Raw genomic sequence first — 72,089 nt, forward strand, 5'->3', positions numbered from 1 at the left:
AGACACATAATTGGGTGAACCTTTTCAGATTGTGACTCAGCTTTGCTAAAGTCCCCAATTAGAGGTGTCCAGGGTTCTTAAGCACACTCTTTGTTTGCTTTGGACCTTGACTTTAACCGCTCAGTCTCAAGTTTTCACTTGACACCTACACGCCACAAGCACATGGTTAGGGACAGCTTGGTTTAGCCGCTTAGACCAGGATTTTATTCCTTTAGGCCCTCCTATCCACTGATGCTCAAAGCCTTGGGATCCTTTTTATTTGCCCTTGCCTTTTGGTTTTAAGGGTTATTGGCTTTTTCTGCTTGCTTTTTCTTTTTCTTTCTATTTTTTTTCGCTCCTTTTTTTTCTTCTTTTTTTTTCTGCAAGCTTTGTTCTTTGCTGCTTTTTCTTGCTTCAAGAATCATTTTTATGATTTTTCAGATTATCAAATAACATGTCTCCTAGTCATCATTCTTTCAAGAGCCAACATATTTAACATTCTTAAACCACAACTTCAAAAGACATATGCACTGTTCAAGCATACATTCAGAAAACAAGAAGCATTGTCACCACATCAATATAATTAAGCTAAGTTCAAGGATAAATTCGAAACTCATGTACTTCTTGTTCTTTTGAATTAAAACATTTTCCATTTAAGAGAGGTGATGGATTCATAGGACATTCATAACTTTAAGACAAAGTTACTAACTACTAATGATCATGTAATGAAGACACAAACATAGATAAGCACATAACATATAAAACGAAAAACAGAAGAAAGAAGAACAAGGAATGAATCCACCTTAGTGATGGTGGCGTTTCCTTCTTGAGGAACCAATGATGTCCTTGAGCTCTTCTATGTCTCTTCCTTGTCTTTGTTGCTCCTCCCTCATTGCTTTTTGATCTTCTCTTATTTCATGAAGCATGATGGAGTGCTCTTGATGTTCCACCCTTAGTTGTCCCATATTGGAACTCAATTCTCCTAGGGAGGTGTTGATTTGCTCCCAATAATTTTGTGGAGGAAAGTGCATTTGAGGCATCTCCGGGATCTCATGGTGGTGAGCTTCTTGCGCCTCTTGAGCTCCATGAATGGGCTCTCTTGCTTGCTCCATCTTTTTCTTAGTGATGGGCTTCTCTTCCTTAATAGGAATGTCTCCTTCTATGAAAGCTCCAGCTGAGTAACATAGATGGCAAATGAGGTGAGGGAAGGCTAACCTTGCCATAGTGGAGGACTTGTCAGCCACCTTGTAGAGTTCTTGAGGTATAATCTCATGAACTTCCACCTCTTCTCCAATCATGATGCTATGGATCATGATGGCCCGGTCTATAGTAACTTCAGACCGGTTGCTAGTGGGAATGATTGAGCATTGAATGAACTCCAACCATCCTCTAGCTATAGGCTTGAGGTCCAATCTTCTTAGTTGAACCGGCTTGCCTTTGGAGTCAACCTTCCATTGAGCTCCTTCTACACATATGTCCATAAGGACTTGGTCCAACCTTTGATCAAAGTTGACTCTCCTTGTGTAGGGGCGTGCGTTCTCTTCCATGTATGGCAAGTTGAACGCCAACCTCACATTTTCCGGACTAAAATCTAAGTATTTCCCCCGAACCATTGTAACATAGTTCTTTGGATCCGGGTTCTTACTTTGATCATGGTTCTTGGTGATCCATGTATTGGCATAGAACTCTTGAACCATTAGGATGCCGACTTGTTGGATGGGATTTGTTAGAACTTCCAAACCTCTTCTTTGAATTTCATGTCGGATCTCCGGATACTCATTTCTTTTGAGTTTAAAAGGGACCTCAGGGACCACCTTCTTTTTGGCCACAACATCATAGAAGTGGTCTTGATGGGCTTTGGAGATGAACCTTTCCATCTCCCATGACTCGGATGTGGAAGCTTTTATCTTCCCTTTCCCTCTTCTAGAGGATTCTTCGGTCTTAGATGCCATCAATGGTAATGGAAAAACAAAAAAAGCTATGCTTTTACCACACCAAACTTAGAATATTGCTCGCCCTCGAGCAATAAACAAAAGAATAGAAGAAGAAGAAGAAGAAGAAATATGGAGAGGGAGAGGGAGATGTGGTTTCGGCCAAGAAGGGTGTAGAGGGGTGTGTTGTGTGAATTTGATGAAGAATAGAGGGCTTTATATAGGGAAGGGAGGGGGGGTTAAGGTTCGGCCATATGGGTGGGTTTGGGTGGGAAATTGGTTTTGAATTTTGAAGGTAGGTGGAGTTTATGAGGTAGTTTTATGGGGAAGAGTGGATGGATGTGAGTGGTGAAGAGGTGATGGGGAAGAGAGTTTGAGGTGATTGGTGAAGGGTTTTTGGGGAAGAGTGTTTATGGGGTTGTGTGAAAGAGAGTGGTGAGAAGAAGTGAGTGGAGGTAGGTGGGGATCCTGTGGGGTCCACAGATCTTGAGTGGATCCTGTGGGGTCCACAGATCCTGAGTGGATCCTGAGGTGTCAAGGCATTTACATCCCTGCACCCATTAGGCATGTAAAAATGCCTTTGTACCCAACTCTGGGCGTTCAGCGCCAGGTTGGTGGCCATTTTGGGCGTTCAACGCCCATTTGTGTGCCATTTCTGGTGTTTGAACACCAGAACCATGCTTGTTCTGGCATTCAGCACCTAGAAGCTGCCCATTTTGGGCGTTCAGCGCCAGAACCATGCTCTGTTCTGGCGCTGAACGCCAGACAGATGCTCCTCCAGGGTGTGATTTTTCTTCTGCTGTTTTTGATTCCGTTTTCAATTTTTATATTTATTTTGTGACTCCACATGATCATGAACCTAAGAAAACATGAAAAACAATAAAAATAAGAATTAGATAAACATTGGGTTGCCTCCCAACAAGCGCTTCTTTAATGTCAATAGCTTGACAGTGGGCTCTCATGGAGCCTCACAGATGTGCAGAGCTTTGTTGAAACTCTCCAACACCAAACTTAGAGTTTGGATATGGGAGTTCAACACCAAACTTAGAGTTTGGTTGTGGCCTCCCAACACCAAACTTAGAGTTTGACTGTGGGGCTTTGGTTGACTCTGCTTGGAGAGAAGCTTTTTCTGCTTCCTCTCCATAGTTGTAGAGGGAGATCCTTGAGTTTTAAACACAAGGGAGTCCTCATTCCATTGAAGGACTATTTCACCTCTGTCAACATCAATCACAGCTCTTGCTGTGGCCAGGAAAGGTCTTCCTAGGATGATGGATTCATCCTCTTCCTTTCCAGTATCCAGGACTATGAAATCAGTAGGTATGTAAAGGCCCTCAACCTTTACTAATACATCTTCTACTTGTCCATAAGCCTGTTTTCTTGAGCTGTCTGCCATCTCTAGTGAGATTTTAGCAGCTTGCACCCCATAGATTCCCAGTTTCTCTATTACAGAGAGGGGCATGAGGTTTATTCCTGAACCAAGGTCACACAGAGCTTTAAAGATCATAGTGCCTATGGTACATGGTATTATGAACTTTCCAGGATCCTGTCTCTTCTGAGGTAATGTCAGTTGATCCAGATCACTCAGTTCATTGATGAACAAGGGAGGTTCAACTTCCCAAGTATCAATGCCAAATAATTTGGCATTCAGCTTCATGATTGCACCAAGAAACTTGGCAGTTTGCTCATCAGTAACATCCTCATTCTCTTCAGAAGAGGAATACTCATCAGAGCTCATGAAGGGCATAAGGAAGTTCAATGGAATCTCTATGGTCTCTAGATGAGCCTCAGAGTCCTTTGGTTCCTCAGAGGGAAGCTCTTTATTGATCACTGGATGTCCCAGGAGGTCTTCCCCCTTGGGATTCACGTCCTCTCCTCTCCTCACAGGTTCGGCCAAGGTGCTTATGTCAATGGCCTTGCACTCTCTTTTTGGATTCTCTTCTGTATTGCTTGGGAGAGTACTAGGAGGGATTTCAGTGATCCTTTTACTCTGCTGGCCCACTTGTGCTTCCAAGTTTCTAATGGAAGACCTTGTTTCATTCATGAAACTTACAGTGGCCTTGGACAGATCAGAGACTAAATTTGCTAAATTAGAAGTATTTTGTTCAGATTTCTCTGTCTGTTGCTGAGTTGATGATGGAAAAGGCTTGCTATTGCTAAATCTGTTTCTTCCACCATTATTAAAGCCTTGTTGAGGCTTTTGATCCTTCCATGAGAAATTTGGATGATTTCTCCATGTTGAGTTATAGGTGTTTCCATAAGGTTCACCTAAGTAATTTACCTCTGCTATTGCAGGGTTCTCAGGATCATAGGCTTCTTCTTCAGAAGATGCCTCTTGAGTACTGTTGGATGCAGCTTGCATTCCATGCAAACTCTGAGAGATCATATTGACTTGCTGAGTCAATATTTTATTCTGAGCCAATATGACATTCAGAGTATCAACTTCAAGAACTCCATTCTTCATAGGCGTCCCATTACTCACAGGATTCCTTTCAGAAGTGTACATGAACTGGTTATTAGCAACCATGTCAATGAGTTCTTGAGCTTCTGCAGGCGTTTTCTTTAGGTGAATGGATCCACCTGCAGAAGTGTCCAGTGACATCTTTGATAGCTCAGATAAACCATCATAGAATATATCCAGGATGGTCCATTCTGAAAGCATGTCAGAAGGACACTTTTTGGTCAACTGTTTGTATCTTTCCCAAGCTTCATAGAGGGATTCACCTTCTTTCTGTCTGAAGGTTTGAACATTAGCTCTAAGCTTGCTCAGCTTTTGAGGAGGAAAGTACTTGGCTAAGAAAGCCGTGACCAGCTTATCCCACGAGTTCAGGCTGTCTTTAGGTTGAGAGTCCAACCATAATCTAGCTCTGTCTCTTACAGCAAAGGGGAAAAGCATGAGCCTGTAGACTTCAGGATCTACTCCATTAGTCTTAACAGTATCACATATCTACAAGAATTCAGTTAAGAACTGAAAAGGATCTTCAGATGGAAGTCCATGAAACTTGCAGTTCTGCTGCATCAGAGAAACTAATTGAGGTTTCAGCTCAAAGTTGTTTGCTCCAATGGCAGGAATGGAGATGCTTCTTCCATGTAAATTGGAATTAGGTGCAGTAAAGTCACCAAGCATCTTCCTTACATTATTATTATTTTCGGCTGCCATCTCCTCTTCCTGTTCGAAAATTTCTGAAAGATTATCTCTGGATTGTTGTAATTTAGCTTCTCTTAATTTTATCTTCAGAGTCCTTTCAGGTTCTGGATCTGCTTCCACAAGAATGTTCTTATCCTTGCTCCTGCTCATATGACAAAGAAGAAGGCACAGAAAAATAATGATAATAATAGAGATCCTTTATACCACAGTATAGGGATCCCTGTGTGAGTAGAAGAAGAGGGGGAGACAAAGAATGTAATATAATGGAAGAAACACAACTGTGAGGAGGCTAGAGATGTGAGATGAGATGTTAGGATATGAATGAATAAATAGAGTAAGATGGGGGAGGGAAAATTTTCGAAAATTATTTTGAAAAAGAGTTAGTGATTTTTGAAAATAGTTTTTGAAAAATGTTTAGTATTTTTTTTTCGAAATTTTTTTGAAATCAGAAATAAAAATAAAAATAATTAGTTAATTAAAAAGAAATTTTTGAAAAAGGGGGAGATATTTTCAAAAATTAGAAAGAGAGAATTAGTTAGGTGGTTTTGAAAAAGTTAAGAAACAAACAAAAAGTTAGTTAGTTAGTTGAAACAAATTTTGAAAACCAATTTTGAAAAGATAAGAAGTTAGGAAGTTAGAGAAGATATTTTGAAATCATATTTTAGAAAAAGATAAGAAGATATTTTTGAAAAGATATGATTGAAATTAGTTTTGAAAAAGATTTGATTTTTAAAATCACAATTAATGACTTGATTCATAAGAAATCACAAGATATGATTCTAGAACTTAAAGTTTGAATCTTTCTTAACAAGCAAGTAACAAACTTCAAATTTTTGAATCAAAACATTAATTGATTATGTTATTTTCTAAAATTTGGTCTAAAAATAAGAAAAAGATTTTTGAAAAATATTTTTGGAATTTTCGAAAATAACTAAGAATTTTGAAAAAGATTTGATTTTTGAAAAAGATTTTGAAAAAGATAAGATTTTCAAATTGAAAATTTGATTTGACTCATAAGAAACAACTTGATTTTAAAAATTTTTGAAAAAGTCAACCCAAATTTTCGAATTTGATGAGAGAAAAGAGGAAGATATTTTTTTTGATTTTTTGAATTTTTATGAAAAACATGAAAATTATGCAATGCATGAAATTTTTTTAGATCAAAAAAATGAATGCATGCAAGAATGCTATGAATGTCAAGATGAACACCAAGAACACTATGAATGTCAAGATGAACATCATAGACACCATTTTGAAAAATTTTTAATGCAAAGAAAACATGCAAGACACCAAACTTAGAATTCTTTAATGCTTAGGCACTAAGAATTCAAAAATGCATATGATAAACATGAAAAGACACAAAACAAAAAATCATCAAGATCAAACAAGAAGACTTACCAAGAACAACTTGAAGATCATGAAGAACACTATGAATGCATGAAATTTTCGAAAAATGTAAGATGCATATGCAATTGACACCAAACTTATAACATGACTCAAGACTCAAACAAGAAACACAAAAATATTTTTTTTTTTATTTTTACGATTTTCTAATTTTTTTTGGATTTTTTTTTCGAAAATTAATTGAAAGAGAAAAATAAGGATTCCAAAATTTTTAATATGAATTCCAGGAATCTTGCATTCTTAGTCTAAAGCTTCAGTCCAGGAATTAGACATGGCTCACTAGCCAGCCAAGCTTTCAAAGAAACCTCCAGTCCAAAACACTAGACATGGCCAATGGCCAGCCAAGCTTCAGCATTTAACACTAGAGTATATTGCTCTTGATAACAAATTGCTGCTCATCATTTATCAAGTATGTAACTTACCTCTGATGGTTTGGAAGCCTCAGTCCAAAAGAATTTAGACATGGCTTTACAGCCAGCCAGGCTTCACATGCTTCATGAAACACTAGAATTCATTCTTAAAAATTCTGAATAAATTTTATTTTTGAAAACATTTTTATTTTTTTCGAAAACAGATGAGAAAATTTTAGAAATATTTTTGAAAGAATTTTTTTTTGAAAACAAAACGAAAAGAAAATTACCTAATCTGAGCAACAAGATGAGCCATCAGTTGTCCAAACTCGAACAATCCCCGGCAACGGTGCCAAAAACTTGGTGCACGAAATTGTGATGTCCAGGCTCGAACAATCCCTGGCAACGTGAGCAACTTGGTACGCGTAATCGTGATTACACTTTAATTATGTAAAATTCATGGCTCTTTCTTCCCCTGGAAATGGCGCCAATAACATGGTGCCAATACCATGGTTCACAACTTCGATACAACTAACCAGCAAGTGCACTGGGTCGTCCAAGTAATACCTTACGTGAGTAAGGGTCGAATCCCACGGAGATTGTTGGTATGAAGCAAGCTATGGTCACCTTGTAAATCTCAGTCAGGCGGATATAAAATAATCATGGAGTTTTTGAATAATAAATAATAGAATAGGGATAGAGATACTTATGTAATCATTGGTAGGAATTTCAGATAAGCGAATGGAGATGCTTTCGTTCCTCTGAACCTCTGCTTTCCTGCTATCTTCATCCAATCAGTCTCACTCCTTTCCATGGCTGGCTTTATGTGATACATCACCACTGTCAATGGCTACTTTCGGTCATCTCTCAGGAAAATGATCCAATGCCCTGTCACGGCACGGCTAATCGTCTGGAGGCATCACCCTTGCCAATGTCTTCATCTTATCCTCTCAGTGAATAATATTCTCACGCACCCTGTCATGGCACGACTATTCATCTGTCGGTTCTCGATCATGCTGGAATAGGATTTACTATCCTTATGCGTCTGTCACTAACGCCCTGCAATCGCGAGTTAGGAGCTCGTCAGAGTCATTCAATCATTGAATCCTACTCGGAATACCACAGACAAGGTTTAGACCTTCCGGATTCTCTTGAATGCCGCCATCATTCTAGCTTACGCCACGAAGATTCTGGTTAAGAGATCTAAGAGATATTCATTCTAGCTTATTTCATGTAGAACAGAAGTGTTTGTCAGGCACGCGTTCATAAGGGAGAAGGATGATGAGCGTCACACATAATCATCACCTTCATCACGTTCTTGGGTGCGAATGGATATCTTAGAAGAGAAATAAGAAGAATTGAATAGAAAACAGTAGTACTTTGCATTAATCCTTGAAGAACAGCAGAGCTCCACACCTTAATCTATGGAGTGTAGAAACTCTACCGTTGAAAATACATAAGTGAAGGTCCAGGCATGGCCGAGATGGCCAGCCCCCTTGGTCTAAGAACAATGCGTTCAAAGATGATCCTAAGATCCTAAGATGATCAAAATATTAAAACTGAGACCAAAGATGTCTAATACAATAGTAAGAGGTCCTATTTATAATAAACTAGCTACTAGGGTTTACATGAGTAAGTAATTGATGCATAAATCCACTTCCGGGGCCCACCTGGTGTGTGTTTGGGCTGAGCTTAAGTGTAGCACGTGCAGAGGCCATTGGTGGAGTTGAACGCCAGGTTTTGATCCATTTCTGGCGTTCAACTCTGGTTTTGGATCCTTTTCTGGCGCTGGACGCCAGATTTGGGCAAAGAGCTGGCGTTGAATGCCAGTTTACGTCGTCTATTCTAGGCCAAAGTATGGACTATTATATATTTCTGGAAAGCCCTGGATGTCTAATTTCCAACGCAATTGGAAGCGAGCCATTTCGAGTTCTGTAGCTCCAAAAAATCCACTTTGAGTGCAGGGAGGTCAGAATCCAACAGCATCAGTAGTCCTTTTTCAACCTCTGAATCTGATTTCTGCTCAAGTCCCTCAATTTCAGCCAGAAAATACCTGAAATCACAGAAAAACACACAAACTCATAGTAAAGTCCAGAAATGTGAATTTAACATAAAAACTAATGAAAACATCCCTAAAAGTAACTAGATCCTACTAAAAACATACTAAAAACAATGCCAAAAAGCGTATAAATTATCCGCTCATCACTTACCTAGTGTTCGATGTATTGTTTACTTTGATTATGGAGTAGTCTTCTTTACTCTTGGCCTAGTTCAAGCGAATTGGGTAAACTTGAGTCATTGGGTCTAATGGATTTGATGATTTGGGAGCCCTTGGTGGTCAATTTGATACTCATTGATGCCAACCCACTACTAATCCAATTAGTAGGTAGTTGGGACTTATGGGTTGATGTTATCAAAGCCATTTGACGTACTTCAAGTCTAGGAGTAGATATCACGTACTTAAGACTTTGAGGGTAGACTTAATGAGCTTGGTTCCTCATAATTGTCAAGATACGGTTGTTAGACAAGGATCGTGACCCCAATTCCCATGCCTAGCCAAGAATTGCTTTTATTATTCATATTTGAAAACCAATTTTCCCAAATTATTTGCTTTAGTTACAGTTTCTTGCTTGGTTTATAATAGAATTAAGTGGAATGTTGCTTGTTCATTGGAATTGCTCATGTTTTGCTTAGATAGTTGAATTAGTTTGTTGCAATTTAAGAATACTTGCTTGTTAAGATTCCCATTTATTTTTATGCTCATAACTCACAACCCCGTATTTCTAACCAATGTTGAAGCACATGTTTGCCCATTCCTTGTGAGACGACCCGAGATTTGAATACTTCGGTTATTTCTATTGGGGTTGAACTTGTGACAACCAAATCCCTCTCTAAATTTGACCCCCGAGGATTGTTGTTGGTAGAGCTATACTTGCACCGTGGTTTTATTGGAGAAAATCTTTACCAATACACCCTTGGGAGCCTATCAAATTTTTGGCGCCATTGCCGGGGAATGGTTGCAACATATGCCTTGATATTGGTTATGTGAATATATGAATATTGTAGATATTTTACTTCTCTCAATACTTAGCTATAGTTTAGATTTCTTTTGCATTTGTGCTATGACTTTCAAGTTTGATGACTCGGTCTCAACCGAATTCTAGCTTAGCCAATTTTGATCCTGAGATCGAAAGAGCTTTGTTACACACTCGGCAAGCTAGACGGCGGTTGGACTATACGCCTAGTACTCTTGAGGAAAATACCGAATCACTAGACGTCACCGAGAGTGACTTGGAGTCCGCTACTTCCTATTCTTCTGTTGACACTACTAATACATCTTTGCATCCTACAGGTGAGCCACACATGGCAGAGCCACGCCGGATCACTTTGCATGAGCAAGGAGCTCCGGATATCATACTTCAACCGTTGCAAGCAAGGTATCCTAACCTTGATCCAAACTTTGAGTTGAAGAGTAGCTTGATAAATCTACATCCTAAGTATCATGGGTTGCCGGGTCAAGACCCCATCCGACATTTGAAGGATTTTCAAGTTGCTTGTTCTACGGCTCGAAGGCATGGAGCCGATGAGGTAGCTATCATGGTTTTTTGCCTTCCCTTTCTCTCTTGAAGCGCAAGCAAAAACATGGTTCTACTCGCTACCGGATGAGATTGTGACAAATTGGGATTTCTTGAGAAGAGAGGTTCTTGATAAGTTCTTCCCACCGGAGAAGACCGACTACATCCGGAAAGAGATTTCGGGTATAATGCAAAGAGACCAAGAGAGTTTGTACGAGTATTGGTCTCGGTTCAAGAGGCTATTGGAGTCATGTCCACACCACGGAATGACCACTCACTTGCTCATTAGCTACTTTACCGGAGGTCTTTGTGCGGAAGATAGAAGATTACTCACCGCTTCTAGTCGCGGTTCCCTTTCGAAAAACAAGACGGAGGTAGAAGCTTGGAATTTGATAAAGGATGTTGCCGAAGCTACACAACACACAAGGGTGAGAAGTAATCCTCTCAAGGGTGTGGTAGAACCATCCCCCTCCGAAGCAAGTCTAACCAAGGCACGTGGGGATATGACCACCTTCCTTACACAAATCCAAAGGGATCAAAAGGAATACTACTCCATCCAAGCCGTCCAAGCCCCACCTCCGGTTGCTCAACTTGAAGGCCTCCTAGAATTTGTGGTTTGTGCTCTAGCACCACACATTACACCGACCAATGCCATCAAATTCAAGAGGAACATGCCCTTGTGGTAGCCAATGTGAATTACAACAACCGTCCACCCTTGATGAAGAAGGCGAAGAAGACACCGGAGTTTGAATTGAACATGCTTCAAGTGTTCAAAAAGGTTGAGGTAACCATACCACTCCTTGATGCTATTCAACAAATTCCAAAGTATGCAAAATTTTTGAAAGACTTGTGTACACACAAGGATAGGATAAGAGAATTGGAGACATTATCCTTGGGTAGTTCAATTTCTTCCTTGATGGAACCTATTCCAAGAAAATGTGGAGACCCTGGACCGTGCTTAGTGTCTTGTTGTATTGGTGGATACACTTTTCATGATTGTATGTGTGACTTGGAAGCTTGTGTAAGCATCATGCCACTTTCTATCTATGTGCGGTTGAATTTAGCTCAGTTAAAGAAGTCGGCGGCGAGATTTGCCTTAGCCGATAAGAGTGTGATCACAGTGATGGGGATAGCGGAAGATGTACTCGTGGCAATTAAAATTTGGTTTTTCCGGTTGACTTTTACATCCTTGAAATGCCTCCAACAGAAAATAGAAGCTCCTCCTCCGTTCTACTTGGTAGACCCTTCCTCAAAACCTCCAAATTCAAGTTAGATGCCTTCACCGGTATATATTCCTTTGGGGTTGGAGACAAGACTATCAAGTTCAATTTAGAGGAAGCCATGAAACATTCTCCCGAAGAACATTCTGTGCTACGATGTGATGTGATTGATGAAGTGGTAGCGGAAGTGCAAGAAGAAGACAATGACAAGTTGTGCTACCCCATTGTTGAGGAGACGGATGACCAAGAAGATGAACATGAAGAATTTGTCGAGAATAAATCCCATGAGATTGATGAAAAGGAACCTCAACTTGAGATAAAAAGTGAATTGAAGCCCCTTCTATCTCATTTGAAGTATGCTTTCTTAGAGGATAACCAAAGGTTTCCGGTCATTATTGCTAGTGAGCTCTCAAGTGAAGAAGAGGGAAAGCTCCTAGATGTTCTCAGAGAGTACAGGAAAGCAATAGGATGGAGCCTAGCGGATATTGTGGGAATTGACTCCCGCAAGTGCATGCATAGGATATTTCTCCAAGATGGAGCTAAGCCGGTTAGGCAACCGCAAAGGAGGCTCAACCCAACCATCCTCAATGTAGTGAAGAAAGAGGTCACCCGATTACTGGATGCGGATATCATATACCCAATTTCCGACAGTGAGTGGGTGAGCCCGGTTCAAGTTGTCCCCAAGAAGTCGGGCATCACAACGGTCGAGAAGGACGACGGTGAAATGGTCACTAAAAGAGTACAAAATGTGTGGCGAGTATGTATTGACTACAGAAGATTGAACGCCGCCACACGGAAGGACCATTACCCCTTACCCTTCATCGATTAGATGCTAGACCGCATGGCAGGTAAATCTCACTACTGCTTTCTTGATGGATTTATTGGCTACTTCCAGATACATATTACTCCTGAAGATCAGGAGAAGACCACGTTTACTTATCCGTTTGGCACCTTTGCCTATAAAAGGATGCCATTTGGACTATGTAACGCACCCGCTACTTTTCAGTGGCGCATGACGAGTGTCTTCTCCCATCTAATGGAGAATTGCCTGGAAGTCTTTATGGACGACTTCAGCGTTTATGGTACTTCATTCAATTTTTGTTTAGAGAGCTTGGCCAAGGTCCTAGCTAGATGTGTTGACACTAACCTTGTCTTAAATTTTGAAAAATGTCACTTTATGGTACAACAAAGTATAGTGTTAGGACATGTAGTATCTCATGAAGGCATTTCTGTAGACCCGGCCAAGGTCGATGTTATCACCACTTTGCCTCACCCCTCATCCGTGAGGGAGGTCCGCTCGTTTTTGGGACATGCAGGATTTTATAGGCGCTTTATCAAGGACTTCAGCAGGATTGCTTTGCCATTGTTGCGCCTACTCCAAAAAAATGTGGATTTTGAGTTTGATGGTGAATGTGTAAAAGCTTTTGAAGAGCTAAGGAGAGTTCTTACCACGGCACCAATTGTGAGAGGCCCCAACTGGACGTTGCCATTTGAGATAATGTGCGATGCGTCAAACCATGCTGTGGGTGCCGCGCTTGCACAGCGCGATGGTAAACTCCCTTATGTCATTACTTACTGGTGCACGAAATTGTGATCATCAACAATGGTGCCAAAGACTTGGAGCTCTCAAACGTGAATCACATGGAGACTGTCGGCTTGAAGCAAGCTATGGTCATCTTGTAAATCTCAGTCAGGCAGATTCAAATGGTTATGGAGGATTGATAATTAAAGATAAATAAAACATAAAATAAGATAAAGATAGAGATACTTATGTAATTCATTGGTAGGAATTTCAGATAAGCGTATGAAGATGCTTTGTTCCTCCTGAACCTCTGCTTTCCTATTGCCTTCTTCCAATCATTCATACTCCTTTCCATGGAAAGCTTTATGTTGGGCATCACCGTTGTCAATGGCTACTTCCCGTCCTCTCAGTGAAAATATTCTACGCACGCTGTCACCGCACGGCTAATCATCTGTCGGTTCTCGATCATGTTAGAATAGGATCCATTGATCCTTTTGCGTCTGTCACACGCCCAACAATCGCGAGTTTGAAGCTCGTCACAATCATCCCTTCTCAGATCCTACTCGAAATACCACAGACAAGGTTTAGACTTTCCGGATCTCAAGAATGACCGCCAATAATTCTAGTATGTACCACGAAGGTTCTAATATTAGATTAGAAACCCAAGAGATACACATTCAAGCTTGTTTGCATGTAGAACGGAAGTGGTTGTCAGTCACGCGTTCATAGGTGAGAATGGTGATGAGTGTCACATAATCATCACATTCATCATGTTCTTGGGAGCGAATGAATATCTTGGAGAAGAAATAGACTTGAGTTGAATAGAAAAACAATAGTACTTTGTATTAATTCATGAAAAACAGTAGAGCCCCACACCTTAATCTATGGTGTGTAGAAACTCCACCGTTGAAAATACATAAGAACAAGGTCTAGGCATGACCGAGAGGCCAGCCTCCAAAACGTGATCAAGGGATCAAAAGATAATCCAAAGATGAAAATACAATAGCAAAAGGTCCTATTTATAGAAAACTAGTAGCCTAGGATTACAGAAATAGGTAATTAATGCAGAAATCTTCTTCCGGGCCCACTTGGTGTGTTCTTGGGCTGAGCATTGAAGCTTCCATGTGTAGAGTCTTTACTTGGAGTTAAACGCCAACTTTTGTGTCACTTTGGGCGTTTAACTCCAGCTTTTGTGCCAGTTCTGGAGTTAAACGCCAGAATTCTTGAGCTGACTTGGAACGCCTGTTTGGGCCATCAAATCTTGGGCAAAGTATGGACTATTATATATTGCTGGAAAGCCCAGGATGTCTTCTTTCCAACGCAAGTGATAGTGCGCCAATTGGGTTTCTGTAGCTCCAGAAAATCCACTTAGAGTGTAGGGAGGTCAGAATCCAACAACATCTGCAGTCCTTTTTCAGCCTCTGAATCAGATTTTTGCTCAGGTCCCTCAATTTCAGCCAGAAAATACCTGAAATCACAGAAAAACACACAAACTCATAGTAAAGTCCAGAAAAGTTATTTTTATTTAAAATCTAATAAAAATATAATAAAAACTAATTAAAATATACTAAAAACATACTAAAAACAATGCCAAAAAGCGTATAAATTATCCGCTCATCACTTACTCTTCTAAGACATTAGATGCGGCACAATCCAACTATACCACTACTGAAAAAGAACTCCTAGCTATTGTTCATGCTTTAGATAAATTCAGATCTTATTTGCTAGGTTCAAAGATAGTGGTATACACGGATCATGTAGCTTTAAAGTACTTATTGACAAAGAATGAGTCAAAGCCTAGACTCATACGTTGGATCTTGCTTTTGCGAGAATTCGACATTGAGATTAGGGACCGGAGTGGATCTCAAAACCTGGTTGCAGATCATTTAAGCCGCATTGAGAATTTAAAAATTGATCCATTTCCGATCAATGACTTATTCCCATTGGATAGTTTGCATGCTATGTCGGATAGCCTTCCTTGGTTTGCCCGAATGGCGAACTACTTGGTTGCAAGAATCTTCCCTCCCAACTTTTCAAAAAATCAAAGGGACAAGTTGAGGAGTAATTCCAAATACTATATTTGGGATGACCCTCACTTGTGGAAGAGAGGCGTAGACCAAGTAATTCAAAGATGTGTCCCGGAGTCTGAATTCCAACCAATTCTTGAAGCTTGTCATTCGTCCGAATGTGGTGGCCACTTTGTCCCACAAAGGACTGCTAAAAAAGTGTTGGATTGTGGATTCTGGTGGCCAACCTTATTCAGGGATGCTAACCGGTTATGTGTGTCTTGCCATCATTGTGAGAAGTCAGGAAACGCATCCCAAAGGGATGAAATGCCTCAGCAACCTATGTTGTTCTATGAGATATTTGATGTATGGGGCATTGACTTTATGGGACTGTTTCCCAACTCTAGTGGGTATCTGTATATTCTGTTAGCGGTTGACTACGTGTCAAAGTGGGTAGAGGCCGTACCTACCCGCCTTGACGACGCCAATGCCGTTGTTTCTTTCATTAGGAATCACATTGTATGCCGTTATGGGTCGCCACGAGCAATCGTGAGCGACCAAGGATCCCACTTTTGTAACAGGAAGGTAGAAGCATTGCTCAAGCGCTATGGAGTGTCGCATAAGGTTGCTACTGCTTATCATCCGCAAACAAATGGACAAGCAGAAGTGTCCAACCGGGAAATCAAGAGAATCTTGGAGAAAGTGGTCAATCCACAAAGAAAGGATTGGAGCCTCCGGTTAGGAGATGCACTATGGGCGTATAGAACGGCCTACAAGACTCCGATAGGGATGAGTCATTTCCAGATCGTCTATGGTAAGGCGTGCCACCTTTTGGTGGAGATTGAGCATTGAGCCTATTGAGCGGTAAAGCAGTGCAACATGAATTTAGCCAAGGCGGGTGAAGCTAGGAAGTTACAACTAGAAGAGCTTGAGTGTTTGAGGAACGAGTCATATGAGAATGCCCGAATTTACAAGGAAAAGACTAAGGCATTTCATGACCATCACATCCGGAAGAAGGACTTTCAAGAAGGTGATGAGGTCCTCCTCTACAACTCAAGGCTCCAATTTATGCCTGGCAAGCTCCGTTTTAGATGGGAAGGACCTTTCAAGGTGAAGGAGATGAAGCCCTACGGAGTAGTGGAATTGTTTGATCCCAAGAGTGAAACAACTTTCAAAGTGAATGGACATAGAGTGAAGAAGTATCATGGTTGCAAGCCCCCAAGAGAGTTAGAGGTGTATATATTGGAGGATACACCAAGGACAGAGGAAGCTTAAGAAAAGGACCGTCTAACTTAAGGACGTTAAAGAAAAGTGCTTGTTGGGAGGCACCCCACCGTGGTAAGATCTTCCTTGTTTATACCATCTTGTTCATATCTTTAGTTTTTTGTGAATTTTGTGATCTTTTGATGATTGATTGAGTGCATAGGAATGCTATCTTTGTTGCTTTTGTTGGATAGGTAGAATGTTCATATAGATAGGATGTGAAAAAGATAAAGAAAACAAAAATATTTCTTTGAAGAAAGGCACCGACGCACCAGCGCACAGTGCGCGTGCGCGCCAGTGGCAAAATTTCACTCTTGGGCCAAATACCCGAGAGTCATGACCACTTTGTGCCCAACTCGCGCCAGGCACCGACGCGTTCGCGTACATGCTGCCTGCGCGCACCCTTGCAAATTAACCATCGACGCACCAGCGCACGGTGCGCGCGCACGCCGATGGAGATATGTGGACTCTCTGGTACAAAATCCAGAGAGTTGTGCCACAATTGGGCCAACCTTGTGCCAAAAATGATGCGTTCGCGCGTTGTGCGCATCCGCGCCAGTTGCGGAATACCTCAAGCACGCGTCCGCGCAAGGTGCGCGTCCGCGCACCTGCCTCACTGATTCACTCTGGTACAAAAACCAGAGACTTGAGCTAACTTTGTGCCACTTCTGTGCCTAAGGCACAACTCCCCTCGCGCGCGTGCGCCACTGACGCACACGCGTCCTCTGCTAGCATCCTCACCGACGCGCCAGTGCACCTTGCGCGCGCGCGCCGGTTGCGCGAGTCAGTTTTATACTTCGCGCCTTGCCCTGTTTTTCTTTCTCTCAAACCCTTTTCTTTCTTAGTTTTTTTTCCTTCTCCCCCCCATCATCTCCCTTCCCCTCTTCTTATTCCCTACCCCCCCACCACTGTCTCCAGCCACTCACCGGCGACAACCAACTTTTCCGGTGGCACTACACCTCTCCCATTTTCTTTCTCATCTTCACAAAAGAAGATTCAACCTTGTTCCTTCATACTTTTCAAGGTTTCAATTCTTCTACTTCTCTTCTTTATTTTCTCTTGCATTATTTCCTCTAGTTAGATGCTTCTTATTACTTTACTTAGTTTCCCTTTTACTTGCATGATGATGTTTCTTGCTTTTTGTTTGCTTACCTTTCCTTTTTCCTTATTTCTCCATGGATGTTGAATTTGAGCTTAATTTGCATTAATAGATCTTTTGTCATTCTTTTTCTTATCTTTCCCATTGTGTGATGTTTATGTGATGATTGATGTTCCATTTTGGGCTTTGAATTGGTTTAATATCTCATAATTGTTCATTGCTTGATTATTGCACGCCAAGTGTTCGAGGAAATGTACATATACCATTTTGGTTCATTTTAGTTATAGATTTTTCAAATTGGTGCTCCCTCCTCATTCACTTACTTTCTCTTAAATGCATTGAGTCTAATTTGTGTGCTTAAAGTTTATACTTGCCAATTAGATATTAATTGAACATGACTTGCTCTTTATTATGGATGCTTGAGACTACTCTTCTCATGCCATTGCATGCTTTACTTCCTCTTGCATCCCATGCCAAGTGTTGTGACCCTTGCTTTTACATTCATCATGGGCACCACAAGTCACTTGCATTTTTTTGTCAAATTGATTCTTGGGTTTAATGTTTTCCTTCCTTCTCTTCCTTTTCAGGATAGCCACCAAGAAAGGCAAGAAGATAGCTTCAAGGAAACCGGCCGCAAAAAGGGCACCCCAAAAGTCAAATTCTAAGGCGCGCTCTTCATTAGGAGCCAAACCCCTATCTAAGAAAGGGAAGACACCCGCTCCTTTTGATGAGAATGACAAGGGCAAACCGGCAAAAGATTCCTCAAGGTTCACCAACCGCTTTTGTGAACTTATGTTCCCCTCCATAGCTGTAAGGAACTATCATCCTGAGCATCTACTCGCTCCGCCGGACAAGGTCGCTCCTTATATTTTGCCCCGCATTGAACAGCGAGGATGGGAGTTTCTTTTGAGGAAACCAAGGGAAATCAACCTCTCTTGGGTGGGAGAATTCTACACTAACTACCATCTTCCCTCTCTTCAATCGGTATACATGCGCCGAAAGTAAGTCTCGGTTTCAGAAGAGGCTATTCAGCAAGTGCTTAATGTCCTACCAGTGCCAAGTGACATGGATGGCTACCAAGAAGTCTTACATCAGCGAGAGAAGTATGGATTCAATTGGGACTCGATTCTCCGAGTCATTGCTGAGCTAGGGACATTTTGGACCCAAGGTCGACTCCGGATGAGGCCCAAGAGCATTGACGCTCGCTTCCTTACTGTGGAAGCTAGAGCTTGGGCCCAGATCCTATCCCACTATGTGCTACCTAGGACCCACAAGTCGTCCCTCACGGCAGACCTCGCCTTGCTTGTTTGGTGTGTTCTCACGGAGAAGCCGATGAATATTCTGCTTCTTGTCAAGCAAGCGATGAGTCAAGTTCACGACCGGGGTAATTTGCCATTTCCAGTATTGGTGTATGACTTAGTTGCTGCTATGGGTGTTTCTTGGGAAGCCAAGGACAAAAAGATCATAGTTCCGGCTAAGGGCGATGTGGTCCCAAGCGGGAAATACCTACACCTTCCCATGAGCAAACCAAGCCTCGACATGGCCCCGCCACTTCTTTTTCCTTCTAGCTCATCATCACCACCACTTCGATCCACACATCAAAGGATAGAAGATCTTCACCGGAAGCTTGATAGATATGAGCGGCGCAACCACCGCCGGTACACTTACATCAAGAAGCTTCTGCGTTGTGTTACCCCCAGCATGGAGGAACCCGAAATATTCACATCCACCTCAAACTGAAGTGATGGGAGCTCTGATGATGGGGATAGTGAAGGTTCCGGTCCTGACCGTCCCTTGCGTATTATTCGTAGCACGGAAGACCGTGCTAATTTCTAAAGTGTGGGGAGGTCGTTCGACCGATCTCCATGGGTAACATTCTCTTCCCCTCAATACCCATGGATTTATCTTTTGCTTAGAAGTTAATATATTGCATGTGTAGTTAGTTTTGCTTGTAAATACCCTTGCATGATAGTTAGTTTCTATAGAGTTACTTGGTCAAAACAATAACTTCCTTTTCAAGAAACTGTGTCCTAGGTGACCTACCAAAATTCTAAAATTTTTTTTTGTAGTAAACTTGCTTTAAGAATGTATTTTGGAACATAATGATTGAGTTAAGAACACAAGCATGAAATTTTTGAGCCTATTGCATGGTTACATCTTTTAACCATTATTTCCATTCTTGTGTGCATATCTCTCTCTATGATTGTGAGTCTTGCTTTGTTTGATTCTATATGTCCATTGCTTGGTGTATGAGTGCATTTACATCATTGAGGCCATCATTTCAACAGTCACTTTTCCCAAATGGCCTTAACCCTTTTATCTACCGTTGCTAACCAATTTTGAGCTCATGATAAACCCTTTTGTTCTTAAATAGAGCACATAAACAACCCTAAGTTAAAAACCATGAATGTCCCTAAATTTGAATCCTTGATTAGCTTAGGTAAGTTAGGATGTGTGTCATTCAAATAGGAGGGTATACTTGGGAAATTCGGGTAGATATATAGGTGTGTAATTGTAGTGTAATTGAAAAATTCTAGGATTTGGGAACATACTCATGTGTTGAATGATGAAACTGTATGCAGTGAAACTTTTGTTCACAAAGAAACCCCAAGAAAAAGGGGATAATAATAAAAAAAATAAAAAAATAAAAAATAAAAGAGAGAAAGCAATGAAAGGGGACAAAGATGCCCCAAGATAAAGTAACAAAAACAATGCATAAGGGTGTGAATTGAAAAGAATGCATGAGTATGCAAAAAGAGTAAAACTCAAGGGTAGCTAGGTAATGTATTGTAGTTGTATAGGTTGTTTTATGTGTCTAGTGGATCCTAGGTTGATCAAGGACTCAAATTTTAAGCCCACTTGGCCATATACATCCTTACCTTCGCCCTAGCCCCATTACAACCCATGAATAAGACCTCATGATACTTGTAAGCATGCATTAAGTAATTGTTGATTATTAGATGAAAGACAAATCTTGGAAAGCATGATTAGGAGAAGATTGAGTGACGAACCCTATACACTTGAGCGAATAGAGCGGATACACTTCCGGTGAGGGTTCGATGCTCAATGCTTGTTCCCGGCTTTCACAAGCGTTCGTTTAGCAAGTCATATGCATTCCATGGTGATGTTCAATTTGGTAGGATTCATGAATCACATACTATTTTCACCCTATATGCCCACATGTATTCTTGGAGGTTAGATTTACTCTTGACCAAGTAGGTAGATGATTTTACATTAGTTGCATGTATCCATTTAGGTAGTTTGCATTTCATAAACCCTTTCCCGTCATGATCTTTAGCCTTTTTATTTTAAGCATGAGGACATGCTTGGTTTAAGTGTGGGAAGATTTGATAAACCCCGATTTTGTGGCTTATCTTGTGCTTATTTTGGGGGATTTTATCAATATTTCTCACACTTATTCGCAAGAAATGCATGGTTTTGTGTTCACTTCCCAATATTGCTCCATGATGGAAAACATGCTTATTTTGCCTTAAAATTGCCATATTTTAATCCTCTTCTATTGCCATTCGATGCCGTGATGTATTTGTTGAGTAATTTCAGGAATTATAGGGTAAGAATGACTTAGAATAGAGGGAGAAAGCATGTACAAAGAGGGAGGAACATGAAAAATTGAAATCTTGGAAAAAGCAGCATCGGCGCGCTTGCGCACTCCACGCGGACGCGTGGATGGGATTGGCTGGAAGCGGCGCGCAAGTATAAACGCATCCGCGTGGATCAGAAGATTTCTATCGACGCGCACGCGCACTTGGCGCGCACGCGTGGATCGCAAAAGCAATCGGCGCGCACGCGTGGGAAGCTGCACGTGACCTCATTAAAGGAAATCATGCCTGGCGATTTCTGAGGCTCATCAGGCCCAATGTCAAGCTGTTTCTGTATGGAAAAGACCCAAAGATGCTAGGGGAAAGGGGGGATCAATCATTTTTACACTAAGACATAATTTTAGCTAATTTTTGGTTCTTTGGTTATTCTAGAGAGAGAAATCGTTGTTTCTCACTAGATCTAGTTTTAATTTGATATTCCCTTGTTGATTTATGAATTGGATCTTGTTAATTACTAGTTTTAATTGTTCAATTTGAATTCCTTGTTACAATTTTGCTTATATCTAGTGATAGTTTTATGAATTCTTGTCAATTGTCATTTTATACCCATTTCATGAATGTTGTGAATCTTGACTTGTTGATGTTACATTGATGATTTCTATGTTTAATTTTGTTGTTTGGATGATTGTATGTTGATAATTGTTAGTGGGTACTTGTAGATTTCAATTTAATTGCTATTTTGAACATGTCTTTTGTTAATGCTTACCAAGTGTTCAATGAATTGTTTACTTTGATTTTGGAGTAGTCTTCTTTACTCTTGGCCTAGGTCAAGGGAATTGGGTAAACATGAGTCATTAGGTCTAATGAATTTGATGATTTGGGAGCCCTTGGTGGTCAATTTGATACTCATTGACGCCAACCCACTACTAATCCAATTAGTAGGTAGGTTGGGACTTATGGGTTGATGTGATCAAAGCCATTTGACGTACTTCAAGTCTAGGAGTAGATATCATGTACTTAAGACTTTGAGGGTAGACTTAATGAGCTTGGTTCCTCATAATTGTCAAGATACGGTTGTTAGACAAGGATCATGACCCCAATTCCCATGCCTAGCCAAGAGTTTCTTTTATTATTCATATTTGAAAACCAATTTTCCCAAATTATCTGCTTTAGTTACAGTTACTTGCTTGGTTTATAATAGAATTAAGTGGAATGTTGCTTGTTCATTGGAATTGCTCATGTTTTGCTTAGATAGTTGAATTAGTTTGTTGCAATTTAAGATTACTTGCTTGTTAAGATTCCCATTTATTTTCATCCTCATAACTCACAACCCCGGATTTCTAACCAATGTTGAAGCACATGTTTGCCTATCCCTTGTGAGATGACCCGAGGTTTGAATACTTCGATTATTTCTATTGGGGTTGAACTTGTGACAACCAAATCCCTCTCTAAATTTGACCCCCGAGGATTGTTGTTGGTAGAGCTATACTTGCAACGTGGTTTTATTGGAGAAAATCTTTACCAATACACCCTTCGGAGCCTGTCAAATAGCCGCTATCACTAAGGTGGATTGATTCTCTTAATTCTCTTTTCTCATGTTACTTTTTTCTGTTTTCTATTATGTTTTATTATCTGTTCTTTTGTTCTTGTTGCATGATCATCTATGTCTTAAGGCTATAAAATGTTCCATATGTCTCTCACCTTGCTTAAAAAGAAAATTTTATATGAAAAGAATCGAGAGATACATGAATTTCAAGTTTATAATAAGAATAGTTCAATTATCTTGATGTGGTGGCATTGCTTTTGATTTCTGAATTTATGAATAAATAGTGCATATTTGAAGTTGGAATTTTAGAATGTTGGATCTTGAAGGAATGATGAAAAAGGAAGTATTATTGGTAATCTGAAAAATCCAAAAATTGATTCTTGAAGCAAGAAAAAGCAGCAAAAAGAGAAAGAAAAAGCATGTTGCAAAAGAAAAAATAATATATATATATATATGCATGTGAAAAAAATGGCGAAAGAAAAAAAATAATAAATAAAAAGCAGAAAAAGCCAGTAACCCTTTAAACCAAAAGGCAAGGGTAAAAGGATCCAAAGATCCAAAGAGTGTGCTTAAGAACTTTGGACACCTCTATCTGGGGATTCTAGCAAAGCTTAATCACAATCCGAAAGGGTTCACCCAGTTAAAGTGTCTATGGTATTTATGTATCCGGTGGTAATACTGGAAAACAAAGTGCTTAGGGTCACGGACAAGACTCTAAAAGCCGTGTTCAAGAATAAAAAAGAACTAAATTAGGAGAGTCAATAATATCATCTGGATCCTAAGATCCTAAAGAGACCAACATTTCTGAGTTTCAATGGATAGTGAGATGCCAAAACTATTCAGAAGCAAAAACCTACTAAGTCCCGCTCATTGATGCACGGAAACTTGTCTCTCAACAAATTTCCCTCGGCAAGTATACCGAATTGTCGTCAAGTAAAAACTCACAATAGAGTGAGGTCGAATCCCACAGGGACTGATTGGTCAAGCAACTTTAATTAGAGGAATGTTCTAGTTAAGCTAAGCAGAATTTGAGTTGAGATTTGCAGGAAATTAAATGGCGAGAAGGTAAATAACAGAAAATGTAAATGCTGGAAATAAAGAACAGAATGTAAATGGCGGAAAGTAAATTGCAGAATCTTAAATGGGGAATTGGGAGGATGAGCATAAAAGTAAGTGGCAAAAAGTAAAGAGAATGGGTAAGATTAGAAATAGGGAATTCATTGGGCTCAGGAGATGTATTCTCCGGATCAAGTTCATTTTCATCTCTTCCTCAATCAATGCATTCATTGATCTCCTTGGCAATCTTAAGTGATTGGATTCCAATTCCTTGGTAATTCAATCTCTCAAATCTTGATCAATAGCCAATTTCTTGGTCTAATTGCTCATGAGAAGAGATGAAGTAACATCACTGATTATACCACATGTATTCCCAAATCAAAGTGTTGGTAGGATTATATGTCACTATATCCATCCGAACCCCAATTTGGTCAAACATGAGAAAGCATTTCTAGCATGATCTCTTCATTCCTCTTCCAAGGTTCCGAAGAGATCCGAGTATGAATAGCTTCTTTTCCATCAAAATCAAGAGAAAAGAAAGAAGAAGAATAATGAAAACTATTATTGATCCATCAAATTACAATAGAGCTCCCTAACCCAATGAAAGGGGTTTAGTTTTTCATAGCTCTGGGAATGGAAAGCATAAATGAAAAGTACATTCTAAAAAATCAAAATAGAGGTTGCAGAGAAAGTAAAATATACAAAGTGTAGTTCTCCAAAATGCCCAAAAAGCTTCCTACTAGTTCAAAACTACTCCTATATATACTACTCTTCTGATCTTCTAGTTGGCTCTTCAAGTCTTGGATATGGGCCTTTGATCTTGAGTTGAAACAGTTATAGTCTTCAGTGGGCTCAGCTTTGCTTGCAGAAAAAGTGTGAGTTAGGCATGGGCTTTAGTTAGGACGTTAGTGGTGTTAACGTTAAGTGAAAATGTGGGTTCGAGAATGTTAGTGACGATCACCTTTTTCACTAACGTTCCAAGCCAAAAACGATCCACGTTAACTTCAATGTTAGTGGCACTAACGTGACCACTAATGTTGCCTCTTGGTCCTTCGCAAACGTTATTGGCATTCACCTTTTCCAATAACGTTACTTATTGCCATTTTTCCCCACGTTAGAGTTCACGTTAGTATAACTAACGTGACCCTAAACGTGGGCATGCCTAAGCTTCGAGAGCGTTAGTGAAACTTACCTTTGTCACTAACACTTCAAACGCCTCTTCTTCCCACGTTAGTGCCTCACGTTAATTGCATTAACGTGACCACTAACGTGGTGGTGATTGCCATCTCCAACGCTAGTGACAAAGGTGAGTGTCACTAATGTTGGCCCATCATTTCTTTTTTCCACGTTAGCTTCCACGTTAATGTAATTAATGTGGCAACTAACGTGGGCAATATTGGCTTAGTCCAACGTTAGTGACAAAGGTGAATGTCACTAACGTTGGCGATTCCTTGCTCCTCCCACGTTAGAGTTCACGTTAATGTAATTAACGTGACTCTTAACGTGGCCAATTGTGCCCTTTGGGAACGTTAGTGGTATTCACTTTTACCACTAACGTTGGATCTTCCCTTTTCCTCCACGTTAGCTCCCACGTTAATATAACTAACGTGGCAACTAACGTGGGCTATGATGGCTTCGAAGGCATTATTGGCAATCACTTTTCTCATTAACGCTTCAAGCTTATGCCCATTCCACGTTAGTGGTCACGTTAATTGGACTACATGGCTACTAACGTGGCTCTTCCTTGCTTCCTTTGTCCTGAAATCAAGCAAATAAAGTGCATCAAAGCTATATTCCAAGTCATGAGATCATGCATTATCCAATTTGTCATTCAATTCATGCATAATTCTCATGAAATCATGTAAAGTTTGCAATATTTGCTTGAATCAACATGTGTGTGTATTTCTACCCAAAACTTGCTTATTTACTAAGAAAATGCATGATACTACCCTAAAACAGTAAAGAAAAGGTCAGTGAAACTGACCAAAATGCCCTGGCATCACAACACGAAACTTAAAGCTTGCTTGGCCCTAAGCAAGTACTGAAACATCAGAATGATGAATGAAAGAACAAGAGAAATAGGTTCTTATTATAGAAGTAAAGTTCTTGGTTTCTGGGGTTTCATGCATAGCAACTTAGGTTCATTCCCTTACTGGTCTCCAGGTCCTTATCATGCTCTTGAATACTTGCTTGATTGCATCCTATGAGATCCTTATTCTTTGAACCTCCCTTTTTTTCTCAGGGTTTATTGCATCCTTAGGCTAAGTGCTCCGTGAGGGGGTGATAAACCACTATTTTATGGTTTATATTGTGTTTAATTATGTGGTTTTATCATGATCCTTACCCACTTATTCATTAAATTAGCATGCATATTAGATTTCTTTCCGGAATTTATTACATGTTTAAAAACTGCTTCCTAGAGACTTTAATTATTTAATTTTAATTATCCTTTATTCCATTCGATGCCGTGATCTGTGTGTTAAGTGTTTCAGATTTTATAGGGCATGAATGAGTTGGAGATTGGGAAAGAAGCTAGCAAAAATGGAAGAAACACAAGAATTTGAGGAGATAACCAGCGAGAAGTGACGCGGTCACATGACTCACACGACCGCGCAAAGGAGAGCAAATCGCAGTGACGCGGATGCATGGCTCATGCGGCCGCGCGGATTGGAAAGCCCAAGCGACGCGGTAGCGTGGACGACGCGAACGCGTGGTGAGGAAAAGCGCAAGTGACGCGTCCGCATGGATGACGCGATCGTGTGACATGTGCGATCTGCATAATCTGCAGAATTCGCTGGGGGCGATTTTGGACCCTATTTCGACCCAGTTCTCGTTCCGGAACAGCAGACTAGAGTCAGAGAATATGCAGAAACAAACAACACATTCATTCGGAGACAGTTTTAGATCTAGTTTTACTCTCTTAGGTTTTTCTCTCTAGGTTTTAGAATTTTTAATTTTCAATTGATCTTAGCATTGGAACATTGAGAAGAGTTATTTCATCATCAAGACTTCGTCATTCTAGTTCGTTTTCTTAACTTGGTTCCATTCTTCCATGTTCTTTGTTTTGTTCAATTTTGTTATTTGAATGCTTTTATGATTAATTAATGCAAGGATTATTTCTTTTTAATTCAATTTCAATTCCAATAATCATGTCTTCTTTTAATTCCCTTTCATGTGCTATGGAATTATTATTTACAATGCGTGAGTAGTTTCTTTACTTGATGGAGAGTTGATTAAAAGGAACTCTTGAGTTGGAAGGATTGAAGGAAAAATTTGTAATTGGGTTAAATGTTGGATTGCTATCCTGTCACCAACGCCAATCCCTTTGAACTAAGTGGGTTGCAACTTGTGAACAGATTTGGCATTCCAACTTGTTTGACTTTCCCTTACCTAGTAAAGGATAACCAACCAGAACAACCATTAATTATAAATTAATCTTACAATCACTCCATCAATAGTAGAAATTCCAACCAATCAACTCCCAGTCAAGGCTTTTACTCATATTAATTAAATTTCCTCAATTTAAATTCCAATTTACTTAACTCAACTTCTTTGAACATCTGATTAATAAAATAGCACACTTTTCTGCAACTCGTTGCGAGACGACCTGGGACTTAAAACTCTCAGTAATTTTTAATTCAAACTCTCTGTGACATACTTCTAAATTGATAGGCAGATTTTCGGTGAGTTAAGAACTATACTTGCAACGTAACCATTTTAATAATTTTTAATTCACCAGCTTCTGCGTCTCATCAATTTTTGGCGCCGTTGCCGGGGAGTTGCAATAGAGTGCTAATTTTATTAATTAGAATTTATTTATTTGCATTTTATTTTATTTTGCTACTATGAGCTGCATGTTTCTTCCGTCAAATTACGCGTTCACTTCCTGATCCACGCTTGCTAATATTCGATCCTGAAATTGAAAGGACAATTTCACGAATAAGGCGAGAACAGCGTCGGTTAGCCTGCTTTGAGGGCGGATCTGAAAGTGAATCTGAGGAAGAAACCAGCCCCCGTTCTACTGATTCGGTTGTTTTACGTGCAGAAAACATGGCAGCTAGGAGAGTTACCATCCAGGAGGAAGGAGCCCCTGATTTTACAATGCAACCGTTTCAAGCGCATCATCCAGCGGTAGCTACAGATTTTGAAATAAAGACTGCACTGCTAAATTTGATGCCCAAGTTTCATGGCCTACCTTCTCAAGAGCCTATCAAGCACTTGAGAGATTTTCAGGCAGCCTGTTCTACTGTCAGGCGTGATGGCACTGATGAAAATTCAATTCTACTGAAAGCTTTTCCATTTTCTCTTGAGGGAAAAGCAAGAGAGTGGTACTACACTCAACCTCTAGCAAATGTATCCAACTGGGATACACTCAGAAAGGAGTTTCTGGAGAAATTCTTTCCATCTGAAGTTACTGATAAACTGAGGAAGGATATCTCCACAATTGTTCAGGATGACAATGAGACTCTCTTTGAATACTGGGAGCGCTTCAATAATCTTCTGAAAGCATGCCCCCATCACATGATTGACAAGATCGTGCTACTCAGCTATATTGCACAGGGTATGAGTCCCCAAGATAAGACCACACTGGAAAGTGCCAGCAATGGGTCTATGAAGAAGTACAAGACCACTGATGAAGCTTGGCAATTGATCAGTGATTTAGCTGAATCCACTAGGAACCATAGACAGAAGCAAGGCCGTTCAAAAGCTGTTGCAGAAGTATCTTCTAGCAGAGAGATTGCTGCTCTAACTCAAAGCATCTGTGAAATGACCAACTTGCTGAAGCAAATGCAGTTGAATCAACAAGCTCAGCAAGCTCAACCTCCTCCACCACAGCAAAACCAACAACTAGTCCCACAAAGAATTTGTGGAATCTGTGCTGATTATAGCCATTACACTGATGAATGCCCGCAGCTCCAACAAGAAGACAACATGGTGGCATCCACTCACAACTTCTATGACCGCCCCAACCAAGGGTACAATCAAAGTGGAAATAATAACCATGGATGGCAGGACAATTCAAACCAGAATTGGAGGGACAACAATAACAGAGGAGGCAGAGATAATCAGGGAAATCAGAGGTGGAACAATAACAACAACAGGTAGCAAAATCAACCTTACAGAGCACCTCACCTGAGGCAGAACCAAGGACCACAGAACAATCAGCAGCAGACCTCTCAATTTACTCATTCTTCGTTATCTTCTAATGAAGATCTACTACAATCTTTTGAGAAAAGACAACAGACCATGGAAAACAACATCATGAATAGTATTAATGCCAGTCTGAATGGTCACACCTCTACTCTGCAAGCTTTTATGACACATTTTGGATCAGCACAAAATTCTAGTAACCAACCTTCAAGCACCACTGGAATCCCCTCTCAACCATTACCCAATCCAAAGGGAGGCATTAATGCCATCACCCTGAGGTCCGGAACCACACTGCAGGAGAGGAATCATGAGGAACCAAGCTCACCAAAATACGCCTCAGCTGAAGAGGTGGTAGAAATCGAAGATGTTGAAGAGGAAGAGGATATACAGAACAGAGCTGAAGAAGAAACAGCTCAACCACAGGAGGAAGCACCAAAAGGCGCAGGCACCACAGAAAACACTACTCCTATTCCATTTCCACAACTTGCAAGGAAGCCCAGGAAGCAGCTGGAACCCGATCCTAAAATGGTAGAGATATTCAAAAAGGTTGAGGTAACTGTTCTCCTTTTTGATGTTATTCAGCAGGTACCTAAATATGCAAAGTTTCTAAAAGACTTATGTATCCATAAAGACAAAATTAATGAATTAGAAACTATTCCTTTAGGTAGTTCTATATCTGCTTTAATGGGAGGATTACCTGAAAAATGTAGTGATCCAGGTCCTTGCATAGTTAGTTGTACTATTGGTGGTGTAGTAATTTATGATTGCATGTGTGATTTAGGAGCATGTGTCAGTATAATGCCTTTGTCTATATATGATGTTTTGAGGCTCCCTCCCTTAAAAAGGTCGGCAGCTCGTTTTGTGTTAGCAGATAAAAGCATTATTACAGTGGCTGGAGTTGCTGAAGATGTTTTGGTGAACATTAAAGGGCTCACATTTCCCACTGATTTTTATATCTTGGAGATGCCCCACAATGATTCAGATAAGCCATCATCAATCCTACTTGGAACACCATTCCTGAAGACATCAAAATTCAAATTGGATGCTTTTTCAGGAACATACTCCTTTGAAATAGATGGCCGCATAGTAATCTTCAATCTGAATGGAGTCATTGACAACCCCCCAGAAGATCGTTCTATCTTCTAGTGTGATGTCATAGACGAAAGTGTGGCTGAAGTTCAAAAGGAAGAGTTTGAAGAGAGGCACACTGGACAAGGTCCAAGTGTGGGGACCCTCTTAACTGACAATGGGGGCACTTCGCCATTTTCACAAGCCCCAGATAATCCAGAGCCCGCCCATGATCAAAAGTTAGAATTGAAACCTCTCCCTCCACATCTCAAATATGCTTATCTTGAGGATGAGCAGAAGCTTCCGGTTATTATTGCAAGGGAACTGACTTCTCAACAAGAAGAGCAGTTACTTAATGTACTGAGGAAGCATAAGAAGGCAATTGGGTGGAGTTTGGCAGACATAGTGGGATTCAACCCTCAAGTATGCGAGCACAGAATATTTTTAGAAGAGGGAGCAAGACCTGTCCGTCAACCACAAAGAAGATTGAATCCCACCATCTTGGAAGTTGTCAAAAAGGAAGTGACCAGACTATTGGAAGCAAGTATCATATATCCCATTTCAGACAGTGAATGGGTAAGCCCAGTACAAGTGGTGCCCAAGAAATATGGAGTCACTACAGTGAAGAGTGAGCATGGAGAGCTCATAGCAACTAGAGTTCAGAATGCTTGGAGAGTCTGCATTGATTACGGGCGTCTCAACCAAGCTACCCGTAAGGATCACTACCCACTTCCATTCATTGATTAAATGCTGGATCGCCTGTCAGGTAAATCACATTATTGCTTTTTAGATGGTTACACAGGTTATTTCCATATTCATATAGCTCCTGAGGATCAGGAAAAGACTACTTTTACATGTCCTTTTGGGACTTATGCTTATAAGAGAATGCCCTTTGGCTTGTGCAATGCACCAGCTACCTTCCAAAGGTGCATGATGAGTCTTTTCTCTGATCTTATTGAGGACTGTATGGAAGTTTTTATGGACGATTTTAGCATTTATGGTGATTCTTTTAACCTTTGCTTAGAGGGATTATCTAGAGTATTAGATAGATGTGTTAATACAAACCTTGTATTGAATTTCGAAAAATGCCACTTTATGGTAAAACAAGGGATTGTATTAGGACATGTGGTATCTAATAATGGCATTTCTGTAGACCCAGCAAAGGTGAATGTTATTTCTAGTTTACCTTACCCCTCTTCTGTGAGGGAAGTCCGTTCGTTCCTTTGCCATGCAGGTTTCTACAGGAGATTTATTAAGGACTTTAGTAAGGTGGCACTTCCCTTATCCAGATTACTGCAGAAGGATATTGAGTTCGAGTTCAGTGAGGATTGCAAACAAGCGTTTGATAAGCTGAAGACTACTCTAACTCAAGCCCCAATTGTGAGAGGACCAAACTGGAGCCAGCCATTTGAAATCATGTGCGATGCTTCCAACAATGCAGTAGGAGCAGTGCTGGCTCAGCGTGAAGGTAAGGATCCTTTTTTTATTGCCTATGCGTCTAAGACTTTAGACACTGCCCAGTCCAATTATACTACTACTGAGAAAGAGCTTCTTGCTATTGTTTTTGCTCTGGATAAATTCCGAGCTTATTTACTTGGTACTAGAGTAGTAGTGTATTCGGACCATGCAGCTCTAAAGTATCTATTAGCTAAAAAAGAATCCAAACCAAGACTTATACGTTGGATACTGTTCTTACAAGAATTTGATTTAGAAATAAAGGATAGGAGTGGTAATCAGAATTTAGTAGCAGACCACTTGAGTCGCCTTGAACATATTAAGGATAATTCTACTCCTATAGATGATAATTTTCCTTTTGACAACCTGCAAGCAGTATCCGAGGTAGTCCCTTGGTATGCACCTATCGCTAATTATTTAGTTAGCCGCACATTTCCTCCACATTTTTCTAAACATCAAAGAGACAAGCTGAAAAGCGAGTCTAAATATTATATATGGGATGACCCATATTTATGGCGATGTGGCACTGACCAGATAATTAGACGTTGTGTGTCTCAATCAGAATTCCAGTCCATTTTAGAGGCCTGTCACTCATCTGAGAGTGGAGGACATTTTGGCCCTCAAAGAACAGCTAGAAAGATCTTAGACTGCGGATTCTGGTGGACTACTCTTTTTAGAGACGCTGCTGAGTTTTGTAAATCTTGCCCCCATGCCAGAAATTTGGTAATATATCCAGGAGGGATGAGATGCCTCAACAATATATGCTCTTCTGTGAAATTTTTGATGTTTGGGGCATTGACTTCATGGGTCCATTTCCAAATTCTAATGGATATTTTTATATATTGTTAGCTGTGGATTATGTTTCCAAATGGGTGGAAGCAATTCCTACCCGCACTGATGATGCTAACACTGTTGTTTCCTTTGTGAGAAACCATATTATATGTCGCTTTGGATCATCACGAGCGATCGTGAGCGATCAAGGCACCCATTTTTGTAACAGGAGACTAACAAGATTGATGAAGAAGCATGGGATAATCCATAAAGTTGCAACAGCTTACCATCCCCAAACTAATGGGCAAGCCGAGGTGTCAAACAGAGAAATTAAGCGTATCCTGCAAAAGATAGTAAAGCCTCATAGAAAAGACTGGAGCACCAGGCTACAAGATGCACTATGGGCATACAGAACAGCATACAAGACACCCATTTGGATGAGCCCCTTCCGCTTGGTTTACGGAAAAGCTTGTCATCTCCCAGTTGAAATAGAACACAGAGCCTTCTGGGCAGTTAAGGAGTGCAACATGGGAATTGAGAATGCTGGAGTTGAAAGAAAGTTGCAACTGCAGGAACTGGAGAACCTTCGCCTAGAAGCTTATGAGAATTCCAGAATTTACAAGGAAAAGATGAAAGCTGTGCATGATCAAAACATCAAGAAGAAAGAGTTCCAACTTGGAGATTTTGTCCTCCTTTACAAATCTCGACTAAGGCTCATGCCCGATAAGTTGAGATCAAAATGAGAAGGTCCATACAGAGTAGAGAAGGCTGAACCGTACGGAGTTTATCACCTAAGCCATCCTTCAAGCTCTGAACTTATTAAGGTTAATGGACAACGCCTGAAGCTATACCATGGTGAGAGGGTGCAGAAAAATAAGGAGCTTGAGATCTTCCGCTTGGAAGATCCCCACATCGCAGCAGATTGAGCTAGTGGAGCGTCCAACTTACGGACGTTAAAGCAAAGTGCTTGGTGGGAGACAACCCACCGCGGTATGATCGTTCTTTTCTTCACTTTTAGTTTTTCTTCTTTAATAACTCTTCTCTTTATTTGTGCTTTCGTGCTCTTTCATTTACATGTCTTTATATTTCCTTTAAAAAAAAAGGGGTTTTTCGCCACGCGACGCGATCTCATCAGCGACGTGTCCGCGTCGCAAGGGCAGTGGAGAAAAAAATAAATGAACAGAGAGTTACGCTGGAGCGTGGCTGGAGGCGTGGCAATGGCACAAATCGACCCACGTGACCGCGTCCCTGACGCGTTCACGTTGCATGGGAATCATGGCCTCCCACGCGACCGCGTGCCCCACACAGCCGCGTCCCCTGAGTTTTCGACGTAAAAGGGTGCACAGAAACATTCTGTGTGAGAGTGATGCTGGATTGGTGCGGGAAGCACAATCCTTGTCACGCGACCGCGTCGCCAACGCGGCCGCGTCACCCATTTATAACGCACACTCACGCGATCGCGTGACCCACGCGATCGCGTCACCCAATTTTGGCAATTAAAATAAATTGAACAGAGAGTTGTGCTGGAGCGAGGCTGCACTCGTGCCAGCAGCGTAACATGGGTCACGCGACCGCGTGACCGATGCGATCGCGCCCCCTTACCTGGAAGCGCACCCACGCGAACGTGTGCCCTACGCGGCCGCGTCGCATGCGCCGCACAGCTCAACCTAAAATTGCCACATACCTTATCTTCCCCTCCTCCCAATCCTAATTTTTCTTTTCCCTCCTTATTTCTTCCTTCCCCCTTCCCCTTTCTATCTCACCTTTCACTCTCTATCTCTCTCACCACCATTAACAAGGTTTTACCTTCTTCTTCCTTCTTCTCTTTTCTATCATTCTTATTATTTTATGTATATATACTATTATTTCCTTTTCTTTTCTTTTTCTTTTCAATTTTTTTTTATTTTATTTTTCTTCTCCTTCTTTTCCTTTTTACATGGTGCTAGAAACTTTTTGGAGTCATCATCCCTCATTATATGCTTATGGATTATTACAAATTGTTTGACATTTATTTTTTCTCCTATTTAAGGGATTGCTTGCATATTCATCTTCATATTTTCTATACCCTATTCACCATGCATGCTATGTGTTTGTGAAAAAGCTCATATGGCATTATGCACTTCTCTATGCTATACTATTCAATGCTTGCTTTTCACAACTTTCCCTTACTATTATATTAATTGAATTTTATTGTCAATACAAACATTTTGGCTTGTTACAAAGTATTGCTTGGTCTATGCTACTCATGCCCTTTTCCGGCATGCCAATAAACGCCTTGCATCCACTTGTCTTTGTATGCACCAGTTCTTTTCCACTGTTGGCTTTTCATATACACTCAAGAGCATGTGTTAATGTCATCTACATTTTGCTGTGCATCATTCACCCTCTTTTCCATTTCCTTCCTTGCTGTATATCTCTTTAAATTTAATTTTCTTTCTTTTCCCTTCTTTCAGGATGGCCACCAAGAAAGGAAAGGAGAAAGCAACTTCCAAACCACCAGCAAGAAGAGGAACTAAAAGAGCATTAGTGGCAGAGCCTTCTTCAACTGCAGTCAAGCCCTCAACAAAACGAGTTAAGAGGATAATAAAGGTTGATGAAAAGGAGAAAGCCTTTCCAGCAAAGGACGCTGCGCGATTTTCCAATCGCTACTGTGAGCAGATGTTCCCTATCCTGGCAGAAAGGAACTATAACAATGAATACCTTCTTATCCTCCCATCCAATATTGCCACCTTTGTTGAGCCGCAAATTGAGCGAAGACAATGGGGTTTCCTACAGAGACAGCCAAGGCAGGTCAATCTTTCTTGGGTAGTTGAGTTCTACTCCAACTTCTACATGCCGACCCTGCAGTCTATTTATGTCTGGCAGAAGCAAGTCCCCATCACAGAAGAGGCCATTCAGCAAGCTCTGAGTCTTCCCCCTATTCCAGCAGGAATGGACGCTTTTCAAGAAGCCGCCCTTCAGCGCCAGAGATACCAATTTGACTGGGACTCCGTTCTCGGAATCATCGCAGCACCTGGTAGCCGTTGAATCTACGGATACCACCGTACCTGCCCTAAGGGAATCTTGGCTTCAGCACTTACCTTGGAGGCTCGTGTATGGGCACAGATCATGTCCCATTACGTCTTTCCGAGCACTCATGAGTCCTCCTTCACTGCGGACATGGCTGTTCTACTATGGTGCATCCTTACAGACCAACCTCTGAATCTCTCAAGACATATCCGGAATGCTATGGAACACGTACAAATTGCGGGCAACTTACCTTTCCCCACCTTGGTCTCAGATCTTGTCTCAGCAGTCGGAGTCTCATATGGAGCTGGGGACACCAAAGCCGTGCTTCCACGAGATGATCAGTATGTCCCTAACGGGAAATACCTCAGACTCTCAACAGCCACTACAAGCCTTCCTACTGCTCCAGTTGAAGATAATCCTTCTTCAACACCACAAGCATCTACAACTGAGAATTTGCTCCAGCAGATAATCGAACGGTTGGATTGGCAAGAACAGAAAGCAAAGATGAGAGAGTGCCGTAACGAGCGCCGATTCAAACACCTCAATGAGCTACTCAAGGGACATTTCAGAGACTCAGATACACCAGATTCCACTTCCTTTACTAGCACAGGGAGCCATGATGGTCCCGATGATGGAGATACTGCTACCAGCCCACCCCTGTTCCTGACAGATGGCACCGAGGACGGTGCAAAGCCTTAAGTGTGGGGAGGTCGGTCAGTACCTGACTTCCGGAGGTAATTTCTCTTCGCTAGCACCAATAATTAGGATATTTTAGTTATATTTTCTTTCCTTTATAGAATAGAATAAATTGCGTAGGTTGGGATAGTTGCATGCATGTTCTACTTGATTGAAAAGACAATAAGTTTCTTTTAAAAATCTATCTTTGGAACAAAATTTCACTAATTTTTCAAAAATTTTTTATGATAAATTTGCTTGAGTTGTATTTGGAACATGATATTTGAATTAAAGAACACAAAACCTGTGAAAGATTTGAGCCTTTATGTATGGTTACATTATTTAACCATAATTATTTCATTCTTGTGTGTTTACTTCTCTATGATTGTAATCTATATTTTGTTTTATCTTATATGTCCAATATTTATTATATTCACATGCTTGCACATGATTGAGGCCATTATTTGTTATTAACTCACTTATCCCAAATAAGCCTACCTTTTACATCACCTTTGTTAGCCCCTTAAGCTTTTAATCCCCTCTTGTTCTATAACCACATTACTAGCCTTAAGCAGAAAAACAAATTAAAAATTCCAAGTGAATCTTTGGTTAGCTTAAGATAGAAATTGTGTATCAACTAAAGTGTGGGAACATTGGGTAATAAGGGAATGTATTTAATTTATTTGAATATTGAGAATTTGGGAACCTACTCATGAAAAGAAAAACCAAATTAGAAAATAATAAAGAATCTATGTGCATTGATACGTTATGTTTGCTTTTATGAAAAAAAATTATACATATATATATATATATATATATATATATATATAAAATAAATAAGGGGACAAAAATTACCCCAATGTTAATGTTAATCAATGCACATGTGATAAATTAAAAAGAAAAATTTGGTACATGAGTATGGGAATCATACAAAAGTGGGAATTATGGGTAGCTAGGTATGATTTTAAACTTGTATAAAGTATGTATATGTTAGGTGAGATCTTAGACTAATCAAAGATTCACTTTGTTAGCTCACTTAGCCTTATATATATATACATCCTTACCTTTACCTTAGCCCCATTACAACCTTGAAAAGACCTCATGATGTTTGCATTGGTATATTAACTGTTGTTGATTGGTTAGGAGAAGAACAAAAGTTAGAAAGCATGATTAGAGAAGGATAGAGTGATCACCCTATATACTAGAGATTAGAGCGTACATACATTATCAGTGAGGGTTCAATACTTGAATTTTCATGTTCCCTACTTTCATGAGCTATCTTCTTGCACTTTTATCCATTTTATTGTATAATGATAGAATTAGTGGAATTTGATTTGTAATTGTTTTGAAGAGCTTATTTACTTTTGATCAAGTGGGCAAGAACTATATAGTTGCATTTATTTATATATATATATATAGGTTTGCATTGCATTTCATGAGTTTCTACATGTTCATACTTATTTCCTTATCTCCTTCAATTAAGCATGAGGACATGCTAATGTTTAAGTGTGGGGAGGTTGATAAACCACTATTTTATGGTTTATATTGTGTTTAATTATGTGGTTTTATCATGATCCTTATCCAATTATTCATTAAATTAGCATGCATATTAGATTTCTTTCCGGAATTTATTACATGTTTGAAAACTGCTTCCTAGAGACTTTAATTATTTAATTTTAATTCTCCTTTATTCCATTCGATGCCGTGATCTGTGTGTTAAGTGTTTCAGATTTTATAGGGCATGAATGTGTCGGATATTGGGAAAGAAGCTAGCAAAAATGGAAGAAACACAAGAACTTGAGGAGATAACCAGCGAGAAGTGACGCGGTCGCATGGCTCATGCGACCACGCGAAGGAGAGCAAATCGCAGCGACGCGGCCACATGGCTCACGCGGCCGCGCGGATTGGAAAGCCCAAGCGACGCGGTAGCATGGACGACGCGAACGCGTGGCGAGGAAAAGCGCAAGTGACGCGTCCGCATGGATGACGCGATCGCGTGACATGTGCGATCTGCATAATCTGTAGAATTTGCTGGGGGCGATTTTGGACCCTATTTTGACCCAGTTCTCGGTCCGGAACAGCAGACTAGAGTAAGAGAATATGCAGAAACAAACAACACATTCATTCGGAGACAGTTTTAGATCTAGTTTTACTCTCTAGGTTTTAGAATTTTTAATTTTCAATTGATCTTAGCATTGGAACATTGAGAAGAGTTATTTCATCATCAAGACTTCGTCATTCTAGTTCGTTTTCTTAACTTGGTTTCATTCTTCCATGTTCTTTGTTTTGTTCAATTTTGTTATTTGAATACTTTTATGATTAATTAATGCAAGGATTATTTCTTTTTAATTCAATTTCAATTCCAATAATCATGTCTTCTTTTAATTCCCTTTTATGTGCTATGGAATTATTATTTACAATGCGTGAGTAGTTTCTTTACTTGATGGGGAGTTGATTAAAAGGAACTCTTGAGTTGGAAGGATTGAAGGAAAAATTTGTAATTGGGTTAAATGTTGGATTGCTATCCTGTCACCAACACCAATCCCTTTGAACTAAGTGGGTTGCAACTTGTGAACAGATCTGGCATTCCAACTTGTTTGACTTTCCCTTACCTAGTAAAGGATAACCAAACAGAACAACCATTAATTATAAATTAATCTTACAATCACTCCATCAATAGTAGAAATTCCAACCAATCAACTCCCAGTCAAGGCTTTTACTCATATTAATTAAATTTCCTCAATTTAAATTCCAATTTACTTAACTCAACTTCTTTGAACATCTGATTAATAAAATAGCAAACTTTTTTGCAACTCGTTGGGAGACGACCTGGGACTTAAAACTCTCAGTAATTTTTAATTCAAACTCTCTGTGACATACTTCTAAATTGATAGGCAGATTTTCGGTGAGTTAAGAATTATACTTGCAACGTAACTATTTTAATAATTTTTAATTCACCAGCTTCTGCGTCTCATTCAATTCATGCATAATTCTCATGAAATCATGTAAAGTTCCCAATATTTGCTTGAATCAAGATGTAAGTGTATTTCTACCTAAAACTTGCTTATTTACTAAGAAAATGCATGAAACTACCCTAAAACAGTAAAGAAAAGGTCAGTGAAACTGGTCAAAATGCCTTGGCATCACAACACCAAACTTAAAGCTTGCTTGTCCCTAAGCAAGTAGTGAAACATCAGAATGATGAATGAAAGAACAAGAGAAATAAGTTCTTATTATAGAAGTAAAGTTATTGGTTTATGGGGTTTCATGCATAGCAACTTAGGTTCATTCCTTTACTGGTCTCCAGGTCCTTATCATGCTCTTGAATACTTGCTTGATTGCATCCTATGAGATCCTTATTCTTTGATCCTCCCTTTTTTTCTCAGGGTTTATTGCATCCTTAGGCTAAGTGCTCTGTGAGAGGGCGACTCTTTAAAATAAGCTTTCAGCCAACACTCCCGAACCAGTTGGTTCAAGGTGCTAGGTGTTGAAACACCCCTAAGGACTTACTCCCTCAAGTCTCTCTCCCCCATACATGCACACCACAGGCACATGGTTTGTTATTTTCTTTCCTTGAGGCCTTAGTGTCCAGCACCTCTTTGGGTTACTAAATGTTCTGTGGCAAGGTTGCTCTTGATAGTGGATTTTCAGTTGGTAATCCCGGGTTAGTTAACCCAAGTTACCAAGTGATGAAGCACTCCTAAGAACTTATTCATCCAAGCAGATCCTTGGTACAAGATCACCACAGACACATCCCTCAAGATTTAAACCCTTGGTGCCTAGCCTTAATTCTTATTACTTTTCTTTCTTTTTCAACTCTTATTGTTCTTTTTCTTTTTCTTATTAGGATCTTGATGTTTAGCTGGTCTCATAGAATGTGCTTCAAGCATGTACTTCAATACATAAGTGCCCTCATACCTTATAGGTAATCCAACTTAGCTAATCTATTATCCCACCACAAACCTTGAGAACTTATTTCACCACATGAACTCTACTCTAGTTTCTTTCATAACATTCTCTTTTATTAAATTCAAAGGGCAAGCATACAAGTAAGTAGGATGAAAATTAAAACAGGTAACTTGGACCAGCACACATATGACAAAAGCAAGGAAAACAAACATTAAATTCTAGTGATTTAAACTAAAGAGTACTATTAATCAGGGGCACATTCAGACTTTCAATTTGAGCATTTCCAAGCATATGGAATCAAGTAACAATACAACCTTTTGGTGGTGCCTTCTAGCTATCCCTTTGTTGTCATCATCCATAGCTTTTTGCATCCTTCTTCGCCTCCTTGGATGATGGTGCACTATTTTTTTCCAGAAGATTGATTGAATCCCTGCAAAGTTATTGAAAGTTGCTTGTTCCCAAAGCACTTGAGAAATAGTTAGCATGCATGTATGCTTGTGAATTTCTGAACTTAATTTGGTGTGTGAACACCAAACTTAGTTCCTTGCCTAATGCACAGATTGAATACATGCAGAGAACCTCATGTGCTTTTATTAATAAAAACGACTATGACTAGAAATTAAACTTGAGTGGTTTCCCTGATTGGTTGAGGCTAGCAACTTGTCATTGAAGAGGTGTAATGTGATTCTAACTGAAATCTTTGGTGGAACACCAAACTTAGAATTACACACTCACTCTTGGTTTGTTTTGGTGTGCAACACCAAACTTAGCTCCTCACAATACAGGGAAAACTACTTGTACCTTTTATTGAGATGATCATGAAAAGGAAACTACCTTAGGTTGGGATGCCTCCCAACGAAGCGCTTTTTTAGCGTCGCTAGCTCGACGATTTCTCCATCAGTTGAGATGATACTTCATTTTGGGGTTTTCCCCCATGTTGCCCATGTAGTGTTTGAGCCTTTGCCCGTTCACAGTGAAAGCCCTCTTTGAACCTTCCTCAATGATTTCTATGTGTCCATATGGCGAGACCTTTGTGACAAGAAAGGGTCCTGACCACCTTGATTTGAGTTTTCCAGGGAAAAGTCTTAATTTGGAGTTGTAGAGGAGCACTTGCTGTCCTTTTTCAAAGCTCCTGGGTGTCAGATTGAGGTCGTGCCTTCTCTTTGTCTTTTCTTTATAGATCTTGGTATTTTCATAGTCTTGAGATCTAAACTCCTCCATTTCCCGCACCTGCAAGATTCTCTTTTCACCAGCAGCAACGCTATCAAAATTTAGTAGCTTGAGAGCCCAGAGGGCTTTGTGTTCTAGCTCCAATGGTAAATGACAGGCCTTTCCATACACCAGTTGATATGGGGACATCCCGATTGGTGTTTTGAATGTCCTTCCGTATGCCCAAAGAGCATCATCTAGCTTCTTCGACTAGTCCTTTCTTGATGCTCCTACAGTCTTTTCCAGAATCCTTTTTAGCTCTCTGTTAGATATCTCAGTTTGCCTACCTGTTCGGGGATGGTAAGGCGTGGTAACCTTGTGTTTTACCCCGTATCGTAGGAGGGGAGCTTCTAGTGGTCTGTTACAAAAATGGCTCCCTCCATCACTGATGAGTGCTCGTGGGACTCCGAACTGGCTAAAGATATTCTTTCTGAGGAAGTTCATGACCACCTTATTATCATTTGTTGGGGTTGCAATAGCCTCTACCCACTTGGAAACGTAATCTACTGCTACCAAGATATACTTGTTTGAATATGAGGTTGGGAATGGTCCCATGAAATCAATTCCCCACACATCAAATAGTTCCAGTTCTAAGATGAAATTCTGTGGCATCTCATTTCTTTTGGGTAAGTTTCCAGCTCTTTGGCATTCATTGCAGTTCTTTGCCAGTTCTTTGGCATCCTTAAAAAGGGTGGGCCAAAAGAATCCACTTTGTAACACCTTGGCTATAGTTCTTTTCCCTCCATAATGACCTCCATAGCACGAGCCGTGGTAGTTCCACAGGACCTCTCATCCCTCTTCTTCTGAAACACATCTTCTCAGGATTCCATCTGAGCATTTCTTGAAGAGATATGGCTCATCCCAGACAAAATATTTTGCGTCATTTATGAGCTTCCTTTTTTTATGTTTGTTGATCTCTGGAGGTAAACCCCCAGTTGGCTTGAAATTGGCAATGTCTGCAAACCAGGGTGCTTTGTGAACCGTCATTAACTGCTCATCTAGGAAGAGCTCATTCACACTTGCCTCATGTGTTCCACCTTTGTAATGAGGGATTCTGGATAGGTGATCGGCTACCTTGTTCTCCACTCCTTTCTTGTCTCTAATCTCAATATTGAATTCCTGCAACAGCAAGATCCATCTTATCAGTCTTGGTTTTGATTCTTACTTGGCAAATAAATATTTAAGTGCTGTGTGATCTGTGAAATTGATCACTTTGGCACCAATGAGGTATGATCTAAACTTGTCGAATGCAAAAACTATTGCCAGCAACTCCTTTTCAGTAGTGGTATAGTTTCTTTGAGTGTCATTTAGGACCTTGCTGGCATAGTATATCACATGGACCAAATAATCTTTCCTCTGTCCTAACACTGCCCCAACTGCAAAATCAGATGCATCGCACATCAGTTCAAATGGTATGTTCCAATCAGGTGGGGAAATAATAGGAGCAGAGGACAGCCTCTTTTTCAAGTTTTCGAATGCTAGCATGCACTTTTCATCAAAGACAAATGGTATATCAGATACAAGGAGATTGCTTAAGGGCTTGGCTATCTTTGAAAAATCTTTATTAAACCTTCTGTAAATGCCAGCATGCCCTAAAAAGCTCCTCTGACATCACTTGGTGGGGGTAATTTTTCAATGAGTTCCACCTTAGCTCTGTCTACCTCAATGCCTTGGTTAGAAACCTTATGGCCAAGGACTATTCCTCCTGTCACCATAAAGTGACATTTTTCCCAATTCAAGACCAAATTGGTTTCTTGGCATCTTTTTAACACCAGGGCAAGGTGATTTAGGCAATAAGGGAAGGAATCCCCGAATACTGAAAAGTCATCCATAAAGACTTCAATGAATTTTTCTATCATATTTGAAAAGATAGAAAGCATGCAGCGTTGAAACGTTGCAGGAGCATTACATAGCCCAAATGGCATTCGCCTGTATGCAAACACTCCATATGGGCAAGTAAATGACATTTTCTCCTGGTCTCTCGGATCAACCACTATTTGATTATATCCTGAGTAACCATCTAGAAAACTGTAATAGGCGTGTCCTGCAAGTCTTTCCAACATCTGATCCATGAAGGGGAGTGGGAAGTGATCTTTTCTTGTAGCTTCATTGAGTTTTCTGTAGTCAATGCACATCCTCCATCCTGTGACCGTTCTTGTAGGGATGAGTTCGTTTCTCTCATTAGGTACTACAGTGATTCCTCCTTTCTTGGGGACCACTTGGACAGGGCTGACCTGTGGACTATCCGAAATTGGGTAGATTACCCTTCCTTGCCACAGCTTCATGACTTCCTTCTGTACCACTTCTTTCATGACTGGATTTAGCCTCCTTTGGGGTTGGATGGAGGGTTTGGCATTAACTTCCAACAGTATCTTATGCATGCATATGGCCAAACTGATTCTCTTCAGGTCACCGAGGGTCCATCCAATGGCATCCTTATGCTTTTGTAATACTTGGAGTAGTTCTTCCTCTTGTTCTTGGCTGAGGGCTGAGTTTATGATCACTGGGTAACTTTCATTCTCTCCTAAATATGCATATTTGAGAGTGGGCGGCAGTGCTTTGAGTTCAAGTTTGGGTGCTTCTTTTCTTTCATTCTCCTTCTCTAGTGTGCCCTGAACATGAACCTCCGTTATTGCAGCCTCTTCACTTGATGCTGATTCCTCTTCTATTAACCCCTCAAGTTCTTCTTCTTCAAAAGTCTCTTGTACTGCATCTTCCAGTGAATCCAACCTCATACATTCTCCCAATGGTTATTATGGGTAACTCATGGCCTTGAACACATTGAATATCATCTTCTCATTGTGTAATCTCAGGGTAAGTTCACCTTTTTGGACATCAATGATAGCTCCAGCCGTGGCTAAGAATGGTCTTCCCAGGATGATAGAATCCTTGGCTCCTTCCTTCATATCCAACACTACAAAGTCTGCTGGGAAGATAAAATCTCCTACCTTCACCAGCAAGTCTTCTACTATGCCGTGAGGAAACTTGAATGATCAGTCTACCAGTTGTAGGGCCATTTTTGTTGGCTTGGTCTCCTCAATCCTCATTTTTCTCATCATAGCTACGGACATCAGATTTATGCTGGCTTCTAAATCACATAGGGCCTTTTCCACTGTGATTTCCCCTATAATACAAGGAATCTGGAAGCTCCTAGGATCCTTCAATTTCTGGGATAGTTTGTGCTGAATGATGGCACTACATTCTTCGGTTGGTATCACAGTCTCGTTGTTCTTCCAGCTTCTCTTCTTGGTCATCAATTCCTTCAAGAACTTGGCATAGAGCGGCATTTGCTCTATTGCTTCAGCAAAGAGTATGTTAATCTGTAGTTTCTTAAAGATTTCTAAAAATCTTGAGAACTGGCTGTCATCCTCCTTCCTTTTCAATTGCTGAGGGTATGGGACTTTTGGAATGTATGGCTTTATCACTTCCCCTTTTTGATGTGAATTGGAAGTGGGAACTTGAACTTCATATTGTCCCTCTTCCTTTTCATTTGAGTCCTTCTCTTGTGGTTTCTTGGAGGTCTCCTTCAATTTCTTTCCACTTCTGAGGGTGATAGCCTGACACTCCTCCCTTGGGTGTGAATCAGTGTTGCTGCAAAGGTTATGGCCAGGAATTTGCTTAAATAAGTTTCTTGATGGTAGCATCTTGATTTTGCATATTGGATCGCACTTCCTCTCGAAACATTTTACAGTCTTGAACTTCTTTGCATATACGTTCAAGTAGAGTCTTAATCCTTGAGAGTCGATCTTCGGACGATGGTGAGTTGAGATTAGAGGGATGAGAAGGGCCATTTTGGTTTTGATATGGCTGTTGAGAGGTATTGTTAGGTGGGTGCTGATATGTTCTCTATGTGAAATGTTGGTGAGCTGCATTGTTGTTGGGGTTGTGACGTCTCTGATCTTGGCCTTGATCTTGTTGATTTCCCCACCCAAAGTTTGGGTGGTTCCTCCAACCAGGATTATAAGTTTTGGAGTATGGATCATTGGTCTGCCTAGGTGAGTTCCCAATGTAGTTGGCTTATTTCTGATCACCCTCTGCCTCTGCATTTACTCCTTCTTGAGCTACTGATGAGGTGGTGATTGTTGCTACTTGGTTCCTTTCCATCTTCTTGGTAAGATCAGCCAACTATTTGGTGATCAACTTGTTCTGAGCCAGCAGTGCATCCACGTTGTTCAGCTCCATCACTCCTCTAGTATTGCCTCTTTCAGAAGCATAGAAGTAGTCATTCTCGATTACATTCTCAATGACATCTATGGCTTCTTCAATGGTCTTCTTCTTGTTCAGAGATCCCCTGTTTGAGTGGTCTACTGCCTTCTTTGATTCGTAAGAAAGACCCTCATAGAAAATATGCAACTGCACCCATTCATTGAACATATCTGGCGGGCACCTTCTTGTCAAGTCCTTAAACCTCTCCCATGATTCATAGAGAGTTTCACCATCTTGTTGTCTGAAGGTTTGTACCTCAGCTCTCAACCTATTGATTCTTTGAAAAGGATAGAATCTCGCCAAGAATTTGTTCACCACATCTTCCCAAGTTGTTAAACTCTCCTTCGGGAAAGATTCCAGCCATTTAGATGCTTTGTTCTTGAGTGAAAAGGGGAACAAAAGTAATTTATAGGTGTCAGGATGAACACCATTAGAGTTCACAGTATCACATATCCTCAGGAAGGTGGTTAGATGTTGATTGGGGTCTTCTTGGACACTTCCACCGAATGAACAGTTGTTCTGAACAAGGGTGATGAGCTGTGGCTTTAGTTCAAAGTTATTGGCATGTATGGTTGGCTTTTGGATGCTACTTCCACAGTTTCCTGGGTTTGGATTTATATAAGAGCCTAAAACTCTTCTCTCTTGTCCAGCATGATGCACTGGACCTTCTCTGCCATGGTTGTGAGCCTCTTCTTCATGATGGTTCTCTATATTCTCATCCATGTCTGGTTCAAATTACTCCTCCTCTTCCTCAGCACTAACGATTCTCTTTCCTCCTGCTTCCCTCCTTAATCTAAGGAGGGTCCTCTCAGGTTCAGAATCAAAGGAAGTTGAAGCCCCGCTTCTTCTACCTGTGATACAACCAACAAGGCAAAAAGAAAACAAGAGAGAAATTGAATGGAGTTTACTCTTGTTAGGAATGCTATTAGGGTGAGTGATGCAATGTATCAAACAGTTAGTGGGTTAGTGAACTGAATTGTAAAAAGAATGAAGATAACACCACAAACGGGTAAGGGGTAAAGGGAAGAAAATAACTAAAACTGAAAATAAATCACTCAAATGAAATTAAATCAAACAAAAGAAAAATGCTCAATCTAGTTATGCACCAATTTAATCATTGTTGATACAAAATCAATCCCCGGCAACGGCGGCATAAACTTGATGCACAGAAAGTTGTCTCTTAACAAATTTCCTTCGGCAAGTATACTGAATTGTCGTCAAGTAAAAACTCACAATAGAGTGAGGTCGACTCCCACAGGGATTGATTGGTCAAGCAACTTTAATTAGAGGAATGTTCTAGTTGAGCTAAGCAGAATTTGAGTTGAGATTTTCAGGAAATTAAATGGCGAGAAGGTAAATAACAGAAAATGTAAATGCTGGAAATAAAGAACAAAATGTAAATGGCGGAAAGTAAATTGCAGAATCTTAAATGAGGAATTGGGAGGATGAGCATAAAATTAAGTGGCAGAAAGTAAAGAGAATGGGTAAGATCAGAAATGGGGAATTCATTGGGCTCAGGAGATGTTGTATTCTCTGGATCAAGGTCATTCTCATCTCTTCCTCAATCAATGCATTCATTGATCTCCTTGGCAATCTTAAGTGATTGGATTCCAATTCCTTGGTAATTCAATCTCTCAAATCTTGATCAATAGCCAATTCCTTGGTCTAATTGCTCATGAGAAGAGATGAAGTATGGTCACTGATTATACCACATGTATTCCCAAATCAAAGTGTTGATAGGATTATATGTCACTATATCCATCCAAACCCCAATTTGGTCCAACATGAGAAAGCATTTCTAGCATGATCTCTTCATTCCTCTTCCAAGGTTCCGAAGAGATCCAAGTATGAATAGCTTCTTTTCCAAGACAACTACCCAATTGGATGAAGATTGAAACCTTTCTAGTAAAATCAAGAGAAAAGAAAGAAGAAGAATAATGAAAACTATTATTGATCCATCAAATTACAACAGAGCTCCCTAACCCAATGAAAGGGGTTTAGTTGTTCATAGCTCTGGGAATGGAAAGCATAAATGAAAAGTACATTCTGAAAAATCAAACTAGAAGTTGAAGAGAAAGTAAAATATACAGAGTGTAGTTCTCCAAAATGCCCAAAAAGCTCCCTACAAGTTCAAAACTACTCCTATATATACTACTCTTCTGATCTTCTAGTTGGATCTTCAAGTCCTGGATATGGGCCTTTGATCTTGAGTTGAAGCAGTTATAGTCTTCAGTGGGCTCAGCTTTGCTTGCAGAAAAAGTGTGAGTTAGGCATGGGCGTTAGTTAGGACGTTAGTGGTGTTAACGTTAAGTGAAAATTTGGATTCGAAAATGTTAGTGACGATCACCTTTTTCACTAACATTCCAAGCCAAAAACGATTCACGTTAACTTCAACGTTAGTGGCACTAACGTGACCACTAACGTTGCCTCTTTCTCCTTCGCAAACATTATTGGCATTCACCTTTTCCAATAACGTTGCTTATTGCCTTTTTTTTCCCATGTTAGAGTTCACGTTAGTATAACTAACGTGACCCTAAACGTGGGCATGCCTAAGCTTCGAGAATGTTAGTGACACTTACCTTTGTCACTAACGCTCCAAACGCCCCTTCTTCCCATGTTAGTGCCTCACGTTAATTGCGCTAACGTGACCACTAACGTGGTGGTAATTTCCATCTCCAACGCTAGTGACAAAAGTGAGTGTCACTAACATTGGCTGATGAGCGGATAATTTATACGCTTTTTGACATTGTTTTTAGTATGTTTTTAGTAGGATTTACTTACTTTTAGGGATGTTTTCACTAGTTTTTATGTTAAATTCACATTTCTGGACTTTACTATGAGTTTGTGTGTTTTTCTGTGATTTCAGGTATTTTCTGACTGAAATTGAGGGACTTGAGCAAAAATCAAATTCAGAGGTTGAAGAAGGATTGCTGATGCTGTTGGATTCTGACCTCCCTGCACTCAAAGTGGATTTGCTGGAGCTATAGAACTCAAAATGGCGCGCTTTCAATTGCGTTAGAAAGTAGACATCCAGGGCTTTCCAGCAATGTATAATAGTCCATACTTTGTCTAAGTTTAGACGACGAAAACTGACGTTCAACGCCAGCTCTCTGCCCAAATCTGGCGTCCAGCGCCAGAAAAGGATCCAAAACCAGAGTTGAACGCCCAAACTGGCACAAATGCTGGCGTTCAACTCCAAGAAGGACCTCTACACGTGCAACACTGAAGCTCAGCCCAAGCACACACCAAGTGGGCCCCGGAAGTGGATTTATGCATCAATTACTTACTTCTGTAAACCCTAGTAGCTAGTTTATTATAAATAGGACATTTTACTATTGTATTAGACATCCTGAGTTTTATCTTCGGATCAGAGTAGTCTTGGTTACTCTGGTTCCCCTCTGGGGCCGAGACCAATGAACTCCATTATCACTTATGTATTTTCAACGGTAGAGTTTCTACACTCCATAGATTAAGGTGTGGAGCTCTGCTGTTCCTCAAAGATTAATGCAAAGTACTACTGTTTTCTATTCAATTCATCTTATTTCGCTTCTAAGATATTCATTCGCTCTTCAACCTGAATGTGATGAACGTGACAATCATCATCATTCCATATGAACGCGTGCCTGACAACCACTTCCGTTCTACCTTCGACTGAATGAGTATCTCTTAGATCTCTTAATCGGAATCTTTGTGGTGTAAGCTAGAATGATGGCGGCATTCAAGAGAATCCGGAAGGTCTAAACCTTGTCTGTGGTATTCCGAGTAGGATTCAATGAATGAATGATTGTGACGAGCTCCAAACTCGCGATTGCTGGGCGTAGTGACAGATGCAAAAGGATAGTAAATCCTATTCCAGCATGATCGAGAACCGACAGATGAATAGCCGTGCTGTGACAGGGTGCGTTGACCATTTTCACTGAGAGGATAAGATGAAGCCATTGACAAGGGTGATGCCTCCAGACGATTAGCCATGCCGTGACAGGGTATTCGGATCATTTTCCCGAGAGAAGACCGAAAGTAGCCATTGACAATGGTGATGTATCACATAAAGCCAGCCATGGAAAGGAATAAGACTGATTGGATGAAGACAGCAGGAAAGCAGAGGTTCAGAGGAACGAAAAGCATCTCTATTCGCTTATCTGAAATTCTCACTAATGGATTACATAAGTATTTCTATCCTTTATTATTTATCTTTTAATTATCTAATCCAATCACATTTAACCCTACCTAACTGAGATTTACAAGGTGACCATAGCTTGCTTCATACCAACAATCTCCGTGGGATTCGACCCTTACTCACGTAAGGTATTACTTGGATGACCCAGTGCACTTGCTGGTTAGTTATGCGAAGTTGTGAACCATGGTATTGGCATCATATTTTTGGCGCCATTACCAGGGAAAGAAAGAGCGATGAATTTTACATAATCAAAAGTGTAATCACAATTTCCACGCACCAAGTTTTTGGCGCTGTTGCCGGGGATTGTTTGAGTTTGGACAACTGACGGTTCATCTTGTTGCTCAGATTAGGTAATTTTCTTTTTATTTTATTTTCAAAAAAAAATTTTCAAAAATAATTCTAAAATTTTCTCATCTGTTTTCGAAAAAAATAAAAATGTTTTCAAAAATATATTTTTATTTAGAATTTTTAAGAATGAATTCTAGTGTTTCATGAAGCATGTGAAGCCTGGCTGGCTGCAAAGCCATGTCTAAATTCTTTTGGACTGAGGCTTCCAAACCATCAGAATAGAGGCAAGTTACATATTTGATAAGTAATGAGCAGTATATTCTAATATCTTGCTGAAGCTTGGCTGGCCATTGGCCATGTCTAGTGTTTTGGACCGAAGCTTTCATTGAAAGCTTGGCTGGCTAGTGAGCCATGTCTAATTCCTAGACTGAAGCTTTAGACTAACATGGCAAGATTCCTGGAATTCATATTAAAAATTTTGGAATCCTTATTTTCCTTTTTCAATTAATTTTTGAAAAATCCAAAAAAATTAGAAAATCATAAAAATAAAAAATATTTTGTGTTTCTTGTTTGAGTCTTGAGTCATGTTATAAGTATGGTGTCAATTGCATGTGCATCTTGCATTTTTCGAAAATTTTCATGCATTCATAGTGTTCTTCATGATCTTCAAGTTGTTCTTGGTAAGTCTTCTTGTTTGATCTTTGCATTTGCATGTTTTGTGTCTTTTCTTGTTTTTCATATGCATTCTTAAATTCTTAGTGTCTAAGCATTAAAGAATTCTAAGTTTGGTGTCTTGCATGTTTTCCTTGCATTAAAAACTTTTCAAAAATATGTTCTTGGTGTTCATCTTAACATTCATAGTGTTCTTGGTGTTCATCTTGACATTCATAGCATTCTTGCATGCATCACATGTTTTGATCTAAAATTCTCATGCATTGCATCATTTTTCTTGTTTTTCTCTCTCTTCATAAAAATTTAAAAAAAAATCAAAAAAAATATTTTTCCCTTTTTCTTCTCATCAAATTCGAAAATTTGGATTGACTTTTTCAAAAATTTTTAAAATCAAGTTGTTTCTTATGAGTCAAATCAAATTTTCAATTTGAAAATCTTATCTTTTTCAAAATCTTTTTCAAAAATCAAATCTTTTTCAAATTTCTTAGTTATTTTCGAAAATTCCAAAAATATTTTTCAAAAATCTTTTTCTTATTTTTACATCAAATTTTCGAAAATAACAATAACAATTAATGTTTTGATTCAAAAATTTCAAGTTTGTTACTTGCTTGTTAAGAAAGATTTAAACTTTAAGTTCTAGAATCATATCTTATGATTTCTTGTGAATCAAGTCATTAATTGTGATTTTAAAAATCAAATCTTTTTCAAAAATAATTTCAATCATATCTTTTCAAAAATATCTTCTTATCTTTTTCAAAAAATTTGATTTCAAAATATCTTCTCTAACTTCCTAACTTCTTATCTTTTCAAAATTGATTTTCAAATTTGTTTCAACTAACTAACTAACTTTTTGTTTGTTTCTTATCTTTTTCAAAATCACCTAACTAACTCTCTCTCTAATTTTCGAAAATATCTCTCCCCTTTTTCAAAATTTCTTTTTTTTATTTAATTATTTTAATCTTTGATTTAAAAAAAAAAACTACTAACCTTTTTCAAAAACTATTTTCGAAAATCACTAACTCTTTTTCAAAAATAATTTTCGAAAATTCTTTCCCTCTCTCATCTTATTCTATTTATTTATTCATCTACTAACATCTCTCCCTCACCCACCAAAAATCCAAACCCTCTCTCTCTCTTTCTGAGTTCAGATTTTTCTCTTCTTTTCTTCTACTAACAATAAGGAACCTCTTTACTGTGACATAGAGGATTCCTCTTCTTTTCTTTTTCTCTTCTCTTTCTTATGAGCAGGGACAGTGAAAAAGGCATTCTTGTTGAAGCTGATCCAGAACCTGAAAGGACTCTGAAGAGGAAACTAAGAGAAGCTAAATTACAACAATCCAGAGATAACTTGATTGAAAATTTCGAACAAGTGAAGGAGATGGCAGCCGAACCCAACAACAATAATGCAAGGAGAATGCTTGGTGACTTTACTGCACCCAATTTCAATTTACATGGAAGAAGCATCTCCATTCCTACCATTGGAGCAAACAATTTTGAGCTGAAACCTCAGCTGGTTTCTCTGATGTAGCAGAACTGCAAGTTTCATGGACTTCCATCTGAAGATTCTTTTCAGTTCTTAACTGAATTCTTGCAGATCTGTGATACTGTTAAGACTAATAGAGTAGATCCTGAAGTCTACAGGCTCATGCTTTTCCCTTTTGCTGTATGAGACAGAGCTAGAGTGTGGTTGGACTCTCAACCCAAAGACAGCCTGAACTCTTGGGATAAGCTGGTCACGACTTTCTTAGCCAAGTTCTTTCCTCCTCAAAAGCTGAGCAAGCTTAGAGTGGATGTTCAAACCTTCAAACAAAAAGATGGTGAATCCCTCTATGAAGCTTGGGAAAGATACAAACAGCTGACCAAAAAGTGTCCTTCTGACATGCTTTCAGAATGGACCATCCTGGATATATTCTATGATGGTTTATCTGAGCTATCAAAGATGTCACTGGACACTTCTGCAGGTGGATCCATTCACCTAAAGAAAATGCCTGCAGAAGCTCAAGAACTCATTGACATGGTTAATGTACACCTCTGAAAGGAATCCTGTGAGTAATGGGACGCCTATGAAGAAGGGAGTTCTTGAGATTGATACTCTGAATGCCATATTGGCTTAGAATAAAATATTGACTCAGAAAGTCAATATGATCTCTCAGAGTCTGAATGGAATGCAAGCTGCATCCAACAGTACTCAAGAGGCTTCTCCTGAAGAAGAAACTTATGATCCTGAGAACCCTGCAATAGTAGAGGTGAATTACTTAGGTGAACCTTATGGAAACACCTAGAACTCATCATGGAGAAATCATCCAAATTTCTCATGGAAGGATCAAAAGCCTCAACAAGGATTTAATAATGGTGGAAGAAACAGGTTTAACAACAATAAACCTTTTCCATCATCCACTCAGCAACAGACAGAGAACTATGAACAAAATACTTCTAATTTAACAAACTTAGTCTCTGATCTATCTAAGGCCACTGTAAGTTTCATGAATGAAACAAGGTCTTCCATTAGAAATCTGGAAGCACAAGTGGGCCAGCTGAGTAAAAGGATCACTGAAATCCCTCCTAGTACTCTCCCAAGCAATACAGAAGAGAATCCAAAAGGAGAGTGCAAGGCCATTGACATAACCAAAATGGCCGAACCCAATGAGGGAGAGGAGGACGTGAATCCCAAAGAGGAAGACCTCCTGGGACGTCCAGTGATCAATAAGGAGCTTCCCTCTGAGGAACCAAAGGACTCTGAGGCTCATCTAGAGACCATAGAGATCCCATTAAACCTCCTTATGCCATTCATGAGCTCTGATGAGTATTCCTCTTCTGAAGAGAATGAGGATGTTACTGAAGAGCAAATAGCCAAGTTTCTTGGTGCAATCATGAAGCTGAATGCCAAATTATTTAGCATTGATACTTGGGAAGTTGAACCTCCCTTGTTCATCAATGAACTAAGTGATCTGGATCAACTAACGTTGCCTCAGAAGAGACAGGATCCTGGAAAGTTCATAATACCTTGTACTATAGGCACCATGATCTTTAAAGCTCTATGTGACCTTGGTTCAGGGATAAACCTCATGCCCCTCTCTGTAATAGAGAAACTGGAAATCTATGGGGTGCAAGCTGCTAAAATCTCATTAGAGATGGCAGATAATTCAAGAAAACAGGCTTATGGACAAGTAGAGGACGTGCTAGTAAAGGTTGAAGGCCTTTACATCCCTGCTGATTTCATAGTCCTGGATACTGGAAAGGAAGAGGATGAATCCATCATCCTAGGAAGACCTTTCCTGGCCACAGCAAGAGCTGTGATTGATGTGGACAGAGGAGAAGTGATCCTTCAATTGAATGAGGACAACCTTGTGTTTACAACTCAAGGATCTCTCTCTGCATCCACGGAGAGGAAGCAGAAAAAGCTTCTCTCAAAGCAGAGTCAAACAAAGCCCCCACAGTCAAACTCTAAGTTTGGTGTTGGGAGGCCACAACCAAACTCTAAGTTTGGTGTTGAACTCCCATATCCAAACTCTAAGTTTGGTGTTGGATAGTCTCAACAATGCTCTGAACATCTGTGAGGCTCCATGAGAGCCCACTGTCAAGCTATTGACATTAAAGAAGCGCTTGTTGGGAGGTAACCCAATTTTTATTTATCTAACAATATTTTTCTTAGTTATATGTCTTTATAGGTTCATGATCATGTGGAGTCACAAAATAAATATAAAAATTGAAAACGGAATAAAAAACAGCAGAAGAAAAATCACACCCTGGAGGAAGTACCTTCCTGGCGTTCAACGCCAGAACAGAGCATGGTTCTGGCGCTGAACGCCCAAAATGGGCAGTATCCTGGTGCTGAACGCCCAGAACAAGCATGGTTCTGGCGTTCAACGCCAGAAATGTAAACAAATGGGCATTGAACGCCTAAAATGGGCACCAACCTGGCGCTGAACGCCCAGAGTTGTGTGCAAGGGCATTTTACATGCCTAATTTGGTGCAAGGTTGTAAATCCTTGAACACCTCAGGATCTGTGGACCCCACAGGATCATCTCAGGATCTGTGGACCCCACAGAATCATCTCAAGATCTGTGGACCCCACAGGATCATCTCAGGATCTGTGGACCCCACAGGATCCCCACCTACCTCCACTCACTTCTTCTCACCCCTCTTTCACACAATTCCATAAACACTCTTCCCCAAAACCCTTCACCTATCACCTCCATCTCTCTTCCCCATTAAACCTTCACCACTCACATCCAACCACTCTTCCCCATAAACCTACCTCATAAACTCCACCTACCTTCAAAATTCAAAACCAATTTCCCACCCAAACCCACCCATATGGCCGAACCTTAACCCCCCTCCCTCCCCTATATAAAGCCCTCCATTCTTCATCAAATTCACACAACACACCCCTCTACACCCTTCTTGGCCAAAACACTTCCTACTCTCCCTCTCCTCCATTTCTTCTTCTTCTTCATTTATTCTCTCTTTTATTGCTCAAGGGCGAGCAAAATTCTAAGTTTGGTGTGGTAAAAGCATAAGCTTTTTGTTTTTCCATTACCATTGATGGCACCTAAGACCGGAGAATCCTCTAAGAAGGGGATAGGGAAGACAAAAGCTTCCACATCCGAGTCATGGGAGATGGAAAGGTTCATCTCCAAAGCCCATCAAGACCACTTCCATGATGTTGTGGCCAAGAAGAAGGTGATCCCCGAGGTCCCTTTCAAACTCAAAAGAAATGAGTATCCGGAGATCCGACATGAAATTCAAAGAAGAGGTTGGGAAGTTCTAACAAATCCCATCCAACAAGTCGGCATCCTAATGGTTCAAGAGTTCTATGCCAATGCATGGATCACCAAGAACCATGATCAAAGTAAGAACCCGGATCCAAAGAACTATGTTACAATGGTTCGGGGGAGATACTTAGATTTTAGTCCAGAGAATGTGAGGTTGGCGTTCAACTTGCCAAACATGGAAGAGAACGCACGCCCCTACATAAGAAGAGTCAACTTTGATCAAAGGTTGGACCAAGTCCTTATGGACATATGTGTAGAAGGAGCTCAATGGAAGATTGACTCCAAAGGCAAGCCGGTTCAACTAAGAAGATTGGACCTCAAGCCTATAGCTAGAGGATGGTTGGAGTTCATTCAATGCTCAATCATTCCCACTAGCAACCGGTCTGAAGTTACTATAGACCGGGCCATCATGATCCATAGCATCATGATTGGAGAAGAGGTGGAAGTTCATGAGATTATACCTCAAGAACTCTACAAGGTGGCTGACAAGTCCTCCACTATGGCAAGGTTAGCCTTTCCTCACCTCATTTGCCACCTATGCAATTCGGCTGGGATTGACATAGAGGGAGATATCCTCATCAAAGAGGACAAGCCCATCACTAAGAAAAAGATGGAGCAAGCAAGAGAGCCCATTCATGGAGCTCAAGAGGCGTATGAAGCTCATCACCATGAGATCCCAGAGATGCCTCAAATGCACTTTCCTCCACAAAACTATTGGGAGCAAATCAACACCTCCCTAGGAGAATTGAGTTCCAATATGGGACAACTAAGGGTGGAACATCAAGAGCACTCCATCATGCTTCATGAAATTAGAGAAGATCAAAAAGCAATGAGGGAGGAGCAACAAAGACAAGGAAGAGACATAGAAGAGCTTAAGGACATCATTGGTTCCTCAAGAAGGAAACGCCACCATCACTAAGGTGGATTCATTCCTTGTTCTTATTTCTTCTGTTTTCGTTTTCTATGTTATGTGTTTATCTATGTTTGTGTCTTCATTACATGATCATTAGTAGTTAGTAACTTTGTCTTAAAGTTATGAATGTCCTATGAATCCATCACCTCTCTTAAATGAAAAATGTTTTAATTCAAAAGAACAAGAAGTACATGAGTTTCGAATTTATCCTTGAACTTAGCTTAATTATATTGATGTGGTGACAATGCTTCTTGTTTTCTGAATGAATGCTTGAACAGTGCATATGTCTTTTGAAGTTGTTGTTTAAGAATGTTAAATATGTTGGCTCTTGAAAGAATGATGACTAGGAAACATGTTATTTGATAATCTGAAAAATCATAAAAATGATTCTTGAAGCAAGAAAAAGCAGCAAAGAACAAAGCTTGCAGAAAAAAAAAATAGGCAAAAAAAAATAGAAAGAAAAAGAAAAAGCAAGCAGAAAAAGCCAATAACCCTTAAAACCAAAAGGCAAGGGCAAAGAAAAAGGATCCCAAGGCTTTGAGCATTAGTGGATAGGAGGGCCTAAAAGGAATAAAATCCTGGTCTAAGCGGCTAAACCAAGCTGTCCCTAACCATGTGCTTGTGGCGTGGAGGTGTCAAGTGAAAACTTGAGACTGAGCGGTTAAAGTCAAGGTCCAAAGCAAAAAAAAAAAAGAGTGTGCTTAAGAACCCTGGACACCTCTAATTGGGGACTTTAGCAAAGTTGAGTCACAATCTGAAAAGGTTCACCCAATTATGTGTCTGTGGCATTTATGTATCCGGTGGTAATATTGGAAAACAAAGTGCTTAGGGCCACGGCCAAGACTCATAAAATAGCTGTGTTCAAGAATCATCATACTGAACTAGGAGAATCAATAACACTATCTGAACTCTGAGTTCCTATAGATGCCAATCATTCTGAACTTCAATGGATAAAGTGAGATGCCAAAACTATTCAAAAGGCAAAAAGCTACAAGTCCCGCTCATCTGATTGAAGCTATGTTTCATTGATAGTTTGGAATTTATAGTATATTCTCTTCTTTTTATCCTATTTGATTTTCAGTTGCTTGGGGACAAGCAACAATTTAAGTTTGGTGTTGTGATGAGCGGATAATTTATACGCTTTTTGATATTGTTTTTAGTATGTTTTTAGTAGGATCTAGTTACTTTTAGGGATGTTTTCACTAGTTTTTATGTTAAATTCACATTTCTAGACTTTACTATGAGTTTTTGTGTTTTTCTGTGATTTCAGGTATTTTCTGACTGAAATTGAGGGACTTGAGCAAAATTCAGATTCAGAGGTTGAAGAAGGATTGCTGATGCTGTTGGATTCTGACCTCCCTGCACTCAAAGTGGATTTTCTAGAGCTACAGAACTCAAAATGGCGCGCTTCCAATTGCGTTGGAAAGTAGACATCTAGGGCTTTCCAGCAATGTATAATAGTTCATACTTTGGCCAAGTTTAGACGACGCAAACTGGCATTCAACGCCAGCTCTCTACCCAAATCTGGCGTCCAGCGCCAGAAAAGGATCCAAAACCGGAGTTGAACGCCCAAACTGGCACAAAAGCTGGCGTTCAACTCCAAGAAGGACCTCTATACGTGCAACACTCAAGCTCAGCCTAAGCACACACCAAGTGGGCCCCGGAAGTGGATTTATGCATCAATTACTTACTTTTGTAAACCCTAGTAGCTAGTTTATTATAAATAGGACATTTTACTATTGTATTAGACATCCTGAGTTTTATCTTCGGATCAGAGTAGTCTTGGTTACTCTGGTTCCCCTCTGGGGCCGAGACCAATGAACTCCATTATCACTTATGTATTTTCAACGGTAGAGTTTCTACACTCCATAGATTAAGGTGTGGAGCTCTGCTGTTCCTCAAAGATTAATGCAAAGTACTACTGTTTTCTATTCAATTCATCTTATTTCGCTTCTAAGATATTCATTCGCTCTTCAACCTGAATGTGATGAACGTGACAATCATCATCATTCCCTATGAACGCGTGCCTGACAACCACTTCCGTTCTACCTTCGACTGAATGAGTATCTCTTAGATCTCTTAATCGGAATCTTCGTGGTGTAAGCTAGAATGATGGCGGCATTCAAGAGAATCCGGAAGGTCTAAACCTTGTCTGTGGTATTTCGAGTAGGATTCAATGAATGAATGACTGTGACGAGCTCCAAACTCGCGATTGCTGGGCGTAGTGACAGACGCAAAAGGATAGTAAATCCTATTCCAGCATGATCGAGAACCGACAGATGAATAGCCGTGCCGTGACAGGGTGCGTTGACCATTTTCACTGAGAGGATAAGATGAAGCCATTGACAAGGGTGATGCCTCTAGACGATTAGCCGTGCTGTGACAGGGCATTTGGATCATTTTCCCGAGAGAAGACCGAAAGTAGCCATTGACAATGGTGATGTATCACATAAAGCCAGCCATGGAAAGGAATAAGACTGATTGGATGAAGACAGCAGGAAAGCAGAGGTTCAGAGGAACGAAAAGCATCTCTATTCGCTTATCTGAAATTCTCACTAATGGATTACATAAGTATTTCTATCCTTTATTATTTATCTTTTAATTATCTAATCCAATCACATTTAACCCTACCTGACTGAGATTTACAAGGTGACCATAGCTTGCTTCATACCAACAATCTCCATGGGATTCGACCCTTACTCACGTAAGGTATTACTTGGACGACCCAGTGCACTTGCTGGTTAGTTGTGCGAAGTTGTGAACCATGGTATTGGCATCATATTTTTGGTGCCATTACCAGGGAAAGAAAGAGCGACGAATTTTACATAATCAAAAGTGTAATCACAATTTCCGCGCACCATTGGCCCATTATTTCTTTCTTCCACATTAGCTTCCACGTTAATGTAATTAATGTGGCAACTAACGTGGGCAATATTGGCTTAGTCCAACGTTAGTGACAAAGGTGAGTGTCACTAACGTTGGCGATTCCTTGCTCCTCCCACGTTAGAGTTCACGTTAATGTGATTAACGTGACTCTTAACGTGGCCAATTGTGCCCTTTAGGAACGTTAGTGGTATTCACTTTTACCACTAACGTTGGAGCTTCCCTTTTCCTCCACGTTAGCTCCCACGTTAATGTAACTAACATGGCAACTAACGTGGGCTATGATGGCTTCGAAGGCGTTATTGGCGATCACTTTTCTCATTAACGCTTCAAGCTTATGCCCATTCCACGTTAGTGGTCACGTTAATTGGACTAGCGTGGCTACTAACGTGGCTCTTCCTTGCTTCCTTTGTCCTGAAATCAGGCAAATAAAGTGCATCAAAGCTCTATTCCAAGTCATGAGATCATGCATTATCCAATTTGTCATTCAATTCATGCATAATTCTCATGAAATCATGTAAAGTTCACAATATTTGCTTGAATCAAGATGTAAGTGTATTTCTATCCAAAACGTGCTTATTTACTAAGAAAATGCATGAAACTACCCTAAAACAGTAAAGAAAAGGTCAATGAAACTAGCCAAAATGCCCTGGCATCACTCATCTAATTTAAACTGAGCTTCATTGGAAACTCTGAGATTTATTATACCTTACTCTTCTTTTTATCCTACTTTATTTTTAGTTACTTGGGGATAAACAACAGTTTAAGTTTGATGTTATGATGAGCGGATATTTTATACACTTTTTGGCATCATTTTCATATAGTTTTTAGCATGTTTTGTTTAATTTTTATTAAGTTTTCATAGGTTTTAGTGTTAAAATCACATTTTTGGATTCTACTTTGAATTTGTGTGTTTTTGTTCAATTTCAGGTATTTTCTGGCTGAAATTGAGGAGCTAGAGCAAAATTCTGATTCAGAGATAGAGAAGGCATTGCAGATGTTGTTTGGATCTGTCCTCCTTGTACTCGGAAGAGCTTTTCTTGAGCTGCCAAAGTCCAAATAAAGCGTTCTCAATGACTATGGAAAGCTAACTTCTAGAGCTTTCCATCAATGTGTAATAGTCCATATTTGCTTCAAAATAGAAGGCCCAAAACTGGTGTTCAACGCCAGCCTCCTGCCCCATTCCAGGCATCCAGTGCCTAAAGGAGGAGACCAGCTTCCAAATGCCCAAAGTGGATCCCCTAGCCAGCACTCAATGCCCTAGAGGCCTTCAAGCACGTGGATCTCATTAAAGCTCAGCCCAAACACTCACCAAGTGGGCCCCAAAAGTGGATTTTAGCACTAAAAGACTGTTTTACCCTGTCTTATGTAATCCTTAGTCATTAGTTTAGTATTTAAGGGATATTTTACATAATCATACAGACCTCTATGCCATATTTTCTTTTATCATTGTGTTTTCTATTAGTATGAGTTTCTAAACCTCCTAGGTTGAGGGAAGGAGCCCTGCTGAGTTTTATGGATTAATAAAAGTATTACGGTTTCTCTTCAATCCGTGTTTGATTTAATTCAAAGATTTATTTTCTTTCTTCGATATGATGAATGGAATGACCTGTGACAATCATCTTCGTTCTTCATACTAAGACCGCGTGTGTGACAACCACCCGTGTTCTTCTTGGGTTCGTGTGAATACTTAAGTGGAAAGCATTGAACCGCCATCTTGACTATACATCTCTTAGATGGCTAATCCACGACTTCGTTGGGGACTTCTTGAGACACCAGTTCAGTTGAGGTATGAGGAGATTAGGGTATCTGTAGTAGAGACTAGAACCAAGGCACAACATCCTCTGATCAGGAAGATTTGACCTTGTCTGTGACGTTTTGAGTAGGATCACCAAAGAGAATGAACTGTAGAAACTTCACCCTCATTCAGACTAGATCCGCAGTAACCCTTGGATTCAGATCTGGAGGAGTATTGGCAGCTGCTCAAACCAGTGTCAACACATACAGCCTAGCATGGAAGAAATCATTCACAATTGAAGAAGACAGTAAAATCAGAGTTAATCCAGAAGGATAAAACAACTCCAAGCCTTAACCATCTTCTTATTCTTATAATCAAACCGTGTAATTCCATCTTCCGAATCCAACAAATTCCTACTCACCTGACTAAGATCTGCAAGATAACCATAGCTTGCTTCAAACCACAATCCTCATGGGATCGACCCTGAGTCGCTCAGGTATTACTTGGACGACCTAGTGCACTTGCTGGTTCAGTTGTACGAAGTGTGGGGATTTGTGCACCACCGGCAGTACCGGCTTAAATCTGTCCGATGTTGTGTGAGAGTAGTAAGTATTGTAGAAAAACTTAGGAAAATAATGAAAGTTGAAAATCGGGCGCTAATTTTAAAGGTTTGGCCCAAAGTTGGGCCAAACGGGCAGAGAAGTGAGAGAAGAGAGCAAAGGGCGGAAGATTACTATTCATTCTCCACTTCTGGTGGCCATACTCGAGCTATAGTTCTCTGATTGATGTGCCGTTGCGGCTATGTGAAGCTCTTGCCAAGCCCATTAGTTTCATAATACTTTTGTTGGTAACATTTCAAAATTTCTTTTCCATTCTACAGGCCTAAGAAATTCAAAATTTAAGGTTTTGGTTTTGAGTAGATTTTGTGTTTTCAATTGATTAGGTGGTCTCTAAGGTTGTGCTATTGGTGGTTTGTGCCCCAAACACCATCTGGAAAGGTAAGGAAACTCTTTACCCTTGTGAAATTGTGTATTTAAGAATCATTATTGATTTGTGGTAAATTAATGTGTATAGCTTGGAAAATTAAATTGTTGATGCTTGTTGGAGTTGATTAGTGGATTGGTTGGTGATTGGAGGCTTGGTTTGGACTTAAATTGGTGTATTGTGTATATTGAGAATCAGCCTAGGTATGGTTTCAGTTTCTTATGCCTGAGCATCTTATACCCTTTTTCTAGTTGTTTATATATTGTTTTTAGTTAGATTTTATTTACTTTTAATTAATTTTATTGCAAAAATCACCTGTGGGTGCTACTTTGAGTTTTTCTTGTGTTTTTATGGTTTTAGGTTAAATTCAAAGCAGTTTGGAGAAGCCTGGAGCAAGAAAGGAGAATTCTGGCAACACCCTCCCTGGGCGCTGAATACCAAGCTGGCATTCAGCACCAGCAGGGGGCACAAACCAGAACAAAAGCTTCCCTCTATGGGCATTCAAGACGGCCTTCGACAAGCTCGGACTTGAAGAAAAAGAACTAAAGGCCTACCCCACCAACCTATTTGGACTAGGGGACACCCCGATCCATCCCTTAGGATATGTCTCGCTACACACTACCTTCGGAAGGGGCGAGCAAGCTAAGACGCTAAGCATCGACTACATTGTGGTCGACGTCACCTCAGCATACAACGCCCTCATTGGGCGACCGACCCTAAACAGACTAGCAGCTGTAGTCTCAACCCCACACCTCTGCATGAAGTTCCCCACCACAAAGGGAATCGCTACTATAAAAGGCGACCAAAAACTAGCACGGCGATGCTACAACGAAAGCCTGAGTCTAAAAGGACGAGAAGGGAAAGAGGTCAACACAATAGAACTCGGACGAGTCCAATCCCGAGAAGACCTCCGGCCACAACCAGAGGGAGAAACCGAAGAAGTCCAGATCGGGAACACCCTTGAAAAAACAACAAGCATAGGAGCAAGCCTCGACGCGGGCCTAAAAGAGGGACTCACAGCCCTCTTAAGAGAGAATTCCGACCTCTTCGCCTGGAAGGCCTCCGACATGCCAGGCATAAACCCCGACTTGATGTGCCACAAGCTATCAGTTTACTCGGGATCCCGACCTGTCCAACAAAGACGCCGGAAGCTCGGACCCGAGCGCATGCAAGCAATAGAAGAACAAGTGCAAGCACTACTAGAAGCAGGGTTCATTAGGGAAGTAAAATACCCCCTATGGCTCGCAAACGTGGTCCTGGTAAAAAAGCCCAACGGAAAGTGGAGGATGTGCGTCGATTACACAGACCTCAACAAAGCTTGCCCCAAAGACCCATACCCACTACCAAACATCGACGCGTTAGTAGACGCAGCCTCAGGCTATAGATATCTCTCCTTCATGGACGCATACTCAGGATACAACCAAATCCCGATGTACAGACCCGACCAGGAAAAAACCTCGTTCATAACCCCGAGGGCAAACTACTGCTACGTAGTAATGCCCTTCGGGCTAAAAAACGCGGGAGCAACCTACCAGAGGCTAATGAACAAGGTGTTCTCAGAACACATTGGACAACAGCTGGAGGTGTACGTCGATGACATGCTGGTAAAGACACAAGAAGACAGAAACTTACTGACCGACCTCACTAGTGTTTTCGGGACCCTCAGAAAACACAACATGAGACTCAACCCAACAAAGTGCACCTTCGCCGTAGCAGCAGGAAAGTTCTTAGGCTTCATGCTGACTCAAAGGGGCATTGAAGCAAACCCGGACAAATGCCAAGCAATACTCAACATGAAGAGCCCGACCTGTGTCAAGGAAGTACAACAACTGAATGGAAGGCTAGCCACCCTATCAAGATTCCTGGCGGGCTCAGCAATAAGGTCACTACCTCTCTACTCACTCCTAAGGAAAGGGAAACCCTTCTTATGGACCCCGGAGTGCGAAAAAGCTTTTCAAGACTTCAAGGAATTCCTTGGGCAGCCACCAATCCTAACCCGACCTCTAAAGGGGGAAGAACTCGTACTATACCTCTCGGTTGGAAATCGGGCAGTCGCTTCAGCGTTAATACGAGAAGACGACCAAGGACAACACCCCATATACTTTGTAAGCAAGGCACTACAAGGGGCCGAATTAAACTATCAAAAGATAGAAAAGTTCGCCTACGCCCTGGTGTTCACAGCCCGGAGACTACGTCCCTACTTTCAAACCCACACCATCAAAGTCCGAACGAATCAACCAATGAGACACATCCTGCAATGGGCGGTGGAGTTGTCCGAGTTCGACCTCCATTATGAAACCCAGACTGCTATAAAGTCCCAGTATCTAGCCGACTTCATCGCAGAATACACTGAGACCCCGGGAACCCCACTCTCGTGGAACCTATATGTCGACGGGTCCTCAAACAAAACAGGAAGCGGAGCCGGGGTTATACTTGAAAGCGACCAAGGAACGCGGATAGAACCAGTCCTTAAAATTCGAGTTCCAGGCCTCAAATAACCAAGCCGAATACGAAGCCTTACTAGCAGGTCTAAAGCTAGCCGAAGAGGTCGGAGCCCAAAGAATCACGATCTTCAGCGACTCCTAGGTCGTCACATCACAAGTAAATGGAAGCTACCAGGCCAAGGACCCCACTATGAAAAAATACCTGGACCAAACACAGGCGCAATTACGCCACTTTTCGGAAATACAGGTTCAGCACATACCTCGGGAGCAAAATGCCCGAGCAGACGCCCTCTCAAAGCTCGCCAGCACCAAGCCCGGAGGCAACAACAGAAGCCTCATCCAGGAGACCTTGCAATTTCCCTCCGTACTAAGAAAGGAAGAAGCGCTAGCCATATCCAACCAACAACAAGGGTGGATGACCCCCATACTCAACTATCTAAGGTCGGGAATTCTCCCCGCCGAAAGGAAAGAAGCTAAAAGACTCACAAAAGACGCCCAGAACTATACACTAGTTCACGACATAATATACAGAAGGGGATTCTCAAATCCCCTCCTTAGGTGCGTCCCGACCTCAGAAACAGAGAGAGTCCTCGAAGAAGTTCACGGAGGCATGTGTGGAAACCACCTCGGAGCTCGAGCACTATCCAAGAAAGTAGTCCGAGCCGGATTCTTTTGGCCGACCTTGCAAAGAGACGCGACGGAATTTGTGAAAACATGCCCCCCCTGCCAAAGGCACGCCAATTTTCACAAAGCACCACCTGAAGACCTTATCAGCATCACCACACCATGGCCCTTCGCAAAATGGGGACTTGACCTACTCGGCCCATTCCCTCAAGGACCAGGGCAAGTCAAATACCTCATAGTAGGGGTCGACTACTTCACAAAGTGGATCGAAGCTGAACCCTTAGCCACCATCACGGCTCAGAAAAGCCGCAAATTCCTATATAAAAACATTGTCACGAGGTTCGGAGTCCCCTACTCCATCACCACAGACAATGGAACTCAGTTCACAGACACAAGTTTTCAAAACTTGGTGGCCGAGCTAAAAATCAAACAGCAGTTCACCTCGGTCGAGCACCCACAAGCAAATGGACAAGCGGAGGCCGTAAACAAAGTCATCCTGGCTGGGTTAAGACGAAGACTTCAAGAGGCCAAAGGGGTGTGGGCCGAGGAGCTCCCCCAGGTACTATGGGCATATCGGACAACTCCACACTCTACAACGGGAGAATCACCATTCCGACTAGCTTACGGGATGGAGGCAATGATTCCTATCGAAGTAGATGAAGGGTCGCCCAGAGTCATCTTCTACAACGAAGAAGGTAACCCACGGGCACAAAAGGAAGAACTCGACCTCCTCCCCGAGGTCCGAGAAAAAGCCCGGATCCGAGAAGAAGCCTTAAAACGGCGAATGGCCCTTAGATACAACCAGAAAGTAATAAAACGAAGCTTCTCAACTCACGACCTGATTCTGATCCGAAATGACATCGGAACACAAAAGTCAGGGGAAGGGAAGCTAGCTGCAAATTGGAAAGGGCCCTACAGGGTAACAGAAGTCTTGGGGACAGGCTATTATAAAGTATCCGACCTAGAAGGCAATGAGTTGCCCAGGGCCTGGCACGCCTGTAATCTAAGACGATACTACAGCTAGAAAGACTTGAACCGAGGTGTACTCTTTTTCCCTACAAGGGTTTTTTAATGAAGACACCCGGCCAAAAAAGCACCCGACCCAGCTAAGGGTAAACACTCTGTAAATATTCTTTCTTTTTTAATACTAATCAAATTTTTCCTTTCCCTTTTTCTCATGATGAAACCAATCCTAAAAAGTATCCCACCAAGGCGCATTAATTTATGCTCGACAAAACGCAAAAAATCATTGCCAAAAGACCACACGAGGTCGGCAAGATAAAGCGACGAGGTTCAAATTAATGTGAGAAGTTATAAAAGCAACTCTAAAAGGTCCAAAAGGCCAAATAAAAGAAGTTGCAAAAATAACTTAAAGGCCGGCCAACAACAAGGTCGGACCCGACAAAGGGATGGCTAGAAAGGAAAAGGGGCGAACTACCAAGAAAGCAAAGATTTCGAAAAAGAAAAACGCTAACTAAAAAGCTATTGCGCGAAAACAGCTAGAAAGTATAAGCGAAAACGAAATCGAAGGAAGGATAAAACAAGGTTTCGAAAAACGCTAACTAAAAAGCTGTTGCGCGAAAACAGCTAAAAAGTATAAGCGAAAACGAAATCGAAGGAAGGATAAAACAAGGTTTCGAAAAACGCTAGCTAAAAGGTTGTTATACAAAAACAACTAAAAAGCACAAGCGGAACGAAATCAAAGAACGCAAACAAACACTACGTCATAGGCTAAAAAACTGTTCAAAGCGTTAACAGGTAGTAAAAACTGTTCAAAAAAAGAGCCCACAGGCCGGGCAACAACCAAAGACGAAAGATTAAAGGGGATCGAGGTCCTTCCCGGTCTCCACGTCGGTAGGAGGCTGCTGAGGGAGAACCATAGAAATCGGGACAGCCTTGACAGCGCCGCCATCTCGGTTTAAGACCTCCACATCAGACTCCTCCCTGGCCGAGGATGAGGTCGGAGCTTGAACCTTGGGGTCGGACACCGGAACTTCATCCTCGTCATCAGGAGCAGGAACAATCTTTCCCTCCACGACAACATTATCCATGCTGAATAAACTCAAGTCCAGGTCAGGAGCAAGAACCCGGACCTGAGCCTTCAAATTCTCAAACATGGCATCCATGCCCCCAGCTACATGTCCCTGTAACTCGTGAAAATCGTCTTGAGCGGATTGCAACCTCTCCCTTGCCTCCATAAGCTCGGCGTATGTCTGAGTATAACTTTCCTTCGCCTTCTTCGCCATCTCCTCAGATGAATTCGCTGCCGCCACAGCCGCGGTAGCTTTAGCTTTCTCCTTCTCCAAGGACGCCTCTAGCTCAACAACCTTAGCCTCGTATCCAGTCTTCAGCTCACTAATCCTCTCGAACTCAGACTGGGCTTTCTCAAGTCGGGTATTGGTCGCACCAATGGGGGACTTCTTGAACTCCCGGGCAATAGCGGCATTGAGACTAGCCATCCGGACGCAGCTCCGCGCCATATATTGAAAATGGCGCTGGATAGACACATCATCAGTGGAAATAAAGGTCTGAGGGAGGACATGCTGTTCAACCCAACCAAGAGCGTCAAACTCCTTATCGTTAAAACCCACAACCTCTTGAGAAGTCTTCTGCTTCTTGGGGGGAGGACCCGAGGACGGAGGAGGAGAAGAGTTACCGGGTTCAGAAGGCGGAGGGTCCTGACTTGTAGGTCGGGATTGGGGGGTCGGAATGATCTTCGACCGAGTAGTGACACCCACAGTAGTCTTCTTAGGAGAAGATCGGGCGGAAGCCTCCCCAGCCCCGATATTGTGAGCAACCACAGACTTTTTTGTCCGACGAAGGTACTTCATGGAATCCGCCTGAGAAGACATCTCTGCAAAAATGAAAGAAAAGAATCACCAAAACAGAAATCCCACCAAGACAAAACAAGCAAAACCAAATACTAAAAAGATGATCTCATAGGGTCGGGAACTACCTAACTCGGAACGGAGAAGGCTTGGATCCCCAACATTTTCTTCGTGTCCAAGTGAGGTGCCCGACCCCATAAACTGCTCACCACGCCCACAAAGGCCTGCTCCACCTCGTCTAGACTCTCAAGGGCATACTTAGTAGACACTACGTTCTCCTGCCAACAAAGCGGAAAAGAAGGCTCCCCACTCTCATCTAAGAAGAATGGTCGGACATCCCCAGCAGCCCGGACCTTGAAATAGAAGTTCTTAAAATCGTGAAAGGACTCATCATACAGGGTGCAAAACTTCCTCCTCTGGTTGGCCCTAAAGGAAACCCAAGATACCTTCCCCCCGCCCGACCCTGGCTTCGTCAACACAAACAGGTAGGAAAAAAGGGAAATAGAGGGAGTAACGCCCAAGAAATGACACAAAAGTTGAAAAAGCTTCAGGAACGCCCAAGAATTTGGATGGAGCTGTGTAGGGGCAAGATTACAAGACCATAACACCTCGGACTCCAGATCGGTAAAGGGAAGTCGGACGCCCAGCTTAGAGAAAAAACAGTCATAGGCGTAAAAGAAAAGCTTCTCGGAACTCTCTAAAGGAGGGAAACACACTCTCTCCTCGGGATCTGGGGCCACTAGCTCATAATCCCTCTCGGACTCTCTATTTTCACATATGCTACAATGCCTACGGAACTTAACTAAGTACTCAGAATCTACTACTGTAAGGACTCTTAGAGGAAGAGAGTCTACCCAACCAAGACCACGCGGAATTTTAGTCGACATCGCTTGAAGAACCTTTCGAGACATAAAAATTTTTACCTACAAAGAAGAATACAACAGCAGGCAAAAAATCACATAAAGAAGACGAGCACGGAAGCCTATTCAGCAAAGCAAGAAACAAGACCTCACAAGAAGTGGGGCATTACAGAACAAAGACACCGGGGAACAAAAAAGAGCCCCCCCCCCCATATAAAAACAACAGCAATGGCGGCGCCTCTTTCGGGGCAACCCAGGCATAAAGAAAATGAAATAAACAGAGCCACACAACAAAAGATCAGAATCATATCTTCGCAGAAACACAGAAACAAACCTGAAAGAAGAAGCGAAGACGAAGAGCAAAGGGGATGAGAAGGCACGAGCGATCCCGAAGGCGAAGAGCTCCAAAGCAAGGGGAACAACGCCGGCGCGAAAGAGACGCTGGAGATTCGAAAGACACACAAAGAAAAATTCTGGAAGCAAAAGGCTCGAGAAGGAAAGGGGCAGAAAAACTTCAAAGATCTTTTCTGGAAGCAAACTAGGGAAGAGAGAAACAACGCTTTTGAAACATAAAAAAAAAAAAGCGAAGAAAGGAAAAAAGGGAGCAATAAATAAAGCTTTCATAGAGCCCGAACGGAAATCGAGAAAAAACGGTAGAAACGCAATAAATGCAAAAACGGCCATTTTTTGAATTTTGAAAAACGCGAAAAATACAACTATGCCCGAGCACGACCTCCCAAAAGAAGACAAAGCTCGGGTAGGGGCACTGTTCATACCCTGACCAAAATCCTTGAACTCGGGAGACTCACGAGACGCCCGACTTCTCCATAAAGCTCACACCTCAAGGTCGGACCTCGAACAAAGAGGTCGAATCTGGTCATGAGGAAGGCTCATCAAAAGGAACACAGCCCAATCTAAAGGCCGAAGAGGCCTGGAGAAGGCGGTTCCACAAAGATAGAGATAAACTCCCAAAGATAAGATAAGATAAGAATATCTTATCCGGAGAAGATCACTGCCAAACTACTATAAATACACTGGAGCACCCAGGTATAACACACATTCCAATTCTACACATATCTGCTTGGACCCATGCTAACTTAAGCATCGGAGTGTCATTGCAGGTACAACCACCAGCCGTTCAGCATACCCAGCTCGGGTCGCCGAACCCCCACCTCGGACCTCTCTAAGACGACCGAGCTGCACGTTTCAGGTAACCCTCGGAACAAGTTCTATCTTATTTTACCTTTGTAATCTTTATTTTAAAATAATATCTTTTAGAGTTAGCATTTATTATTTGGTTAGTATTTAAAGGAAAAGATCAATTAGGTTTTGGATCATCTTTCTTCCACACTTTTTGAGAATTCTATTTTCCTTGTATGTTATGAGCAACTAAACCTCCTGGTTAAGGTTAGGAGCTCTGTTTATTTTTATGGATTAAAATTATTATTCTTCTATTTTAATATATGTTTGATTCAATTCTAAGGTGTGTTTTCGTTCTTAATCTTATGAAACTGGGTGGAACAGGAGTATGACCCATTTTCTACGTGAGTTCTTGTGATCCTCGGGAGAGTTCGCTTGTACTATAGCTTGAGAACACACCGCCTAGATGGCTAATCCACAACCTGTTGGGATAAGCAACATCTGTTCAGCCGGGATCTGGGGTGATTAGGGCCTTTGTGGTATAAACTAGCTTTTTGAACTTCACCCTCCAATCTAAAATGAATGACCATGGGAGTGGCGTTTGATGAGGATTAGAGGAGATTAAATCACTAAGGGATTAGGGTTTAATTGTAAGAATCGGCATTTTCATGTAAAACCGCTTGAATAAAATAATAATTTTTAACCGCCCGGAATAGTTTTGAAAATATAGAAATGATCTTTTGAAACTAAAAAGGTGAAATTGGAATTCAATGAATTTTTCTAAGTTGGAAAATATATCTTTTGCAAAAGATTTTTGTAAAATGTGTACTGGTACTTAAGTCAGCAGTACCGGCTCTAGTCTGTCCAGTACCTTGTTTTGAGAAAAATAAGATTTTTGAAAATTTATTTATTGTTTTGAAAGGACAAAAATAATTTGAAATTGAAAACCGGGTGCTAATCTTAAAGGTTTTGGCCCAAAGTGGGGCAAACAGGCTAAAAACATTAACGGGTTGGACTAGGCCCAAGTTGGGCCCAAGTCCAACATATATAAACCCTATTTAAGTGGCAAAACAGCTACTTTCAGCTCAAAGAGAGGAAGAGCTCGTGGAGTTGAGAGAGGGAAGAGGGTTTGGCTTGGTTACTATTCATTGTCACCTTCCGGGATCCATAACTTTAGCTACAGAGCTCCGATTGATGAGCCGTTTGTGGCCACGCAAAACTCTCGTCGAGCTCTTCATTTATATCTAGGCTTTGTTGGTAAGAAATCAAAACTTCAGCTCCAGTTTCCTGCCCTAGCATTTCTGCGTTTTTGGGTTTGGCTTTTGAGTAAGTTTTGTGATTTTAATTATTTAGGTGATCTCTAGTAGCGGGTAATTGTTGGATTTTACCCCTAATCTCATTGGTTAAGGTAAGGTCTCACTAAACTCTTGTATTTAGTTGTTTTATGTATCTTAGATTTTGATTTTGATATATATATGATGTTAGTTTGAGCTTTGGTGCTGGCAGGTTGGAGTTGCCTTGGCTTTTTGGAAGCTTGTGGGGTCCAAGTTTTGGTGTTTGGTGTATTTTGGGAATCGGACAAGGTATGATATTGGTTTCCTCTATGAAATATGTAATATCTCTAGACACTTAGGTTAGTTGACCTTAAGATAGGATTGAATTGAATGTATATGTTAATTGAATGTAAATTGTGAATTACTAGTTGATATAATGTTGTATGGAGTAGATATGGTTGAGGAGTGATATTATGTGTTGATGGTTGTTGATGTTGAGAAATTTGATGATGAATGTTGAGATTTATTATAGTTGATGAGAATTGTTGGTATTGTTGATGATTGATGAAGATTAATGGAAATGTTATTGATGAATGAGGAGAGCTATGAGTGTTTATGATGATTTTTGAATGTTGATGAATAATGATTTTGATGGTGTGGAATGGTGAAATGGGGATATTATTGATGGTTGGGTTGAGAGATGAGTGGTATGGACTTTTATGTTGTTTTGGTATTGATTGGGCTATGTATAATTGGTTTTGAATTGAAAGTTTTGGTAAAAGTGAGTTTTTAAGGTTTCTAGTAACAATAGGTTTTAGGCCAACTTTGGTAGATCATATCTTGAGCTACAGTTTTTGAAATTGATTAAATTTTGTATCAAATTAAATATAATTCAAAGAGCTTTAAAACGGTATAAAAAATTTTGTAGAAAAAGATATGATCATTGGAAGTTGGTGTCGAGAATCTGAATCCTGTGATATTGCAGAATTTGTGATTTCTGGTTTGTGTGCGCGTGCTTTGATAGGGGCTATTTTTGAGTTGTGCATACGCATAGCCTTGTGCACTTGCACACCTTGTAAAATTTTGAAAACGTTCGTACGCACACTCTTGTGTGCATGCACACACAAGGAGGTGCCTACCGTTTGGAGTGCTAGCACACTCTAGTACGCACACACATGCTGAGAATGGCAGTCTGTTCAAGGCAATTGCACGTATCTGTGCGCGTGTTTAAAATGAAAACTTTTACCTTATGTGCGAACGCACACTTCTAGGCACACGCACACTTCTTTAAAATCCCTCTGTGCGTGCGTACGCACAACCTTATGCGTATGCACACTGCCCAGTTTTTAATAAAAATCTTGTTTTTGTCTATTTTACCTT

The 72,089-nt window shown here is 40.8% G+C and overlaps 1 protein-coding gene and 4 non-coding genes across 5 annotated transcripts; 3 read left to right on the top strand and 2 right to left on the bottom strand.

Moving 5' to 3' along the window:
- The first annotated feature begins 4,563 nt into the window (after nucleotides 1-4,563).
- On the top strand, nucleotides 4,564-4,671 carry LOC148577957 (small nucleolar RNA R71). Its single transcript, XR_015903570.1, has one exon. It is a non-coding gene; the product is annotated as a small nucleolar RNA R71 (small nucleolar RNA).
- A 23,404-nt stretch (nucleotides 4,672-28,075) lies between these two features.
- Nucleotides 28,076-28,183, bottom strand: LOC148577958 (small nucleolar RNA R71). Its single transcript, XR_015903101.1, has one exon. It is a non-coding gene; the product is annotated as a small nucleolar RNA R71 (small nucleolar RNA).
- A 17,089-nt stretch (nucleotides 28,184-45,272) lies between these two features.
- On the top strand, nucleotides 45,273-45,379 carry LOC148577959 (small nucleolar RNA R71). The gene has a single exon (XR_015904137.1). It is a non-coding gene; the product is annotated as a small nucleolar RNA R71 (small nucleolar RNA).
- Nucleotides 45,380-52,023: 6,644 nt separating this feature from the next.
- Nucleotides 52,024-52,131, bottom strand: LOC148577960 (small nucleolar RNA R71). The gene has a single exon (XR_015903859.1). It is a non-coding gene; the product is annotated as a small nucleolar RNA R71 (small nucleolar RNA).
- Nucleotides 52,132-65,235: 13,104 nt separating this feature from the next.
- LOC148577961 (uncharacterized) lies at nucleotides 65,236-65,631 on the top strand. Its single transcript, XM_088502927.1, has one exon. The coding sequence runs from the start codon at nucleotides 65,236-65,238 to the stop codon at nucleotides 65,629-65,631; it is 396 nt and encodes a 131-aa protein (XP_088359053.1).
- The last annotated feature ends 6,458 nt before the right edge of the window (nucleotides 65,632-72,089 follow it).

This window comes from Arachis ipaensis, chromosome B1 (genome assembly GCF_059453495.1).
Source record: "Arachis ipaensis isolate K30076 ecotype BB chromosome B1, ASM5945349v1, whole genome shotgun sequence".
Classification (NCBI taxonomy): Eukaryota; Viridiplantae; Streptophyta; class Magnoliopsida; order Fabales; family Fabaceae; genus Arachis; species Arachis ipaensis.

Coding starts and splice junctions, on each gene's coding strand:
- LOC148577961 (XM_088502927.1), top strand. CDS start 65,236: ATGGAGGCAATGATTCCTATCGAAGTAGATGAAGGGTCGCCCAGAGTC.